This window comes from Scyliorhinus canicula, chromosome 18 (genome assembly GCF_902713615.1).
Source record: "Scyliorhinus canicula chromosome 18, sScyCan1.1, whole genome shotgun sequence".
Taxonomy (NCBI): domain Eukaryota; kingdom Metazoa; phylum Chordata; class Chondrichthyes; order Carcharhiniformes; family Scyliorhinidae; genus Scyliorhinus; species Scyliorhinus canicula.
Window position 1 is genome coordinate 127,709,814 of NC_052163.1, and position 72,089 is coordinate 127,781,902.

At 48.5% G+C, this 72,089-nt stretch overlaps 1 long non-coding RNA gene across 1 annotated transcript; it reads left to right on the forward strand.

Moving 5' to 3' along the window:
• Positions 1-44,041: 44,041 nt before the first annotated feature.
• LOC119953566 lies at positions 44,042-57,574 on the forward strand. Its single transcript, XR_005458048.1, has 3 exons — positions 44,042-44,306; positions 55,438-55,507; positions 57,153-57,574. It is a non-coding gene; the product is annotated as an uncharacterized LOC119953566 (long non-coding RNA).
• Positions 57,575-72,089: the final 14,515 nt, after the last annotated feature.

Here is a 72,089-nt window from a genome sequence, read left to right on the forward strand (position 1 = left end):
TGGAGCCGTCATCCTGGTTTTCCGACCTCTGTTTCTCTCCCAACGAAAACCAAAAAGAGATGAACTCCTGATTCAGCTAATTGCTGTTGATGGGATGAAAGAGAAAATGCTGGAAAATCTCAGCAGGTCTGGCAGCATCTGTAGGGAGAGAAAATAGCTAATGTTTTGAGTCCAATGACTCTTTGTCAAAGCTAACAGACAGAGAAAGTGGGAAATATTTATACTGTGGAGTGAGAATGAAAGATGAGTCATAGCCACAGGAAACGAGGAAAACCGGGTGCTAATAGCTCAGAAACCAAGGGGAAAGTGCTAATGGCAGTCCCCAGAGAGAACAAAGGATGTGAAAGGAACAGCAGAGAAACTAACATCAGAGGATGAACTGTAGATGTGGAGGAAGGGGAAGGGAAAGCAAAGAGGAGAAAGGTTAAGGAAGGGTGGATAAGATTGGGGGGAGGGGGATTAAATATATATTAAGAAAGAAAGAAATGGTAAAAGACAGTTAAAATGAAATGGGATGAAAAAAAATGGGTTGAGGTGGGGTAGAGCTGATCATCTGAAGTTGTTGAATTCGATGTTGAGACTGGAAGGCTGACGCGTGCCTAACCGGAAGATGAGATGTTATTCCTCCAGTTTGCATTGAACTTCACTGGAACACTGTAGCAGGCGAAGAACAGAAATGTGGGCATGGGAGCAGGGTCTTTTGTTAAAATGACAAGCAACAGGAAGGTCAGGGTCCTGAATGCACACAGACCGAAGATGCTCAGCAAAGCGATCATCCAGTCTGCTTTTGATCTCTCCGATATAGAGAAGGCCACATTGGGAGCAGCGAATGCAGTAGACCAAATTGGAAGAGATGCAAGTGAAACGCTGCTTAACCTGGAATGAGTGTTTTGGGCCTGGGATGTTAAGCATGGAAGAGGTAAAGGGGCAGGTGTTACACCTTCTGCGATTACATGGGAAGGTGTGATGTGGAGATGCCGGCGTTGGACTGGGGTGAGCACAGTAAGAAGTCTTACAACACCAGGTTAAAGTCCAACAGGTTTGTTTTAAACACGAGCTTTCGGAGCACAGCTCCTTCTTCAGGTGAATGGGAAGGTGGCATTGAAGGTGCTGTTGATGGGATGTTGTTGCTAACGAATGACTGCTGTGTTTGTCTACATAACAAGGTCACTACACGTCATGAGTAATTATTACTTGAGTCAATCAGAAACATTCCAACCTGGGGGTGGGGGCACGGCGGTGCAGTGGTTAGCACTGCTGCCTCACGGGGCCGAGAACCCAGGTTCGATTCCGGGCCCCGGTCACTGTCTGTGTGGAGTTTGCACATTCTCCCTGTGTTTGTGTGGGTTTCACCCCTCACAACCCAAGGATCTGCAGGGTAGGTTGATTGGCCACAGTAAATTGCCCCTTAATTGGAAAAATTAAATAAAAATAAGAAACATTCCAGCCTGATGAAATGCCAGATAAACGCAAGTGTTATTATTTTTCTTTGCTGTATCTTCAACTGCCTGCTATTCAACTAATGAAACAAAAGAAACTGTCCAGAGACCTGGGGCAGCAATGAGAACCCAGGCTGTGATGTTATTCAGGGTTCAGCAAACAGAATGACCAAGTTGAATTTTAAATCACCATTGCATTCGGGAGGCACGTTAACACAGTGGTTAGCACTGTGGCTTCACAGCTCCAGGGTCCTGGGTTTGATTCCCGGCTTGGGTCACTGTCTGTGCAGAGTCTGCACATTCTCCCCATGTCTGCGTGGGTTTCCTCCGGATGCTCCGGTTTCCTCCCACAAGTCCCGAAAGGCGTGTTGTTAGGTGAATTGGACATTCTGAATTCTCCCTCTGTGTAGCCGAACAGGCGCCGGAGTGTGGCGACAAGGGGCTTTTCACAGTAACTTCATTGCAGTGTTAATGTAAGCCTACTTGTGACACTAATAAAGATTATTATAATCTTTCCAAGTTTAGTGCATGGCTGGGGATAGGTTACAAACATGATGGGCGTGATTTTGAGCCTGCATTGGGCATCCGCGGATCGGCGGCATGGCGGAAAGCCTAACGGGAATCGGGAAACATGATTCTCATCATAGCGATCCAATTCCCGATATCCTCGCCGGCGATGTCACAAGAGTGGGCGTTGGCCTCATTTGAATAAGTTTGGATGATTTTGAATACTATTAGCGTCCCCCCTGCCAAATGATCCCCCAGCACACTACCCACTGCACCACAAGACTGACCGTAAGATCAAGTGCATAGCTGTTTATCTGCTTTGTAAGACAGTACAGGAATTAAATGATGAAACTATGCTTAATAAGTAAATAATGTTTCCAATTTCTTAGTCTCCCATCATTTTGAAATGTTCCACATTGTTTTTCCACAATGAAATGCTTTTTGAAATAGCAGTTACACTATGATGCAGATCCATAAGACCCAATTCTCCTGCCTTCTCCCCGTAACCCCTGATCCCCTCATTAATCAAGAAATACCCTTATTGATCAAGAACACCAGATTTGTGCTTGAGGTGCTGTTACCTACAGGGCTCCAGACCAAGAAGGTAGAAGTAGACAGAATAGTTCTTTCTTAGAACATCAGAACTAGGAGCAGCAATAGGCAACTCAGCCTCTTGAGCCTGCTCCACCGTTCAATACGATGATCACCACGTGAAGAGAGAAGACACTAAAGGCGTGGTTGTATATTCTGATGTATTGGGAGCCCACAGGAAAGGTTGTAGCTCCTGATTTTTATAATCACAGGAAAAACAAAATCACTCATTCACCAGGGTTACCAATCAGTTTTGATGGATTGGATGCTGGTCAGATTCAACTAGATCTCACCATCCGTAACCACCTGTTCCTCAGATTCTCCTTCTCCCACTCCCCGCCCCCGCCTCCGGCTAAAATCAATTATTCTGCCTTTTCAGGGCAGCACGGTGGCCTAGTGGTTAGCACAACCGCCTCACGACGCTGAGGTCCCAGGTTCGATCCCGGCTCTGGGTCACTGTCTGTGTGGAGTTTGTACATTCTCCCCGTGTCTGCGTGGGTTTCGCCCCCACAACCCAAAAATGTGCAGAGTAGGTGGATTGGCAACGCTAAATTGCCCCTTAATTGGAAAAAATAATTGGGTAATCTATATTTATATTAAAAAAAAAATTATTCTGACTTTTCTGGTTGAATCTGATCTCTTGGGGTCTGCTGTGTCTCTTGGCATATCTAACTGCTTACTTCCCTTGTGCATTCCATTCTCCTCCATAGAATATTAGTCTTAAACCTCATGGTAATGACTCTTCCCAGAATTAATTCAACAGCTACTTCAGGAACTTGTCCTTGCTTCACACATAAGTCTGGACGGTAACAATCGATGGTCTACGTGACCTTGGGACCAGCATAACCAGGTCTGATTCCTTCACTGCTTGCCAATCATTTACACACACAGGACAGAACTTAGTTATCACAGCCGCCCCCCACCCCCCCCCCCCACCCCCCCCCCCACCCCACCCCACCCCCCACCCCCCCACCCCCCCCCCACCCCCCCCCCACCCCCCCCCACCCCCCCCCACCCCACCCCACCCCCCCCCCCACCCCACCCCACCCCCCCCCCCCCACCCCCTCCCCCCCCCCCCCACCCTCATCCCATTTTTGTTCGTCTCCCAGAATCTTGGCATGTTTCAGCATTTAAGCGTAATTGAGGATTTTTGAAACCCAGTGTCCACCATGTTGGGAGGGCGTTTTTTTATGGAATGGTGTTTCTCAAAGAAGCCTTAAGTAGGTTTATTGTCAGTCTTTATTAACTGCTAGAACTATTTACACATGTACAGTAAAGGGTACAGGCTAAGAGCTATCTCCATGCTTAGGCCTTTACACCTCTGCTTGACCCTTGGGTCTTGGTCATGTGCCTTCTTACATCACTGTGTAGGGGGTATGGCATTCACTCTGTGTGCCAGACCCTCACACTACACATTGACGGACACGATACTAACATCATGTCTGGTCAAACGACACATTCCAACTCAGCATCATGTGACATACAACGTCATATCCCATTGGATGTGTTTAGGTTACGGACCTACCCAGTTAAAGCCACGCTAATATCTTAATAAGAGCGTACCGTCAGTGGGAAGTTAAACCACTTTACACTGACTCAGCCCATGGCCAGTTATATTGCCAAGTGAGAAGCAACTTTGCAAACATTTTGGCAGCACTGATTTATTCACACTTATTCCTAACAAGTTTTCTGTTAGCCGGCAGTGAGGCAGGTTTTAGCTGAATGCTTCAATTGATGCCAGCCTTTATGTAACAAATTCCGGCCTCAATATTTGTGCTGCATGATTATCTTAAACTCTGTTCAAATGGCTACATTGGGGAGCAGGGGACCTTGATAAATAATATTCCTGTCAAATACTCCATTTTAAATTCACATAATGTAGCAGAGTGCTTACCAGCACATACCAATGCCCTTCAAATTGCATAAATCTTATGCAGTGGAGTGGAGGAATTTATTGACTCAAAGCTCACTGACTTGGGAGTGTTTTCACCAAAGCTCGTCCTCATCTCCGCTTTTTGTAGGTGTGGGTAAGAGGAGGAGGGAATCTCTTGTTTCATTGACAGACCCAGACGTAATATTTTGGGGTGCGGCATCATGGTTAGATATAAATGTGTTTGTGTTATGTAGTTGACAGCAAAGCACCTGGCTTTGAAGAGCAGAGGCCATCCCTATCACTGCACAAGCTGTACAGACTAACAATGGACCACAAACAACAATGAGATGAACGACTTAGTCAGAAAATAAATAAAATGCATTAATACACTGCATTTCACAATCTCTGGATGTCCCAAAGGCTGAACAGTCAGCAAAGTGCTCTTGAGGTGTCATCACTGGAAAAGCAGCTCGCCGTGGCAGAGCGTGGCTGTTGAAAGGCGGGAGACCCCGTTCCCGGGATCAACCCGCCTCGCAATGCATGGAGAGATTCAACGCAATCTTGTAAGACTTTGCGATGTAAATCCCGCCCATTGTGGACGGGATCACTTTTTAGCAAATCTGTATATTAGAGTGAGGCATTAAGCTTCATTTTAATGTGCAGATTCCTGAGGTACCTGAGGCTTTGGTATTCATCCCCTTCGCCACAGAGATCTCGGGTGACCAAACGGGGACCAGAGGGAATGGCACTCCTGGGCATCTCCCAGGGTATCGGTGGCCCCCAACTGCATGCCCTCTGGGCAGGGTGGTACACTGGCATTGCTGGTGCCGCCTGGGTACCCTGACAATGCCATCCTGGCACCCTGGCAGTGACACCTGGGTGCTAGCCTGGCACTGCAAAGGTGCAGAGATGGCACTGCCAACTGGCATGGACGCTGCCAGGTTGGCATTGCCAAGGTGCCAGGTTGGCATTTTTGGTGCACGTGCGATCTGACTGGCGTTGCCCAGTGTGGGTGTTGGGTGGGTGGGCGGTGCGCAGTGATCCTCCCATATTGCGTTCAGGCTGTGGGGGAGGTCGGGGATTGTTTTGGAGGGGCCTCAGAGATCGGGCCGCCTTTGAGAAATCTCTCGCTACAATGGGGAGTACCGGCGATCTTGCAATCGGAGATGGCGGGGTGGGGTAGGTTGGTGCAGTATGCACAGGTAACGCAGTAAACAACACACACAAGTCACCAAGCAGGCCGCTACCATTTTTGCAAAAACAAACATAAAGATATGTGCTTGACCTTTCAACTAGTATCCAGATCACTAAAATAAGTGCTGGCCAAATAAAAATATGATTCAAACAATCTGTGAATCACCTACAACGTTGGTTAATTATTCTTTATTCCAGTAACCTGCAAATATTGAGTGGGAGATTAGTATCAAAGAGTGGCGTTCATTGATGGAATATTTGATTCGAAAAATAATTATTCAACAATGCTTCATAACATATCATACTGTCGGTGTTAAAATCAGTTCCAGCTTCTGTAGATAGATATTTTGGTGTCCTAGAATGCAAACGCAACTCTCATAGGCGAGAATTGTGAAGTATGATCTTGTGGGTAAGATTCATCCCCATATAGTAGAGGTTAGTATTTGGGATGACAAACCTCAGAGAAGCAATGTTCTCGATTGCACGTATTTCTATTATGTGACCCTTTTACTTCAGAGGTCGATTTATATCATTCATGTCAAAGACTTTTGCAAAGTCAGAACAACGAAACCAGTTTCAGCAATCTACTGACAGGATCAATGCAGAACAATGGAGTAACAGTCAATTGTTTCAGTTCAAATACCACAACAGTTTAGATCAAGTTCTTGAAAAATAGTCAAGAAGGCAATTTCGCAAGGTGTGGTTCCTAAAAATGCCTTTAAAAGGTCTTCCAAGCAAGTAATAATAGGCACTCATTTTTTCGGACTACATCAATCCCTGCTCGTTATTTTTTTCAATGGGATTAGGTGAATGCTTTGACCATGGAGTCACATCTGAGCATTTGTTCTTTTAACGAACAATTCATCAAGTCTCCACCGACAGCACCTTCCAAACCCACAACCTCTACCACCTGGATCAGTGAAAGGCAGCCTAGGCTGGTGAGTGGGCTGGATGAGTGGCCCGCATTCATCTCAATGGGCCACAAGATTGAAATGGGGCTTGTTCACTAACCCTGACCTCATGAATAAGATTTGATACATTTAATGCACACTAAATATTTCATAACGAGTTATAGAAAATGCTCAATCATTTATATATTAATAGAACTATCATCAACTTCAAATGGTGAATGCAGAATAAATATTTACACTTTGGACACAGAGGGAGCGCACGGCTCTCACAGTCAGTGTTGTGAACAATCAGCAGGCACCTCATCTGATTCGTCCTCGCTTCACGTGTAAATCATTTCAATGATGCCGATAAGAAAATAACTATGCAGATGGATATCAGCTGAATGTGGTAACCCTGTGTCGTGGGCTATGGTCAAAAAAATATCTTGTGGGCCCCACTCAGGACCCAGATGGGCCGAATGTGACCCCTGGGTTGCAGGCTGCCCACCACTGACCCAGAAGGTCGAGGGTAGCGGATATCTGGGAACACCGCCAACTGTATGTTCCTGTCCAAGCCACACACCATCCTGACTTGGCAATATATCGCCGTTCCTTCACTGTCTCTGGGTCAAAATACAGAAACTCCCTCCCTAACAGCACTGTGGGTGTACCTACTTCACATTGACTGCGGCGATTCAAGAAGGCAGCTCAGCACCACCTTCTCAAGGGCAACTCGGGATGTGCCATGGATTCCGGCCTCAGCAGCAATGTCCAACTCCTATGAAAGAATCTTTTTTGAAAATTACAAATGCGGTTTTGGCCCCTGCTTCAGCTGTGAGCTGTGGGGAGCAGGAAGCAGCAAATGCACTTGCAGGTTGCCAGTGGAGGGAGGAGGAATGCTGTCAGACTGAGGTGGGACAGTCTTTTCATACTGCACGGAGCTGCTACCAATCCGGGCTATCTTTCAGTGACGATAGTCATCTGTTGTAGGACCGAGTGTTGAATTGGTCACCCTGAAAGTCCCTTTGAACTCTCGTGCCCACATCCATGATAGCAGCTGCCTGGCCTTGCATAGTAGCAAGTTAAGCTTGCATGGGAGCAGCTGGAGCCTCCATGGCAACAAGCTGGCCTTGCCTTGCAGAAGCTTCCACTACAGGCTAAATAGCTGGCTTTTAAAGCAGACCAAGGCAGGCCAGCAACATGGTTCAATTCCCGTACCAGCCCCCCTGAACAGGCGCCGGAATGTGGCGACTAGGGGCTTTTCACAGTAACGTCATTTGAAGCCTACTTGTGGCAATAAGCGATTTTCATTTTTCATTTTCACACCCAGATATTGGGTGGCTTCTAGTTGAGCTGAATGGGAAGCTGGGACACTCCCATGAGCAACATCCTGGGGGGTTACCATTGACCAGAAACTGAACTGGACCAGCCATATAAATACTGTGGCTACACGAGCAGGTCAAAGTCTGAGAATCCTGCGGAGAGTAACTCACCTAACTCTCCAAATCCTGTCCACCATCTACAAGGTACAAGTCAGGATGGAATACTCTCCCCATGCCTGGATGAGTGCAGCTTCTGAAACATTCAAGAAGCCTGACACCATCCAGCAGAAGGAGGCTATTTGGCCCATCGAGTCTGCACTGAGCCATTGCAAGAACACCCTATTTGGGCACACTCCCCACCCTATCCCCGTTACCTTGCACATCGATCATGGCCAATCCACCTAACCTACACATCTTTGGATGGTGGGAGGAAACCGGAGCACCCGGAGGAAACCCACGCAGATGCTGGGAGACTCCGCAGACAGTGACCCAAGCCGAGAATTGAACCCGGGACCCTGGAGCTGTGAAGTAACTATGAACTTATTGAACTGGTTTCCTCACACAAGCCCCGAACGACGTGCTTGTTAGGTGAATTGGACATTCTGAATTCTCCCTCTGTGTACCCGAACAGGTGCTGGAATGTGGCAACTAGGGGATTTTCACAGTAACTTCTTTGCAATGTGAATGTAAGCCTACTTGTGACAATAATAAACATTAGGATTATTAAAGGGTGAGGAAGTAACGAGTGCATGAAAATGTGAAGTTTGCCTGTCTCATGCCCAGGAGTATGTGATCAGGTACCTCCATGTGGGGCAGTATTTACGTTTTGTGCTGATTTGGACAGGATAGTTGCCTTGAAACTCAGACACCGTTGACTGGGCAGAAAACCCTAACTGAAAGAATTTTCTCAGTTCTGAACTTCCCGACAGCAAAACATGCCAACAATATTTTTGAAAATTATTTGAAGAATATTTGAAAACCAAGAGAATTGGTTCTTGTATTAAAAAGCCATTAAGATTGAAGGTTTGTTTGTTATGAAATCCTTTTAAATTCTAGCTACAAAAATAAAACATACAAAATATGTCGTCTTGAGAACTTGTGTTCCCATAATCTGTTTATTACTAAACTTGAGGTATATGTGCTACCGTAGTTGTATGATTTCATAATGTTCTTTGACATTTCATTATTCTCAGAACTCATTCTGGCTACTGTGAGTCGGGAGTGTTTCCATGCTCAGTACACAGTATCTACTGTGAGTCGGGGGTGTTTCCATGCTCAGTACACAGTATCTACTGTGAGTCGGGGGTGTTTCCATGCTCAGTACACAGTATCTACTTGTGGGTCGGGGGTGTTTCCATGCTCAGTACACAGTATCTACTTGTGAGTCGGGAGTGTTTCCATGCTCAGTACACAGTATCTAATCTTCATCAATCCCTCTTTAATGTAAAACTGACTGAAGACATGTGCTAGGATTCTGCGGGTCCCATGTCAAAGGAATCCAGACAAATCCACCAACCCCAATTTTACCCCCACCTCCTTCAAGCCCCATCTCTAGTCTTTCTACCATTCTCTTTTCCTGAAGGTACCAGGGATACAGTTCACTCCTAATCCTCCAACACCATGCCAAAGTGTGATCTGTCCGTCCGCGTCCACTACATTCCTTTCTCTTCTACTTCTATCCAAGCTTTGCCTGTGATTCTCTTCTGCCTTAGTCCTGAACTCTCATCTTCTTTTCTTTTTCCTCTATCCCCTTCATTCCCTATCTCAGCTCATCACGCTATAAGACCCAACTCCTGATCTAATAATAATCTTTATTGTCACAAGCAGGCTTACTTTAACACTGCGAAAAGCTCCAAGTCGCCACATTCCGGCACCTGTTCGGGTACACAGAGGGAGAATTCAGAATGTCCAATTCACCTAACAGCACGTCTTTCAGGAAATGTGGGAGGAAACCGGAGCACCCGGAGGAAACCCACACAGACATGGGGAGAACGTGCAGTCTCTGACCAGACAGTGACCATAATACCATAAGACATTGGAGCAGAATTAGGCCACTCGGCGAATCGAGTTTGCCCCACCATTCAATCCTGGCTGATATTTTTCTCTGTGAAGCAACAGTGCTACCCACTGTGCGTCCGGCTCTAGTCCCACCAATGTGGGCAGCACAGCAGCACAGTGGTTAGCACAGTTGCTTCACAACTCCAGGGTCCCAGGTTCAATTCCTGGCTTGGGTCACTGTCTGTGTGGAGTCTGCACATTATCCCCGTGTCTATGTGGGTTTCCTCCCACAGTCCAAAGATATGCAAGTTAGGTGGATTGGCCATGATAAATTGCCCTTGGTGTTCAAAAAGTTTGGGTGGTTTACTGGGTTACAGGGTGAGGGTGGAGGCGCGGGATAGGGTGTAGGGTGCTCTTTCCAAGTGCCGGTGCAGACTCCTTCTGCACTGCAAATTCTTTGATTCTATGATTCTGTGAAAAAGCCAACTATCCAACTTATCTTCCTGGACCCCCTGCCCAATGGTATTGTAAACGACTTCCTCTCCTGAGGTATTGTCACCCTCCCTTTCAGACCCCCATCATTACCTTCCACTTCTGTCCTGGTAAAGTACTGTCTCACCTCCAACTGCTTACTCCAAAGTCCCAGGTCTGTCCCATAATTCCATGTTTGATCCTTTCCAATCCATGCCCAACAGTTCTACTTAATCCCCAGCTCTCTCCACCCCTCCGCACCTCTCTCAGCTCCTCTTCTGTCTCGGTGTTGTCAGTCTGTACAGTCAATGTTCAGTCATTTGGCACCTGTTGTTCTCCAAAGCCTCAAATTTAAAATTCTTAGCCGAGTGATTAATCTAATTGTCCGTGCCCAATCCTATCTCTGTAGTCTGCTTCGATGTTGCAACCCTACCTGCTCAGAGTCTCTCCACCCCTCTCATTCCAGCTTCTTGTGTATCCACACCAGCACCTACCTGGCTTGCTCAAAGCCACTTGTCATGGCACCTCCAGGTTCCAGAATTCCCTTCCTAAATCCACTGTCTTGAAACTGTTAGAAATGCAGGTCCCTTTAAGAGTAAACCAGGTCTTGTTTCAGAATGAATTGAGATCAGGTGATGCTCACTGAAGCTTCTATTTAAGAGCTGGGCCTTTCCCCACAAGGAGAGTTGTTTTTGAACAGTGAGAGGATGCAGGAGGGAAGAATGGAAAGCAGTGTTAGGACTGAACTGTAGTGTCACAATAAACCATGTTGTGAACCATCTGAATATTTGCTGCTGCCTAATTCAGTAAATGAATATTTGCCTGTTTAACACGGCTCTCCATCTCGGTTTCCTCCTGAAAACCCAACTCTTTCAGTTGAAATGAAAATCGCTTATTGTCACGAGTAGGCGTCAATGAAGTTACTGTGAAAAGCCCCTAGTCGCCACATTCCGGCGCCTGTCCGCGGAGGCTGGTACGGGAATCGAACCGTGTTGCTGGCCTGCCTTGGTCTGCTTTCAAAGCCAGTGATTTAGCCCAGTGAGCTAAACCAGCCCCAAGTTGGCCTTTGGCCCCTCATTTACCCATTTTGGGTCAGCTCCTTTGGTTGTTAAAGACCTAATACAATTGGAGGTTGTGCTGTTTTTACTGTTGGCGATGTGTCAGCATCACTCCTGTTCTCAAGTTCTAGAACAATGATTCTGAGATGAAAATGGGTGAAACTGGCTCAAGAAAAATGATTTTACAATGCCTCCACCACCTAAAGTAACACTATATAGCTTACAACAACAAAAGGCTTAACTGCCTTGTGCAATCTCAAAATGCACAGTCTGAAAGGTTGGTGGTAGCAGAATCAATGGTAATTTTCAAAAGGGAGTTAAGAATCTCAAATGGAAAATATTAGCAGGGCTTTGGGAAAGAGCAGGGGCTGTTGTGTTGGATAGCTCTTTCAAAGTGGTAGCACAGGGCTGAATGGCACCTTCTATGCTCTCAGTCCATGATGTGATATATCTGCCCTAAGATGACCCCTCTATAGCATTGTGTTTTGCACTCCAATGGAAACTGATTGGGAGGAAGCTGGTCTGTGCATCAGCTCAGAATGGGCTCCTAGTCAAAAAGTAGATGTTGTATATTTTATATATTTGATGTTCCTCAGAGCAGTGTTTCTAAGTGTGCAGGAACTTGGGTAGCACTGTTGCTTCACAGCTCCAGGGTTCCTGGTTTGATTCCTGGCTTGGGGTCATTGTCTGAGCGGAGTCTGCACGTTCTCCCTGTGTCTCTGTGGGTTTCCTCCCGGTTCCCTCCCACCAGTCTCGAAAGACGTGCGGTTAGGTAAATTGGACATTCTGAATTCTCCCTGTGTGTAGGTGCCAGAGTGTGGCAACTAGGGGCTTTTTACAGTAACTTCATTGTAGTGTCAATGTAAGCCTAATTGTGACAATAATAAAGATTATTATTAGCTATTCAGTTTTTTTAAACAATGCTTTAAGATGGCTTCCAGTACAACTTCTAGTGGGTTCCGAATGTGTCACTTTCCCTCTTCTTCACCACCCAGTGTTAACTCACCAAGCACAGTGAGCAAAAACTGTAAACAGACTCACATAATCAAACATCGAACAATTGAACCATTGAACACTCAACACACCACTCTTTTATTTTCCCTTGATTTTTGAAATTATTGCCAAGCTATTTTAATTTCCAAACTAATTAGAAGCGAGAGTGACTTGAGGGATCAATGGTCAGATCTGCCCTGGTCCCATTGGAATCTGATTGGAGGAGGGTGGATGATGTTTCCAGGAATATAGGGAAAAGCTGCGTTGAGATGGTTCCCTGAAGCTTTCCTACCACCAGGAGATTTTCCTCGGAGTGGTTAGGATTGGATCAGTTGCCAGTTTCACAGAAGCAGACAACCAATTTATATACTCCCAGGCCACAAATCGGACCAATGTTTCAGGATTGCCGGCAATTTACTGTTGGAGGAAGCAGCTGAGTGGAGCCAACCTCCCTGAAGCAGGATAGGCACCGTTAAAACCAGGGGCTCCAAGGCATGATTGGATAGTGAGTGAGGAGGCAGCCAGCCAATCAGGAGGCTGCATCCTGGAATATTGCAACATCCTGCTGTCAGCTCCCAGATTGATCCCGATGTCAGTGGTCCCTTCGGGGGAGGGGGAGGATGGTGTTGTGGTAATGTCATTGGAATAGTGATTCAGAGGCCCAGAATAAGGCTCACGGGATTCGGGTTCAAATCTCCCCACAGCAGCTGGTAGCATTTAAATTCAATTAATAAATCTGGAATTGAAGCTGCCATCAGTAATGTGAAACTATCACTGATTGGCTTAAAACTCCATCATCTGGTTCACTATGACCTTTCAGTGAATGAAATCTGCTATCCATACTTGGGGTATGTGACTCCAGACCCACAGCAATGTGGTTGACTCTTAATTGCCCTCCTAAATCAGTTCAAGGTCAATTAGGGATTGGCAACAAATGACCTTTATTTCCAGGGACACTCATATCCTATAGAAACATGGAAAATAGGAGCAGGAGGAGGCTATTCAGCCTTCCAGTCTTCTCTGCCATTCGATATGATAATGGCTGATCATCCAACTCAGTAACCTGTTCTCTTCCCCCCCCCCCCCCCCCCCCCCCATATCCTTTGAGCGATATCTAACTCTTTCTTGAAAACATACATGTTTTGGCCTCAACTGCTTTCAGTGGTAGAAAGTTCCACTGGCTCACCACTCTCTGAAGGAGATTTCTCATCATCTCGGTCTTAAATGGTCTACCCTGTATCCTCAGAATGGGACCCTTGGTTCTGGACACCCCTGCTATCGGGAACATCCTTCTTGCATCTATCCTGTCAAGTTTTCAGAATTTTATAGGTTTCTATGAGACCCCTCCCTCACAAACTCCAGTGAATACAAGCCTAACCAACTCAATCTCTTCTCCTACATCAGTCCTGCTATCCCGGGAGTTGGTCTGGTAAAACTTCACTGCACTCCCTCTGTAGCAAGAATATGCTTCCTCAGATAAGGGGCGAAATTCTCCGACCCCCAGCAGGGTCGGAGAATCACCTGGGGCTGCCGAAAATCCAGCCCCCGCCGTGGCAGAGATTCTCCGCCACCCAGGAAGTGGCAGCGGCGGGAATCACGCCACTCCAATCGGCGAGGCCCCTGCGGCGATTCTCCGGCCCGCGATGGGCCGAAGACCTGCCGCTAGGAGGCCTCTCCCGCCACCGAGGTTTGAACCACCTCTGGTGGCGGCAGGGTCGGCGGCGCGAGTGGGGTCCTGGGGAGGGGCGGGGGGCGATCGGACCCTGGGGGGTGCCCCACGGTGGCCAGGCCCGCGATCGGGGCCGCCCGCTCAGACTCCGTGCCCTGGGTGCACTCTTTCTCTTCCGCGGCTGCCACGGCCTCCGCCATGGCGGAAGCAGAAGAGAAACCCACATCGCGCATGCGCCAGTGTGGGCGCATGTCTGGCCGCTGACGTCACCGCCGGCGCATGCGCCGACCGTCGAAAGCCTTTCGGCCAGCTCCGCTGCCGGGGGCGCCGGTTGTTTGCGCCAGTCTTCTGGTGCCAACCGCTCCGGCGCGGGGCTAGCCCCTGAAGGTGTGGAGAATTCCCCACCTTTGGGGAGGCCCGACCCCAGAGTGGTTGCCCCCACTCCCCTACGCCGGGGCCCCACGTCACGCCGGGTAGGGGAGAATCCCACCCAAGGAGACTTAAACTGCACACAATACTCCAGGCGTGGTCTCACCAAGGTCCTGTATAATTGCAGCAAGACAGCGCTGCTCCTGTACTCGAATCCTCTCGCTATGAAGGCCAGCAGACCATAAGCCGCCTTTACCGTCTGCAGTACCTGCATGTTTACTTTCAGTGACTTTCTGTCTTCCTGTTTTTGCCACCAAAGTGGATAACCTCATTATCCACATTATACTGCATCTTCCATGCATTTGCCCACTCACTCAACTTGTCCAAATCACACTGAAGCATCTCTGCATCCTCCTCACAGCGCACCCTCCCGCCCAGCTTTGTGTCATCTGCAAATGTGGAGATATTACATTTAGGGCGCGATTCTCCACAATGGCCTACGCCGGAGTGAAACCCGGAAGTGTTTCCCTCCGGCGTTGGAGGCCGCTCCTCGCCCCCTATTCTCGAGGAGCGGCGTTGGGAGAAACTCGGCCGGCGGGCCTTGACGTTTGCGTCAAGGCGGCGCGCCGCGAATGATGTGGCCGGTGGTGCCTAAGTGACGTCAGCACCGCATGCGCAGGTTGGCCGGCTCCAACCCGCGCATGCGCGGTTGCTGTCTTCCCCTCCGCTGCCCCGCAAGATGTGGCAGCTTGATCTTGCGGGGCGGCGGAGGGGAAAGAGTGCATCTCTTAGAGACGCCGGCCTGACGATCGGTGGGCACCGATCGCAGGCCAGTCCCCTCACGAGCACGCCCGTGGTGCTCGATCTTCTCTCCGCCCCCGCACTTGTCGCGCGCTGTTCACGCCGGCAGCGACCAGGTGTGGTTGACGCCAGTGTGAACAGGTCGGGGTTGTCAGGCCGCTCGGCCCATCCAGGCTGGAGAATTGCCGGTCGCCGTGAAAAACGGCGAGCGGCGAATCTCCGAGCAGCGTGTCGCAAAATGCGACACGCCATTTTGGGGGATGGGAGCATCGCGGGGGGGGGGGGGGGGGCGGGGGGGGGGGGGGGGGGGGGGGGGGGTGCCAGAGCGGCCCTCCCGCGATTCTCCCACCCAGGCTGGGGAGTGGAGAATCGCACCCTTAGTTCCCTCATCTATGTCATGAATATATATTGTGAATAGCTGGGGTCCCAGAACTGGTATCTGCAGCACCCCACTAGTCACTGCATTGCCTTTTGGAAAAAGAACTACTTATTCCTCCTCTTTGTTTCCTGTCTGCCAATCTGCTTTGAGGGCCGGAGGCAGGCAGAGGACACTAGGGGGTGGTGACCCCGGCTGTCTCGAGCAACCCCTACTGTCTTTAGCTACTGGCCCCTATTCCCACCCCCCATCTCAGTGATCCTCAAACTGCTCTTCCACCAAATCTAGGTGTGTCCCCAGGGTGTACATCAGTGGTGGAAGCAACCTGCTGCATACTGCGCCCTGTGTCCTTCGATGCTCCTGGTGGGCATCCTCCAGAGGACCCCAGCCACCTTGCCGGTGGCCCACGCCACGCCATCCTGTTCTGTCCACTAACAAAAGAGATGCGGTCCAGGTGAATCAGCTGGCGGGTCAGCCGTTTCCGATATGAAGCCCATGGGGCAATGTTACCGCCCTAATTGGCGTTGGATATCAGTCGCAGTCTCGCCGGGAAGCACCTGGCAATTCTCGCTTGCTGTGTATCAGTTAATGTGTTTGTGCAACATTCCTTCGTGTGTTAATGCAGTCAGTATCCTACTTACAATTAATCAGGTGGCATCACCTTCAAAATACTGCTAAAACAAACCTTACGATGAGCACATTCAAATAATAGGCTCCCAAAGGGGATAAATTCCTGCAGCATTTTACAGGCTTTTTCTAGAAGTGTTATGCATTTAATGAATTGTACATTGTGTATCAATTCCCAGAATATATTGCTTACGTAGATATCAGGTGTGGCCCTGAATTCATAAAAGAATGGCGTGGAAGAACTTGTTGTGTAACAGGCTGTTATGGCTCTTGTTAATGTCACGGTCCAAAGGACTGAATGTTCTTTGAACACCGAGTCTCAGGATTACAAAACCTATTGCACAACACACAATACTTACTACTTTCAGCTTTGCTCATACTCCTTCAAATGTTGTTGCTCATGATTGAAATTTACACTCCCCCCCCCCCCCCCAATCAGAGGGCTTGGAGGGAGGAGGGGGGGGGGGGGGAGGCACATTAAAATCCAGCAGACAACCTCCCAGCTGTCTACCAGCGTGCTTCTGCTATTTTACCAGCATTGGGGAGAGCATTGGGCAGCTTGCCTGCAAGTCCACCAATCAAGAACCAGTTAATGCCCACTTAAGGGCCTCAACTCATCGCTGCACGGAGATTTGATCAGCAGCAGGAGGGGCCCACGGCAAGTTCCCAGGCCGGTGGCAGGTGAAGGTGTAATTGAAGAGCCTTTTCCCCAAGTCCCCCACAACGTTCCCCTCTCCCAATGGCCGCTCAAGCCACACTACCTTAACCCCCTTATCATCAGTGAAGCCTGACAGCAAGGCTCCCAAGCACATACAAAGCCCCGATCCAACACTACATGCCTCCTCAACCCCCAGGTGCAATACCAGGCGGTGGCCAGCACTCCAGGAGGCGCTGCTAGTTCTGGAGAGGCTTCTGAGTGGCAGGCAGCTGTCTAAAATAGATGATGTGGAGATGCCGGCGTTGGACTGGGGTGAGCACAGTAAGAAGTCTTACAACACCAGGTTAAAGTCCAACAGGTTTGTTTCAAACACGAGCTTTCGGAGCACGGCTCCTTCTTCAGGTGAATGGAAAGGCTTGTTCCAGAAATGTTTATATAGACACAGTCAGAGATGCCCCGGAATGCGAGCACCTGCAGGCAATCAAATCATCAAAGATGCAGAGAGAGAGGTAACTCCAGGTTAAAGAGGTGTGAATTGTCCCAAGCCAGTTCAGTCGGTAGGCCTCTGCAAGTCCAGGCTTGTTGGTGGGGGTGGGGGCCGAATGTAATGCGACATGAATCCCATCGATGGCCACATCGAGGGCATCTTGAAACCCATCGTACAAGGTACACCCAGCTTCTGTCGCGACACGACGGACTTCCTACAGAAACTCAGCACCCATGGACCAGTTGAACCAGGAACATTCCTCGTCACAATGGATGTCTCGGCACTCTACACCAGCATCCCCCATGACGACGGCATTGCTGCAACAGCCTCAGTCCTCAACACCGACAACTGCCAATCTCCAGACGCAATTCTGCAACTCATCCGTTTCATTCTAGACCACAACGTCTTCACCTTCGACAACAAATTCTTCATCCAGACGCACGGAACAGCCATGGGGACCAAATTTGCACCTCAATATGCCAACATCTTCATGCACAAGTTTGAACAGGACTTCCTCACCACACAGGACTTTCAACCGATGCTATACACCAGATACATCGATGACATTTTTTTCCTTTGGACCCACGGCGAGACATCACTGAAACGACTACACGATGACATCAATAAGTTCCATCCCACCATCAAACTCACCATGGACTTTTCTCCAAATTCAGTTCCATTCTTGGACACACTCGTCTCCATCAAGGACGGTCACCTCAGCACCTCGCTTTACCGCAAGCCCACAGATAATCTCACGATGCTCCACTTCTCCAGCTTTCACCCGAAACACATTAAAGAAGCCATCCCCTATGGACAAGCCCTCCGTATACACAGGATCTGCTCAGACAAGGAGGAGCGCAACAGACACCTACAGATGCTGAAAGATGCCCTCGTACGAACGGGATATGGCGCTCGACTCATTGATCGACAGTTCCACCGCGCCACAGCAAAAAACCGCACCGACCTCCTCAGAAGACAAACACGGGACACCACTGACAGAGTACCCTTCGTCGTCCAGTACTTTCCTGGGGCGGAGAAACTACGACATCTTCTTCGCAGCCTCCAACACATCATCAGCGAGGATGGACATCTTGCCAAGGTCATCCCCACACCCCCACTACTGGCCTTCAAACAACCGCGCAACCTCAAACAAACCATTGTTTGCAGCAAATTACCCAGCCTTCAGAACAGCAACCACAACACCACAAAACCCTGCCAGGGTAATCTCTGCAAGACATGCCAGATCATCGACATGGACACCACCATTACACGTGGAAACACCACCCACCAGGTACGCGGCGCATACTCGTGCGACTCGACCAATGTAGTCTACCTCATACGCTGCAGGAAAGGATGTCCCGAAGCGTGGTACATTGGCGAGACCATGCAGACACTGCGACAACGAATAAACGGGCATCGTGCGACTATCAACAGGCAGGACTGTTCCCTTCCAGTTGGGGAACACTTCAGCAGTCAAGGACATTCAGCCTCTGATCTCCGGGTCAGCATTCTACAAGGAGGCCTTCAGGAGACGCGACAACGCAAAATTGCTGAGCAAAAACTTATAGCTAAGTTCCGCACGCATGAATGCGGACTCAACCGGGATCTGGGATTCATGTCGCATTACATTCGGCCCCCACCAACAAGCCTGGACTTGCAGAGGCCTACCGACTGAACTGGCTTGGGACAATTCACACCTCTTTAACCTGGAGTTACCTCTCTCTCTGCATCTTTGATGATTTGATTGCCTGCAGGTGCTCGCATTCCGGGGCATCTCTGACTGTGTCTATATAAACATTTCTGGAACAAGCCTTTCCATTCACCTGAAGAAGGAGCCATGCTCCGAAAGCTCGTGTTTGAAACAAACCTGTTGGACTTTAACCTGGTGTTGTAAGACTTCTTACTGTAAAATAGATGGGACCTCCTGTTCCTGAAGGGGGTGGACATCCTGCTTCCAGTCAATTAATGGCCAATCTGCAGATGGAATGGTGGGGACCATGGTTACCTGTAAAACTCAGCCCATTGTTGGATTAAGGAACCTGCCCTTGTTTATTTAGCTGGATGAATTGCATCCCTGGCTGCTGTGGGAGGCAGGAAATTGCAGGGGCACTGATGCAAGTTTTTAATTCCTCTCTGGCCACGGGGGAAGTGCCAGATGACTGGAGAGCAGCTAATGTTGTTCCACTTTTCAAGAACTGTTACGTGTGCAACAAAGATTTGGCTGTGTACCCTTCGCAGTCCAGTCCTCTTCTGTAGGCTAGCCCATTGATATTGTCATCTGAGTCATCCGATGCAGAACTATTGTGCTACCTTACCCTCCTGCAAGCTGCCACCTGCACTCTCCTGACCCTCTAACCTGGCATCAGTACATTTCTGTCCTGCTCCTCACCAGGGGCAGATTACACATGACGATGTGGCTTCACCTTCACAGTTTCCTTGCTATTCCTCCAGGCTTGGGCAGTTGCAGTTGGATATCTGCAAGGAAAAACGGGCCAAGGATTTGAGAGTCTTGAGGGGATCGAGAGGGTAACAGTACATGTGCACGACATTGAGCCAGGGACGCCCTCTGCATCCAGTCAAAAGTAAATATTTCTTGGTTTTTACCGCTTGAAGTTGGTGTCAGTTCTACTGAGGTGATGGAGGCCCACTCATGCGACACTTACCAGTCTAGGTTGTCCATCACTGGACAACACTCACACCAATAGCTCTTCCATAATGGAGAGCACCCTCTCCTCTAAGGAGACAAAAACATGTTGGAGTGTCTCTCCCCCTCCTGGCTGGTCCTGCTGTCTCTGGCTGTGTGCCACCTTTACCTGCAAGACGGAGAAATATGTTATTGAGTGTTGTGCAATGTGCAGGAGTGATATTGAGGGCAGCAGGGTAGCATGGTGGTTAGCATAAATGCTTCACAGCTCCAGGGTCCCAGGTTCGATTCCCGGCTGGGTCACTGTCTGTGCGGAGTCTGCACGTCCTCCCTGTGTGTGCGTGGGTTTCCTCCGGGTGCTCCAGTTTCCTCCCACAGTCCAAAGATGTGCGGGTTAGGTGGATTGGCCATGCTAAATTGCCCATAGTGTCCTAAAATGTAAGGTTAAGGGGGGGGGGGGGGGGGGGGGGGGTTGTTGGGTTATGGGTATAGGGTGGATACGTGGGTTTGAGTAGGGTGATCATTGCTCGGCACAACATCGAGGGCTGAAGGGCCTGTTCTGTGCTGTACTGTTCTATGTTCTATGATGTGGCTGTCATGGTTGAACAGATGATTGTTTGCAAGCTGTGAGATTTAGGTATGAGGGTTGCAACAGGTCGAAGGGCATGAGAGTGAGACGGAGCATGTGAATGTAAGGTAGGAATTCTGATTGCAAGAGAGTTTTTCTGGGCAATGATAGGGATGTGTTGATTTGTGCAGTTACGCGTGGGCAGTGATGCACTTTGTAAGGATGTGACATTTGAAGATGCTATCACTGACTTTGCCCACTGGTGTGAGGTCATTAAACCTCTTTGGACAATTCATCCAAGACCGAAACCCCTGGTATTGGGCTCTGTGCCTTACTGCCTTCTCACCCTCCATCACCTTAGAACAACATAGAACAGACAGTGCAGAAGGAGGCCATTCGGCCCATCGAGTCTGCACTGACCCACTTAAGTCCTCACTTCCACCCTATCCCTGTAACCCAATAACCCTTCATAACCTTTTTTTTTTGGACACTTAAGGGCAATTTAGCATGGCTAATCCACCTAACCTGCACGTCTTTGGACTGTGGGAGGAAACCGGAGCACCCGGAGGAAACCCACGCAGACACGGGGAGTACGTGCAGACTCTGCACAGACAGTGACCCAGCGGGGAATCGAATCTGGGACCCTGGCGCTGTGAAGCCACAGTGCTATCCACTTGTGCTGCCCACCTGTCCCAGTGTGACCTGCCCCAATGTGAATACAGGACAACTTTCCTCTTTTCCATTTCCTCCCGTGAGACCGCCCAGGATTGCACCAGGAAACCTTGGTGAAAGCCCTCTGCCATGATCAGCAATTGGTAATTCTTGCACAGCGCCATCAAAAATGATTTCAGCACCTTCCCTCTTTGGGATGCAGATGGCTTTAAGCATTGCAGGCTGGTATAAAGTAATGCCAGATACACCAGGTTGGTGCTACTGATGGGTGTAACCCCAATACACAGTGTGGCCAGCGCTGGCCACACACCGATATCATTAAAATGAGCAGACAGCAAGAGGTTAGTTTTCTGGCTGCGTTGACTGAATGGGGGCAGGGTGTTCGCGGGTCCCTCTGCTAATTTTCATGGTCAATCCTTACACCTTTCAGCAAAGTTGGAGGAGAACAGAGGGTGGGCGATCCTTATCCTGCATTTAACCTGTGTCTGGGACCGCTTGACAGCGACACTCGATTTGAAAGAGCAGTGAATGTTTCACCACACGACAGACACCCCTCACTCGGGGAAGTTCAATCACTCAAACAACACAATCTTTTTTTCTTTAAATCTCTAATTCGAAGTGGCATATTTTTTCATGTCCAGTCACAAAGGAAAAAAGCAAAAGTAATTGATGTACGTCACTGAGTCAAATAGCTGAAATTGCTCATTACACCGAGCAGTGGCAGAGAAAGCATTCAGAGTTCTGGTACCATTCTGCTCCACTGTCAACTAAGTACCAGTTTTGACCTTTTGGACAAATTACTTTAGCCACTTGGGAGATAATCACGTTTATTATTTGGCATCAAAGTATTTTCGTTTGGTAGTCGGCTCTTTCTCTGCAATGATTGGAATTGCGAATCCGCTTTGATGTTGAACATGATTAGTTATTCATGGCATTAATTCCCAAACCCTTGTCAGCGCTCGCTCGAGTCACAACAAAGGGAAGAAATGTCAGTAAGATCAACACAAACCCGCACAAAGTAATCTGAGTTGTGAAGTGAAGAGGGATTTTCCCCAGAGCCTGGATTCTACCAACTTTGTGAAGTGATTGAGAGAGTGTGAGAGAGAGAGAGAGAGATTGGAATTTGCCTTCAGTCTATGAAACAGCTTTAGTCCAGCAATCTGTGGCCGGAATCGACTGTACTGGAAGATCCCAGTCGGGATTCTCCGACTCTGCGCCAGGTCAGTGAATCCCGGGGGGGGGGGGGGGCGAGGAGCGAATCTCGTCCCGACGGCAGCTTCCCTATTCTCCGGTGACATTTTTAGGGTGCGCAAGCCATTGGCACCGGTCAAGAGCCATTGCCAGCGGCCCCCTCCCCCCTCCTGGCGATTCTCTGGGCCCCGATGGGCCGAGTGGCCGACGAGTTTGGCAGAATCCCGCCAGCGTAGATTACTCAGGTCCCAAATGGCGGGATACGGAAGGTAGTGTACGGGGGCTGTCCTGGAGGGGGGGGGATCTGACCCTGGGGGGGGGGGGGGGGGGGGTCCCATGGTGGCCTATCGATCGGCCGGCGGGCTGGTTCCGTGGGGCCTACTTTACTCCGCGCCGAGCCACTTTAGGGCTCTGCCATATTGCCTGGGGGCCGGCGCGGCGAAGGGAACCCCCATGCATGTGCGGAAATATGACACCCATTCCACGCGTGCGCGGGCCGTTCAGCGCCGGCAACCACTCCGGCAGCAACCTAGCCCCTAGAAAGTGGAGAATTCCTCACTTTTTCGGGAGGCGTTGATGCCGGAGTGGTTGCCGCTGGTTTTCACGCTGGCATGGAGCCATAGCCCCATTATTGGAGAATCCCGCCCCTAGGACAATGGTCATTGATGGACCGCCTCCACCACTGGAAATTACTCCGCGTGTCTGAAACATTCTTGGCTGTACCTTGTCCCTTAGTTTAACTTCCTCATGCAGATGTGATGTGCAGACACACGGCAGCAGTGGTAAGAATGAAAGAAGTTGCTTTCCTACAACCACACTCCGGCGCCTGTTCGGGTACACAGAGGGAGAATTCAGAATGTCCAATTCACACGACAAGCCCGTCTTTCGGGACATGTGGGAGGAAACCGGAGCGCCCGGAGGAAAAATCAACGCAGTCATGGGGAAAATGTGTAGTCTCCACACAGACAGTGACCCAAGCCGGGAAACAAACCTGGGACCCTGGCACTGTGAGGCCACCGTGCTAACCACTGTGCTACCGTTCATGACCTCTGGGTGTCCAAAAACACCATTCACAGCCAATAAAACCTTTTGAAGTTTAATCTGCTGTTATGTAGGAACCACGGACACCATTTTCTGCACAGCAAGTTCCAAAAGCATCAATGCGATTACGATCATCATTCTTTTGCTGATTTTGGCTGAGAGATTTGCCAGAACCCCTCAACTTTTCTTTCAAAAGTGACATAAAATCTTGTACATTCACTGAGATGGTAGCTGGGACTTCAGTCATCGAGGGCACGATTCTTCCAAAAGGGAACAAACCCCCCCCCCCCCCCCCCCGAGCGAGCGCGTTTAGCCGTGTGTTTCCTGGCACTCGCAGTGCCGAGAAACACATGGGTATTCAACGTGACTCGCTTTTGTACAGTGGGGTGCTCTGCGAAGGGGTTGAATCCCAAAGCATCAGGTACCTCGGGAATCTGCACGTTAGAGAGAGGCTGACTGCGTTATTGGTGTCGGAAGGACGTGCATCACAAGGCTGGATGTGTTGGCCGACTAATGGCTGGAGCATGGAGCACAGGTCATGTGCTGAAATCTCCAGGAATACATTTAATCACCGTTGGCAACTTTAACATTGTGCACTTTGCAGTCCGCCTTGCAGAGTAAATAGCCACGGGGACCAATTGAGGCCACACATTGGAGCAAGTTTCAAATGGCAATAGTATTTTCCTAGTGTCGGAATGCCACACACACCTCCGGCCCCTCCCTGCTAATCCCAGGATCTGGCAACAATGTGGAGCCAGCTTCCAGGCATCGATGCTTCCTCTCACTGGTCCAATGAGTTAGCAGGAAGATTGAATGACAGGAGGAGCAGCATTAACCGTGCCTGTGGAGGTGTTACCCTTCCTTATTTTTAACATTTCTGCAAAATTTCAGCAGGCTTCCAAGGGAGACTCCATTCTGAGTCACCCGCATCCTCTCCTACTTCCTCAGCAGCAGCCAGGTCTCCTGGTGGGGCTGCCATCCATTCAGTGTTGCTATCCCGCCTGTGCCTGGAATCTGTCGGTCACCCTCAACCGGATGGCGGACGCAGTGGGGGCTTGTTAACTGGCCACCTCCTGTAAGAGCAGAACAGTGGACAGGCACCAAGGGTCTCGGAAATGTCCGTGCTGACCCTCGGCTACTTTCCATGTTGAGAACATTCCGCCCTTTGCTGAGCTGGCAGCTGAGAGCCAACAACATAAAGGCCACGATAGACAGATTGCAGTAGTGAGTTATCTGCTTACGGATTTGACTTCATCACAGCTGAATGCAACTGACAACAAAGAGCTAGTTCCACTGGGGTTACACTCTGGAGCACCAAAGTGATGTTGGCTGAAAAATGACAAGTTCTTTTCCCAATATAGTATTCAAAATTCAACAAATATAAGAACCTTTTACATTGTTCCTTTCAATAAAATACATTTAATCATCACAGTTTTATACCCAGAATAAAAATAATTCATGGATGTAGATCTTAATCTATAACCTAAAACTATTCCTCAAAAAGTATTCAATAATTCTGGTCTAGCCATTCTTTTCTACTATGTTCCAAACAGAATGCTGTTTAGGGCATGTTTCATTGAGGTGAATCGATCATGTTTTGTCACCCAAATAAAGATCAAAATGAAAGATCTCACTCGTATCTATTCCTGAAGTAATTTGACTTTTACTTTTCAAATAGAAGAAAGAACTTGCATATTTTTCATGATATTCACGTAAGAATAATCTTTATTATCACAAGTAGGCTTACATTAACACTGCAATGAAGTTACTGTGAAGATTCCCTAGTCGCCACATTCCGGCACCTGTTCGGTTACACAGAGGGAGAATTCAGAATATCCAAATTAGCTAACAAGCACCTCTTTCGGGACTTGTGGGAGAAAACCGGAGCACCCGGATGAAACCCAGGCAGACATGCGGAGATCGTCCACACAGACAGTGACCCAAGCTGGAATTGAACCCAGGACCCTGGCAGTGAAGCAACAGTGCTAACCACTGTGCAACCGTGCCACCCAGGACATCCTGTGAATGGCCTCGGAATGGCCTTGTTCTTCAACAAATAACGCCGTGGATTTTGTTTTTCACATTGAATTGGGCACGCAAATGGGGCCTCAATTTAATATCTCTTCTGATAAACAGATGCTCCCTCAGTACCGCAAAGATGCGCCAGCCTCAGGTTATGTGCACAAGTTGCTGAACCACTAGTCCTCTGGTTCAGAAATGAAATGCCAACAATGAGCCATAGTTGACACCAACAATGGTTGCAAGCATGGTTATTATTGTTCGCAGTGGTGTCACTTTGACAAGAAAGATTCTCCTATTGCTGATCCGGTGCTGCTTTTAAAACCTATTTTTGCTTTCCCATCCTCCATTTTTAAGTTCAGTTTGGATGCGCCTGAGTTCATGTGCAGTGGAAAATGAATGGCTGAGCAGGGGAGTAGCCAAGACTGGAGGTAACAAAGGCATGGACCAGTTTCCCAGCAGCAACTGCAGTAGGAGTTGGACAATGTTACAGAGGGGGAGTTGTGAGTGGGGGAATAGATAATAATCTTTATTAGTGTCACAAGTAGACTGACATTAACACTGCAATGAAGGTATGTGGTCTTGTGCTCATTTTGTTGTCAAATACAAGACTAAAGTTGTTGTTCAGCCTCTGACAGTGCCAGGGTGGGCAGAGTCGGGCGCTAGACTTGGGGTTTGTGGCAGGGGTAAAGCTTTGTTCTTCCTGATATTTAACCAGAGGAAATTTCTGCTCACCCAGTTCTGGATGTAGGACAGGTAGGTTCTCGTGTAGAGACAGTGGAGGAGATGATGGTGCAGCAGAGCTGAATGGCATCACTGTGTGCAATACCTGACTTGTTTTCCAATTCTGCCACCGAGAGGGCTTTGGATAAGAAATAGGAGGGAGTCAAGGGACAACCTTTTGAGGATTCCAGAGCTAATGGTGTGGGAATGGGAAAGAAAGCATTGCAGGAGACTTTCTGGATACAACTAGATAAAATTAGAACAACACATTTACAAACATGCACTAGGAATGGTGACACCTACACACGTTGAACCACACAGGTAAATTTTTGCCATCCTTTATAAATATGAACACAGTCAGGCCATTCCGTCCCATCGAGAACTTTCAATTAGATCATGGCCGATCTGTACCTTAACTTCAGCTACCCGCCTTCGTAAACCTTAATACACTCACCTAACAGAAAATCTGCGCATTTCAATTTTTACATTTTCGATTGACTAATTCCTAGTTCACCATTAATTGCAGCAAGTTCAATGGCTTTCTGCACTCCAGGCTCCTGTTAAATTGTTAAAGATCCTGTCACGATTTTGAGCTTCTTTTACTTATTTTATGCCAGATGTTTTGGCTTTATCATATGAGGTGAACCCTGACAGAAGGTTTGACGGGATTAAAGGTTTGACTGTTATGATTTGATGTTGACTGTCTGACTGTTATTGTTAAAGGTTGCACTCTATTTTCTTTCACTCATTCATGTGATGTGGGTGTCACTGGGCCAGCATTTGTTGCCTATCACTAATTGTCCTTGAAATGAGTGACCTGCTGGGCAATTTCAAAGGGCAATTAAGAGTCAAGCAGAGTGGTTATTCTTTTTGAAAGAAGCCTGTGAACTAGCAACATCCTTCAAACAAAAATGAGATGACTAACTGGCTTGTGGTGTTGGTAGAGGGAAGAATATTTGTCTTGGTGCTGAGGGAACACCCTGTTCTTTAAATAGATGGAAAAAGCCCTGGCTTAATGTCTCATCTTACAGCACGGTACATCAAGCTGTGCAGGGCTCTCTCAGCACTGAACCAGCTCAGATTGATGAGCACTTATATTTTGATGTATAGCTCAAACTTACAAACTTCTCGTCGAATGGTCCGAACATGAGCAACGGCATTAACATGGGTCAGGTGCCTATGTCTCAGAGTATACCTGACTTGCAAGTGCTCAGTTCAGACATTCTGAATGAAAACCGAAAAACCGCACCACTCCTCACACTGACACGTTTGTTGATTGTACAAAAAAAATCATTCCTATCCCTAAAAACAAATATTTTGTCAAACGATGAAACGACCCTTGTATGACCGAGTGCAACAATGAGCAACGCGCATACAAAAGTGAATAGAATTTACAGTGCAGTAGGAGGCCATTCAGCCCATCGAGTCTGCACTAGCCCCTGGAAAGAGCACCCCACCTAAGCCCAAGCCTCCACCCTATCCCAGCAACCCCGTCTAACCTTTTGGACACGAAGCAGCAATTTAGTACGGCCAATCCACGTAACCTGCACATCTTTGGACAGTGGGAGGAAACCAGAGCACGCAGAGGAAATCCACGCAGACACAGGGAAAAAGTGCAGACTCCGCACAGACAGTGACCCAAGCCGGGAATTGAACTCGGGTCCCTGGAGCTGTGCGGTAGCAGTGCTAACCACTGTGCCACCATGCCCCCCAAAATAAAGCAAAAGGTTGAATTGATTGGCAGCAGGGAATCTTCTCTGTGACTCCTCAATATAGATCCAGACTGCTGACACGGTCTTATACAGTTTACACAATTGCAAAATTAGATCTGGCAGCCGAAAGGTTATTGGGTAAATATAGATAGAAATAACCAAGTAAGTGCGGTTCCTGAAATTATGGCACCATCGTAACCCCCACGATGACCACGGGGAACCCATCAGTGATCCTCCCGTGGGACTTGTAGAGTACGAGCATCCCAGATAGGGGGTGGAGGCCGACCGCCTGGAGCTCATTGTGTACCAATGTGAAAGCTGACCAAAGCAGGGCCAGGACAGACGAGTTCTCCCAGCAAGGATCTTACTGGGAGCCAGATGCTGTTTTACGCAGAACTCTGTATATAGTTAAAATAAATTAATGCTCCATTTTTGCCTGCTTCCTCAAGTTACTAAATGGACCAAATAACTATAATGTACATTTTGAGATGGAGGATTCAATAGGTTTTCTGCAAGCAAAATGCTGCGAAATCTGAAGTATTAATAGAAAATGCAAAACATGCCTGGTAGATATTCTGGTGTTTTGCTCTGTTATCTTAAGGGGCGAACACGGGGAAAGTTCATAAAACTTTCTTTCAGGAGATTAAGCAGGTTGGCTGGAGTCCATGATTGTGTGGTTTGTGCAAGGTCTGTGAAGAAAATGGATGCGATGGGCTGAATCATTTTTTTTTCTCATTTTGACCCCACCATGCTCCCACCTGCCCTGACTCCTCCACAGTGTTGTGACAGGTGAGGCCAAATTCTTTGTCCCAATCGAGGGGTAAAGTTAATGATCACTTACGGGCCATTTCCCGTCGAGTCACAATATGGCAGGAGGCATGCAGAGTCAGGGGGAAGCCTGGGAAGTGACTCTGCTCAGGCCGTAGGCTGGAAGGGGGAGTGGCCTCCTTTCCACATCAGGGCCACCCCTTCAACACCCTGTGGATGCCCCCTCTGACCTCTCTTGAAGTGTTGGGCTGGCTGGGTCGATGTGGATTGCACTTGATGCAGTGTAGGGAGAGACAGACCTCCAACACTTGATGAGATGCAACACGATTTTATTTAACATCTAAACTATAATACATGTTCAACTGTGGGTTGACACTATGCTGACTTGAATGGAGACCTGACACTAGCCTGACCAGACTTACTAGCTACCACATGGTGTTTGCACTGACTAGCTCACGAACTCTGACTGTCTCAGAGGCTGGGTCCCGAGAGAGCGGGAAACCTGGTGCCCTCTGGCTTTATAGTGGTCATGTCCTGTCTGGTGATTGGCTGCTGTGTTCTGTGTGCTCACTGGTCATCCTGTGTGTCAATCACTGCCTGTCTGCACTCCATTATATACATGGATGTATATTATGACATCTCCATCACCACCCCATCCCCTCTGCCCAAATATCTGGGCCTCACATGGCCTTCTTGCCCTCAGACACCCCTTTTCCCCCCACCCCCACACGTACTGGCCTTAGACTCTGGGACTTAGACTCTGGCATCTGATTGCAGTCCTAATCTTGGCCTCCGCAGCTTCGGGAACAGCTGGGAATAGAGAGTGGCGGTTTTTTGTGGTGGGATCTTTACCCAATTGTGGCAGGAGTCCCACCTCCAGTCAATTGATGATCATTGGAACATTGAATATCTGCACCGCAGCCAGAGTTAGCATGGATGGGTGCGTTCACCGTCAATTCTTCGCATGGTGCAAAGGGGAACTTCACGCTCCTAAAAATCCTGGCTTCCATCTGCCTGATGAGGTAGAAATAAACAGTACTGTTTCTAGAGCAGCAAGTGCTCCTGATGTCTTGGCCAACAATTGACCCCGTCCAAAGAAAGCTTGACCATCTGGTCATTCTGCATCAGCTTTAGCTCTTTCTGGCCTGGGAGTCAGAACGCTGCAGATTCAAGCCACACCAGTACGTAAGAGGCGGCACGGTAGCACAGTGGTTATCACTGTTGCTTCACAGATCCAGGGTCCCAGTTTCAATTCCTGGCTTGGGTCACTGTCTGTGCGGAGTCTGCACGTTCTTCCCGTGTCTGCGTGGGTTTCCTCCGGGTGCTCTGGTTTCCTCCCACAATTCACAAAAGACGTGCTTGTTAGGTGAATTGGACATTCTGAATTCTCCCTCTGTGTACCTGAACAGGCGCCGGAATGTAGTGACTAGGGGCTTTTCACAGTTACTTCATTGCAGTGTTAATGTAAGCCTACATGTGACAATAATAAAGATTATTATTATTATTATAATCTAGGATATCACTTTAATATAATACTGAGAGGTCAGGGGCGGCATTCTCCCCTACCCGGCGTGACGGAGGGTCCCGGAGTAGGGGAGTGGCGCCAACCACTCAGGGGTTGCGCCTCCCCAAAGGTGGGGAATTCTCCGCACCTTTGGGGGCCAGCCCCACGCCGGAGCGGCTGCCACCAGAAGACTGGCGCAAAAAACCGGCACCCCCGGCAGCGGGGCTGGCCGAAAGGCTTTCGCCTGTCGGGGCATGCACCGGCAGTGACGTCAGCGGCAGCTGGCCGCTGACATCACTGCCGGCGCATGCGCGATGTGGGGTTCTCTTCCGCTTCCGCCATGGCGGAGGCCGTGGCGGCTGCGGAAGAAAATAGAGCAGCCAGGGCACTGGCCCGGAGTCTGAGCGGGGGGGCCCCGATCGCGGGCCAGGCCACCGTGGGGGCACCCCCCGGGGTTCAATCGCCCCCCCAGGACGGATGGGCCTGCTCGCGCCGCTGAGCCCGCCGTTCCAGAGGTGGTTTAAACCTCGGTGGCGGGAGAGGCCTCCCAGCGGCGGGACTTCGGCCCATCCGTGCCGGAGAATCGCCGCAGGGGCCTCTCCAATCGGAGTGGCGGGATTCCTGCCCCCGCCACTTCCCGGGTGGCGGAGAATCTCTGTCACGGCGGGGGCGGGATTTTAGGCGCCCCCAGGCGATTCTCCGACCCTGCTGGGGGTCGGAGAATTTCGCCCCAGAAGTGAAGTGTTGGGTACTCTGGATCCGTGGAGACTGCGTTCACCTTAGCAGTAACATAGACAGGCTACCAACACTTGAAATAGTACAACACTATTTTATTAAGCTAGAAACTGTTGAACGTACTTTCACTGTGGGTCGACACTGTGTTAGATTAAACTAAAGACCTATGCCTATCCTAACCAGTCTATTCAGCACATGGTGAAGATCTGTGCTGAAAGCTGTGAGCTCTGTCCTTCTTAGAGGCTGCATCCCGAATGAGCGGGAAAACTGATGCCCTCTGTCTTTATAGTGAGTGTGCTCTAACTGGTGATTGGCTGCGGTGTTGTGTGTGTTGATTGGTCTTACTGTGTGTCAGTCAGTGTGTGTGTCTGCACCATCATATACTGCTGTATATTATGACAAGAAGTACCACCTTTCAGATGAAATTTTGTACTGAAGCCACACCTCCTCTGTTGGATGGATGTGAACGATCACATGGATCGAATCAAAGTGGAGCAGAGTACTTGTGTGGTTTCCTGGCCAATGCCATCTCTCAACCAAGACCAGAGAAGCTTGTCCTTTATCCCACTGCTGTTTGTGATGAAATTGGATGTTGCATGTTCTTACAACAGGAAATTTCTGTTCTTCATCGAGTGCGAAATGCAACGGTATGAATACAAGTGCTTTTTGTATTCAAATTCATTTTCTATTTCTGAGATCTTACTTTATGTCAATCAATGGGATGTGTTTGTCTACATAACAACACTTACTGCACGTCAAAAATAATTCCCTGGCATGGTGCACTTTAGTTTGTCCCCGACAGATGAAAGGTGTTACATAAGCACATTTTAATTTAATTATTTATTTCTTAAAATTCAGTTATTTGACCGCACTTTTCATCACCTTTCCATATGTGGCTCAACATCGAAATTGGGTCGATAATTCTCCTGTGAAATGCCCTGAGCCATGTTTTAACTCTGGTAAAGGCATTCTATAAATTAGTTGTTCTTATTTATATATTTTCAGGACCAGTGATATGTTCTTTCTTCCAGTCCTGATAAGCTGACTGACTTACTCACGTAGTGTTTAGTTGAGATTTGTCTGATAGGGCTCCCAAGAGCACATTGGTTGTGCGGTGGAAACCCACAATAGCCTATTGTCTATGACCCACTGATGTGCACAGCAATACTGATCCATAAATAGACATCAGCTACAATGATATGAAGCAGATAGACTTCATAAATCTCTGTTCCTTTCTTCTGAGGATTCCACAATAATAAGCGTTGATGAGGGCAGTGCGTAACAGAGCCGTGCAAATGGGCCCGAGGTCAATTCCAGATTGGACAGGTTTTGCTGAGCACAACCAAGCTCAGTAGCCTCAGCACCCTTGGTCAGGGAGGAGAAAAGCAGACACGGTTCTTCCTCCTGATCACTCTGCAATGTACATGAATACTGGATTCGGACCAGGTTGAATGCAACCCCCTGTTGTCGAAGAATCTGCCGATAATGACCAGCTCCTGAGTACAGGAAACCAGCTAATGTGCAGGGGGAGAGGATGTCAGATGCCTGTGGCACCACAACACACCACCTTCAGAAGAGGTGGGGAGAGATTGGAAAGGGGAATTCAGGATAAGTCTTTTTGTTTTTCCTGATATCGTGAATGGTTAATGTTTCAAAAAACGTATTTTGAAACGCCATTTGATTTAGATTTAGATTTATTGTCACGTGTACTGAGGTACAGTGAAAAGTATGGTTCTGCGTACAGTCCATGCAGATTGCTCCATACATGGAAAACATTGGACATACAATAGATACAGAAAGACCGGCATCAGGTGAAGCATACGGAGTATAGTACTACTCCGTTGAGAAGAAGCATGAAAAGATTAGTTCAGTCCATTCAGGAGTCTGGTAACAGCGGGGAAGAAGCTATTTTTGAATCTGTTAGTGCGTGTTCTCAGACTTTTATACCTCCTGCCCGATGGAAGAGGTTGGAAGAGAGAATAACCCGGGTGGGAGGGGTCTTTGATTATACTGCCCGCTTTCACAAGGCAGTGGGAGGTGTAGACAGTCAGTGGATGGGAGGCGGGTGTGATATTATCATAAATGTAAGAACTGCAAGGGTTAATGAAATGTCTAGATCAACCACTGGAGGGAGCTAGAGTTACAAGTTTAAAATACATTGATGCTAAGTCTTGTGGGGAGAGAAGTGAAGGAGATAGCTAGAGTACAGACTGAAAGAAAGAAAATGTGAGTGAAAGCAGATCATAGTTAATATAATAGTGGAGAGATTAGCAGATGAGTGCAGATTATATGTTAATTATCAACTGTGTTATATAGGAGTAAGTGTTGAATCCAATTCAGTAGTGTTAATAAGGGCAGCACGGTGGCGCAGTGGGTTAGCCCTGCTGCCTCACGGCGCTGAGGTCCCAGGTTCGATCCCGGCTCTGGGTCACTGTCCGTGTGGAGTTTGCACATTCTCCCCGTGGGTTTCGCCCCCATAACCCAAAGATGTGCAGGATAGATGGATTGGCCATGCTAAATTGCCCCTTAATTGGAAAAAAATCATTGGGTACTCTAAATTTTTTTAAAAAGTAGTGTTAATAAATTTATAGCTTTGTTCAAGTTAAAAGCTATTTGTGGTCTTTGTGAACACAACGCCAACTATCCTGAATTTAGCAACACAAAGCATACCACAACGGATTTGTGTGATGGACTGAGCTGTTTCTCTGTAGTTTTTTAGGTCCTGGGCTGAGCAGTTGCCATACCAGGCTGTGATGCAGCCAGATAGGATGCTTTCTATGGTGCATCTGTAAAAAACTGGTAAGAGTCAATTTCCTTAGCTTCCTGAGGAAGTATAGGTGCTGTTGTGCTTTCTTGGTCATAGCTTTGACGTGGACATGGGGGGGACCAGGACAGATTGTTGGTGATGTGCACACCTAGGAATTTGAAGCTGTCAACCATCTCCATCTCCATCTCGGCACCATTGATGCAGACAGGGGTGTGTTAAATACATTGCTTCCTGAAGTCAATGACCATCTCCTTGGTTTTGCTGACATTGAGGGAGAGATTGTTGGCGTTACACCATGCCATTAGGTTCTCTATCGCCCTCCTGTACTCTGACTCATCGTTGTTCGAGATCCGACCCATTCCAGTCGCGTCTTCAGCAAACCTGTAGATGGATTTGGAGCCAAATGTTGGCATGCAGTTGTGTGTGTGTGTGTATATATGGAGAATAGTAGGGGGCTAAGCACACAGCCTTGCGGGGCCCCAGTATTGAGGACTATCGTGGAGCAGACTGGGCTGTGTTCACGACTCACCGTAGTTGGGTACGGCCTCTTCATTAGGATAGCCTCCTCTAAATAATATCAATGACAGCGAGTATGTGCCAGCCTTGGCTCAGTGGGAACACTAGAGTTAGGGTATGAGTTTCATTCCAGAGATTAGAGTATGTATTTCTAAGGCTGGATCGTCAATGCAGAACCAAGAGAATGCTACTGTGTTGAGAGTGCTGTTTCTCAGATGAGGGGCGTGATTCTCTCTTCCCACCATCTGTCAATGGGATTTCCCATTGACAGCCCCCCCCCCCCCCCCCCCCATGCCGCTGGGAAACCCATGGGTGGCAGGTGCGCTGCCAGCGGGGAGATAGAATCCCACCAGCCGGAGAATACCGGCCAATATGTTCAGCCAACCCGATCTGCTCTCTGAGGTGGACCTACAAGATCCCGCAACGCGGTTTGGACAGCAGGCAGGGGCGTTCTCGTGGCCTCTCGACCAAAGCCCAAAGACATTTATCTCTCACTCTTTGTGGGATCTTGCTGTGTTCAAACTAGCTGCCGTATTCTTTACTGTCCAACAGCGATTGCAGTACTGCAGAACATCATTGTTTGCAAGGTATTTCGGGATTTCCTGAGATTGTGAAAGGCGCAGGTCTTTTTTTTTTAAGATCAGGAGAAGAACATTGAGTGGTGGAAGTACAGAGCGGGATGCAAATGTTGCAACGTGCAAAATGGGATGAATAATAAGTTACATAAAGGATGAAACAGAGCCGATAATAATGGGGCTGAATAATAGGTGCAACACAAGCAGAGGAGGCGATAGAGAGGATTAAGCAGACAGGGATTTGCCTCCAAGCTGGAAAAACCAGTCAGGCCACGTGTGGGATGACAACAGGAAGTAACAAGGTCGCAGTTTAGAAAGGTGCAGTCTTTTAAAGTTTCTGCAGATGGTTTGAACTCGATGGTGCTGGGTTATTCAGATCACGGGACTCTGTGACCTGATTATAAAAGTCTACACTCCATTTGCTGGCTGACTTGATGTTTGAGCAGTGGGATCATAGACCCACCACACCTGGGTATTCGCCTGTGCTGCTGGGATGCTGGGGGACAGATTGAGCTGTATAAACACAAAGAGCCGCCCAATACCGTCTTGGTGACAGCATTCTAATTAAGCTAGTAGCAGAATAAAGGGGCCTCTTCCCAGAAAGGAACACAGGGAGGCATTTTAATTTTGAGTCGGTGTGCATTTTTAACCAGCGTAGTCACTCTGTCCTGTATCCAAGCCAAGTCTTCTGGAGAAACAGTGGCGCAGAACTTCTGTGAAGTGACAATCACTGTCAGGCTATCACTTTGCTCTTCTTTACTGACCCAGGTCGGGACCTGCATATTTCCCAGCCTGTCGTCTGTCCTGGGCCTGCTGGGAAATGTGCAGTATAGCAGGGCAGTGGCCGGGGGGGGGGGGGGGGGGGGGGGGGGGGGGGGGAAGTGAAGACAAACCCCCTTTTTTATGGCATTAGCTGCCATTAACTGGGTAAGTTTAAATGTCCCAGCCACTTTGTGAAGCTGGAGAGTGGTTAAGTGTGCAGAGTGAGTGGGTGAAGAGAGAGGGTGGCCGGGAACGAGTGGGGGAGGACGATTAGGATGGTTGGGAGGTGAGGCCAGGGGTGTGGTTCAGGTGGAGTCGGGGGGGGGGGGGGGTCGGAGGTCGCGGGAAAGGGGAGCTGGGTGACCGTGGGGAGGTCAGGAGGATACTCGGTGGATAGCGGGTAGTCACTGGGGTGGGGGGAGTACTCTCGGTAGGGGGTAGTTGGCGGGACTGGGTGGAGCATTCGAGGGTTGGGGGAGGGGGGGTTGAGGGTTTAGTCGGGGTCATTGACGGTGTTGCACTGTTATAATGATACCATGTCTAATCTCTCAGAAGGGATTGGGTAAACACGCTTTGGATTCATTTATTGAGACTAGGCACGTGAGAACAGAGAAGATGAAGCTTGAAGACATCAGAACGTGTGCTTCTTTTCGTTAACCAAATAAACTAAATTAACAAACTGCGGGATAGATTAAAAATTAAGGTCCTCAAAGTGATACTACATAAAAGTAAATAGAATCTCAAAGGAAACTTAAGACATTGGGCAGCACGGTAGCATGGTGGTTAGCATAAATGCTTCACAGCTCCAGGGTCCCAGGTTCGGTTCCCGGCTGGGTCACTGTCTGTGTGGAGTCTGCACGTCCTCCCCGTGTGTGCGTGGGTTTCCTCCGGGTGCTCCGGTTTCCTCCCACAGTCCAAAGATGTGCGGGTTAGGTGGATTGGCCATGCTAAATTGCCCGTAGTGTCCTAAAAAAAGTAAGGTTAAGGGGGGGTTGTTGGGTTACGGGTAAAGGGTGGATACGTGGGTTTGCGTAGGGTGATCATTGCTCGGCACAACATCGAGGGCCGAAGGGCCTGTTCTGTGCTGTACTGTTCTATGTTCTAAAACAAAATGTGGTTGAAGGGGTTGATAAGGCATTCCGGCCCCCATGGCAAGCACCAGGTACAGAAGGTCTCGATGGTGCCAGCAGGCACCGTGTGGAGGGTCTGCCAGGGAATCCTTGGGGGCCCCTGGGAGGTCTGGCTCTGGGCAGGATGGCACCCTGGCACTCCTGATGCCACCCGGGCATTGTCTGATACCCTGGCAGAGGAACGCCCGCCAAGGCCGCACACCTCCTTTCCTCATTTGCCCTTTTTAAATGCTGGCTCAACCTCCCAACCCCCTCTGACTCCCCACCGTGACCTCCTCCAGGCGTACCCCCATCACCCCAACTTACTCGTTAGGGCTTCCTTGAGCACCCCCCCCCCCCCCCCCCCTCACCCCACCTCATCGTTGGTGCCAGTCAAGCGGGGCTGCCTTGTTCTGGATGGTGTTGAGTTTCTCGAGTGCTGTTGGAGCTGCACTCACCCAGGCAAGTGGAGAGTATTCCAGTCTCCTCCCGACTTGTGCCTTGCAGATGGTGCACAGACTTTGGGGGGTCAGGAGGAGTTTGGGGAGTTGCATACTTCCAGCCAGAAACGGTGCAAGTTGATCTCAACCTTCCTTGGTGATGGAAGACAAAATTGGCCAGGTAACCAATGGCTGTGTCTGTGGTGGGTGAGAGTAAGCCAGCATGGTTTTGGCTGCAATATCCTGCAGAGTGGAATGTTCACTCATGTGAGTGAACTGCTGGAAATCAGCCACAGTTCTTCAAACAGGAGTGTGGATGACATTGCAAATCTAACCAGAATGATGGCCAAACACAAAGCTATACCATTTCTGCAAAATAGATTAGTCATGTTTCACATCCTCAGGTGTCCAGGAATTGTTTCATAATCACAGCCACTCCTCAATTCTGAGTCATGAAATTTAATTCAGCAGGAAGTTGACATGGCAAATTGGCAGCTCGGAGGCGGTTGTGTGGGTTGTGGGTGGTTAGGGAGGGGTGGCAAGCAGGGCATTGTTTAATAGAAAATGCTGGAAATACTCAGCAAGTCTGCCAGCATCTATGGAGAGGAAAAACAGAGTTAAAGGGCGTGATTCTCCAGCCTTGCTACGCTCCAACTCCAGCGAAACGAGGCCAGTGAATAGCGGGAGAGGCCGAAAATGAGAATCGCGGCAGGCGCCAAACAGTTTGAGATGCAACAGGCCCGCTCCCCCAGGGCGAAATCAGGATCTCGCCGTAGCGTGGCAAGAAACCAATTGTCACCACTTAAGCCTGATTTCCATACAATTAACGGGAGCCACCCCTTATCCAGTGGCCTCCCCAGCAAGTGGTCACACTGGTACTGATTTGTACTCCTTTTGAAAAACGTGAACCTGGCGGAAGGGCTTCTGTGGCGAGCAGAGGAGGTGAGTAGCCATCTTTGCTCACAGGCAACGGGCCCGGGGGCACTGGGGGGTGGGAGGACCCTCGGCTGGTGGTGGGGGACCCTCGGCTGGAGTGGGACTCCATGGGAGGGTGGGGGGCAGGCACTTGGGGGCAACTGGGGAGCAACTGCTTGTGGCATCACCATGCCAACCCTTGGATAGTGTGTACCCGTTCTGGGAACAGCTCTTGTCCCTGCTCATCTGCACGAACGACCACCCATAAACTTATCAACTGCTCAGGCCTCTGTCCGCAGGGCTGAAGGCTGTCGCTAATAGGGAATTGGCAATCGTGGTTAAGTGAACACTTCGCACAACTCCAGTGGATTCCCGTGGGTGGGTGGGCCATGTAGCAAGTGGGAGTCGTTGCCCAGCATTCCAATCACACCTTGATTCCTGGACACTGCAGGGGCAACACTACCCACACAGCAACCAACATCCAAACACCCAGGCAATGGGACACAGCCCCGGGGTGATGTCCACAGATGGAGGATGGGTGAGTGCCACGGGGAGGGTGGAGGGGGATGCCAGAGGGTGGGTCAGCACCACGGGGGGGGGGGGGGGGGAGATGCCTGGACAGATGGGCAAAGGATCCCGAGGTCAGCCCGCACGGCTGAAGAAAGTGACAAAGACATCATAACGGTTATGCAAAAAGGTGTTTAATGTGTTATACAATACACCACTCCCGATGGTGTTGCAGCCTCATCAGAGGGATGGAGCTGGGAGGAGCTGGTGGCCACCGACAATTCCCAGCACCCCCTCCTCCAGGTCAGTGCCCATAGGGCCCTGGGGTTCACCTTGGCATGGAGGGGCAGCTGGTTCGAGCCCCGGCTGCCCCTACATCATCTGGCTCTGCCAGCCCTGACGGCTCCCCATGGTCGGCCCCATCGTGTTGGCGTCCTCTGCGATGCTCCTCAGTGGCTGGGACATGCTTTGCAGTGTCTCCGCTATGTCCAGCTGAGACTGGGACATGTCCTGCAGGACCTCATCAAGGTCGGCCTGGCACTGGGTGAGATCCCCCCCCCCCCAGCGAGGCGGGCATTCTGCCGAGACCCTCAGCCATGGCCGTCACTGACTGCGCGATGCCTTGAACACCTTCACTCGTGGTGCCAACGTTGTGCACCAGGCTTTCCACTACGGTTGCCACCCTAGCGTTGTTGGCCTTGGTGCCCCACGTTTCCGGCACCATCTCCTGCGACACGACTGACATCTGGGACTCTTCCAATTGGCTGTTGGCTGAGCAAGTGCAGCGTAAGTGCTGCTTGGTCTTGTTAGTGGGGCGTGGCGAGCGCGATCCCGGTGAATGAGCTGGCGAGCCTTCATTTATGTTGAGAAATCTGTGCGGCTCGTTAAGTGGACCAATCAATGTTAAATTGTGGCAATTTCCGCTCGCTACCACACTGAGAAATGTTTCTGGAGAATTACACTCTTATGTTTCAGATCTGTGACCTTTCATCACAACTTCTTCATTTGCCAATTTGCTGCCTTCCTCTCCTGAAGGTGCTGACACCTGCACTGAAACTTTGCCAAGCCATTGAATGTGTCAGCCAACTCTGTACAGACAGGGAACTCAGAACTGAGATCAACTTAGTCCGTGCAGCTCTCAGTGTAGCTCTCAGTGTAACACCTACTGCACTGTCTGAGGAGGCCGTACATTATTGTTCACATCCTCACTCCACCTCACTTGTATCCACTACACTGTGCAACTTCCATTAGCAAACTTCAGTACTGTCACTTCCCAAGTCCCTCAAATACTCGTCCTATGTCACCTTCTGTTAAGACCGTAAGACATAGAAGCAGAATTAGGCCACTCAGCCCATCGGGTCTGTCCGCCATTCAATCATGGCTGATATTTTTCTCATCCCCATTCTCCTGCCTTCGCCCCATAACACCTGATCCCCTTATTAATCAAGAACCTACCTATCTCTGGCTGAAGAAATTCCTCCTCGCCTCTTTTTTAAAGGATCGTCCCATTAGTCTGAGATGGTGTCCTCTGCTTCTAGTTTTTCCTACAAGTGGAAACATCCTCTCCACATCCACTCTGTCCAGGCCTTATAGTATCCTGCAAGTTTCAATAAGATCTCCCCCCCCCCCCCATCCTTCTAACCTCCACTGTGTACAGACGGGTCCGAGAATCCCCAGGGAACAGCGCAAATCCCGCCCCACCGCCCCGACATATTCTCCGGCGTTGTTTTACGGGTGGGATTCCCACCATGCCGGTCGGGGGCTGTTGGCAGCGCCCCCCCCCCCCCCCCGGCGATTCTCCGGGCCCCGATGGACCAAGCTGCCATCCATTTCTGGCCAGTCCTGGTGGGGTGGGGTGGGGTGGGGCAGAGGGGATCCACGCGGGGGCCTGGCCCGCGATCGGGGCACACCGATCTGCGGGTAGGTTTGTTCCCTGGGGGCATTTCTTTCTTCCGCGCCAGCCCCTGTCGGGCTCTGCCATGGCCAGCGCAGAGAAAAGACCCCCCCCCCCGCATGCGCCAAAATATGCCGGCCGGTCTGCGCATGAGCGGAATCACGCTGGCCGTTACGTGCATGTGCGAACTCGCGTCGTCCCTTCCCTCTCTGCCATCCACCTAGCCCCCAAAAGTCCCCAGAAGGGAGAACTCCAGCCCCAGAGTCCTCAACCGTTCCTCCTACGACAAGCTGTTCATTCCAGGGATCATTCTTGTGAATCTCCTCTAGACCCTTTCCAAAGCCATCTCCCCTGATGACCTCTGCAGTGGGTCAGCCTGTCTGTGCACACTGACGGAACCCAGCTCCAACTCACCACGATGATGTCTCATAGAGTCATTCAGCAGGAGGTACGAACCCCCGAGGGGGCGGAGGGTTGGAGGGTGGTCCGGCCCCAGGAATAGCTGCCGTCCGGATGGGTCTCGGGGCAAAGGTTTTGTCCATGTGTCTCGATGTCCAAAACCTGGAGCGCTTTGTGCAGGCGCTTGCCAAGGCCCAGGACAGGGCTGCCCGATTACAGGCAGCTATGTACTAGTGCCAACTGGACATTGCAGCAGCTCTCCTGAGCATGGCCCAGTCACAGCGGGCATGGCTGAGGGTGTGGGCAGCATTGCCTGGGCACTGGCCGATGTGGCACAGATGTAGGAGGAGGTGGCACAGTCACAGCATGATGTGGCGCATTCCCAGAGGGAGGTGGTCCACTTCCTGCACTCCATAGCCGCGAGTATTGAGTCGCTGGTTGTGATGGGCACAGGCCTCCAGGACTGGCAGCACCAGGTTGTGGGGGAGCCTCGGGGTTAGGTCTGCTTGTACCGCTATTCCATGGGCCGGGGCCGATTGGGAATCCTGTGGGACGGGGAGGTGTGCAGATGATTCCCTCAGGGGAGGTGCCGGAATACCACAGCACCTCGGACCCCCCCATCCCCTGACACAGGCGTGGGGAGTACAGGGAAACACTACACCACCTGGATCACCTGAGCTGCTGCTAGGCTCATCCAAGCCCATTGGCCCAGAAGATGCCCACTAAAGGGGAGTGGCACAGGGAGGATGGGGTCGCTGACTGGTGGGTGGGGTGGGGGATGGTTGTGGGGGAGGGGATGTGATGTCTGTGTCGCTGGTCAGGCTTCCTAGTCATTGAACCTGGAGGCGATTAGATCATGCCGTGCATGTCGGCTCTGGTGCACATGTTGTGCGGCCTCCTGTGCCTGACTGGGCCCCATGTCCTGCCTATCCTCCTCCGCATCCTCGTCAGTCGAGGCCTGGTGTTCATCCTCCTCCTCCAGCACTTCGCCCTCTGCTACGCGATGTTGTGGAGGATGCAGCAGGCCGCCACAATTTGGCAGACTTGTAGTGCAATACTGGAGGGCCCTTCCAAAACAGTCCAGGCCCCTGAACCACATTTTCAGGAGGCCGGAGAGCCTGGTCGCAGCGTGGGCATCGTTGTAGCAGGTTTCCGTGTCGGTCTGTGGCCTCCGGATAGGCATCATCAGCCACGGTTGCAGTGGATAATCCCTGTTGCCCACGAGACAACCCCCCAGCCAGAGGTCATAGGTTATAGAATGTACAGTATAGAAGGAGGCCAGTTGGTACCTCGAGGCTACATTGGCCCTCGAAAGAGCACACTACTGAAGCCCACACCTCCACCCTCTCCACATAACCCAATAACCCCACCTAACCTTTGGACATTAAGGGCAATTTAGCGTGGCCAGTGCACCTAACCTGCACATCTTTTGACTATCGGAGGAAACCGGAGCACCCGGAGAAAACCCACACAGACAAGGGGAGAACATGTAAACTCTGTACAGACAGTGACCCAAGCCAGGAATCAAACCCGGGACCCTGGCGCTGTGAAGCATCAGTGCTAACCATTCTGCTACTGTGCTGCCAGTAGTGGGTCTCCATGTCGGCCTATGAACTCCGGATGGGTTTCATCAGCCATGGCCACAGTGGATAAGCTCTGTCACCCAAGAGCCAACACCTCAGCCGGGATTGCGCATCAAGGATGTCAGGAGCCGTCGAGTGTGCCATGTTGAAGGTTTCGGGCGTAACACTTCGTCCGTTGCCTTGTATGCTAGGACATCTCAAATGCTCATCTAAATGCTTCTTAAATGTTGAGAGTTCCTGCCTCCACCACCCTTTCAGGCAGTGAGCTCCAGACTCCCACCACCCTCTGGGTGAAAAAGATTTTCCTCAATTTCCTGCCCCTTATCTTAAATCTTTCGACCCTTTTGACCGTGTCGCTGTGATTGGAGATTACACATCTGCTTTCTAATCTTGGATAAACTGCAAGTTCCTCCAATTACAATGGGAAGAATGAAATCCTTTTGTGTTTGGCTCCCATTGCAATCTACATATACTTCCCAATAATACAACCACATTTCTCTTTCATTGTGTCAGGCTGATCCAGACTACTGACAATCTCTTCTATTCACTCCCCAGTGAAGTCTACAACTCCATATCCTCTTCATCACAAAGAGTGCCTCTCTCCATCTCTGTTACAGCGCCTGCCTCCCATTTCTGCCTCAGCCTATCTGTCACTGAGACACTTACCTGTGTCTTTGTTACCTCAGACTTGACAATGAATGCTCTCTGCTCGCTAGCCTCTCTCCTCACCTCTCCCGCCGCCCCTTCCCCGCCATTTTCCATCATTTTGAACTCAACCAAAACTAAACTTCCCACATCCTATCACGCACCATGTTGCTTTAACCACCAGTCCCATCCTTATTAAGCTATTGGTCCCCTGTATGTTATAACCCTCATGTGCCTCACAGGGAGGGGATGACCCACTGCCCGTGAAGCTTGTAGAATATGAGCTCCCCTGGTAAGGAGGCTGGGAAACCTTAACAAATTTCATGTGTCTTTGTATAAGGGGCTTTTCACAGTAACTTCATTGAAGCCTACTTGTGACAAAAACAATTATTATTATTATAAATGGAAACGGCCAGTCAGGCATGTACTAGGGAAGATCCAGTCGGGACTTACTGAAGCTGTACATAACAGTTACCGTGCTAAATAAATTACGTTTTTCTCTACAACTCAGTGTGGACTTTTTTCGTTGCCCCTTACAAAACTAACCAAATGCATTATATGGAAATCTTGCCCTTATCTTCAAACCCTTATCACCTGCATTTGTCTGTCCTCCACCTTCATTCCTTCTTATCTTTCTCTGCTTCCAGTTACACTAACAGTCTCCATTGCCTGTTCACCCTGACCAAAGTCAGGCTCTCCGTGTGCCTTCTACACCTCCAATTCCAATCTCAGATTTTATTCCAAAACTCCTGTTGTCCAGAATATTTATCTCTCGATCATCGCCCAGTTTGTAGCCAGGCCTTGATAATGGCGACCATACAATTCACTTGAAGCCGAATTTGGACGCTCTAACTATTCCTTGCGTCCCTTACGCTATGTTTATTTGTGTACCTAGCCTTTATTTAAGTAACTTTCTCTACCCCATCCACAGGACCTGATGGTGTATATTTTGAACTTTGTGGAGGAGCAGTTGTAGAAACCTTGAGGAGCTATGTAGCGCATCCCTTCACCCCTTTGACATTACACATCACAGCCGCAGAGTGCCAGTAGTGGAGGAGAGTATTTATTGCTGGCGGATTGACTGCTGATTTAAGGAAACTGCTTCAGCCTGGATGGTGTCATGTTTCTTGAATGTCACTGCCGTTGCATCCATTGAGACACATGAAGAGCATTCCTTCACACCCCTGGCTTGTGTCTTGGACGTGGCAGTCCTGCTTTTCATCTAATTCAGACCAGCAGATGCCTGCCATGGAAAATAGACCACAGCATATTGGGTAGGAAAGCAGCTAACTAGGTAAGGTATTGGTTGGGAAGAAAAACATCCTGTCTGCAATTATCTTTTCAAAGAACAATATTGAGTGTACCTTGCAAAATAGGCAGTTTCTTTGCCAGATCTGTGTAGGCATTAGTGCATGTTTAAATGTGGTAGTAATGATTACAATCAATGATTTATCATTGCTGTCTGATAAATGAACAAAGTGCACACAGACTCTGACTCAAATGTCGGGTGTCATTTATTTGTTTCACATTCTCAGACACTCCCAACCTGTTGGATCATTTAATTTGGTAGGAAGTTGGCATGTTACCAGACAGGTGTTAAGTCATCACATTTTTAATAAAAATATATTGTGGAGTAATATCTCCAGTAGAATATCTTACTTTCCTGACCGTTTTTGCTCTCTGTCGGTTTATAGACTTCGTAGAACATACAGTGCAGAAGTAGGCCATTCGGCCCATTGAGTCTGCAACGACCCTATTAAGCCCTCACTTCACCCTATCCCCATAACCTAATAACCCCTTCTAACCTTTTTTGGACACTGAGGGAAATTTTAGCATGGCCAATCCACCTAACCTGCATGTCTTTGGACTGTGGGAGGAAACCGGAGCACTCGGAGGAAACCCACGCAGACACAGGGGGGAGAACGTGCAGACTCCGCACAGACAGTGACCCAGCGAGGAATCAATCCTGGGACCCTGGCGCTGTGAAGCCACAGTGCTTAGCCACTTGCGCTACCGTGCTGCCCATTATTTGGCGTGTTTTCTCATTGCATGTCCTCTGTGACCTATTATTCAAAACTTGTAATCTTTGTACAATCGGATTGGACCGTAGCATTCAACCAGTGGAGTTGCAGAAACCTGTCACACTTACCAACCAGCATAGAAGGAGGCCATTTGGCCCATCGAGTCTGCACGGCCCTTGGAAAGAGCACCCCACTTACGCTCACACCTCCACCCTATCCCCGTAACCCCACCTAACGTTTTTGGACTTTAAGGGCAATTCAGCATGGCCAATCCACCTAACCTGCACATCTTTGGACTGTGGGAGGAAACCGGAGCACCCGGAGGAAACCCACGCAGTCACAGGGAGAATGTGCAGACTCCACACAGACAGTGACCCAAGCCGGGAATCGAACCTGGGACTCTAGAGCTGTGCAGAAACTATGCCAACCACTGCGCTACCGTGCTGCCTCTGTGACCCTAATACTCAAAGTTCACAATAAGTAATGTTTCTCTCAGAAGGGTTTGCCATTCTTCTATTCAACTGGAGCCTGGCTTCCCTCATTTTAACTTCACAAACATGCACACACCCAAGGGGCTGGTTCAGCACAGTGGGCTAAACAGCTGGCTTGCAATACATAACAAGGCCATAGCGTGGGTTCAATTCCAGTACTGGCCTCCCCGAACAGGTGCCGGAATGTGGTGACAAGGGGCTTTTAACAGTAACTTCATTGAAGCCTACTTGTGACAACAAGTGATGATTATTATTATATGTAGGAAGACCATTCTATCCCCTGCAGAATTTTCAGACAGGGGAGTTGGGAGCAGTAGGGACATGAAAGGATTCAATACTGAGCAACGTCCAGTCCCATTTTCCCGGATCCCCACCAGCCATGGGAGTGGGTAACTGCACGCCGACATTGATCACAAACAGATTGGAAAAACATTCAATGTTAGAAATATCTGCCAGAGATGCCCTCTCACCAATGCATTTCCATTATAAACCTGAGACCTGAGACACTTTGTCCCACAGTAAAAACTGCCTCTATTTGGCGATGTGTGTATGTCTGTATGTGTATATTGTCTTCATTTGTGTGTGGTTATGTGTCTTTTTTCTTATTCATTCATGGGATGTGGGTGTCGTAGGCTGTGCCCATCGCTAATTACCCTTGAGGGGGCAGTTAAGAGTCAACCACATTGCTGTGGGTCTGGAGTCACGTGTAGGCCAGACCGGGTAAGGACGGCAGATTTCCTTCCCTGGAGGACATTAGTGAACCAGATGGGTTTTTATGACATGGTTATCATTAGACTTTGAATACCAATTTCGCCATCTGCAGTGGGAGGATTCAAACCCGGGTTTATGGTTTCTAGTCCAGTGACAATACCACTATGCCACCACCTCCCCTTGTCTGGGTGTGTGTCTTCTGTGTCTATTGTGTGCAAGTGTTGACATGTATGGATGCCTACATGTTATTTGAGTCTGTGTCTCTGTGCATCCTTCTACAGTTTTTCTTTTCAAGTATTTTTCCAGTTGCCTATTTTATACTCTAGCCCCCTGCCTCGATAACTACGTGTAACAATGCATCTTTCTTCGAATGACTGTGAATATCTTTTCTTCACCACTTTCATCCTTTTCATGATAAATCATATTTGCAATTCATCAAACAATGGAAACAATCTTTCACTATTTGTGCACTTAAACTTTCAAAACCTTGAGGGTCTGTTAGATCCCCTCTTCACCTTCTCTGCTCCTGTTAAAAAAAAATTAGAAACACACCTCAGCAGCAAAATAACACCATTACGCATTACAGGGTATTGCAGACTTGTCCCTGTAAGACACCGCACTAGCAAGATCTGTGAATGTATAGATTTTTGGGGAGAGAGGGGGGGAAGAGGAAGAGAGAGAGAAAGAGGGGGGGGAGGGAAACTGTTCCGACCTCCTATGAAGATGGAACTTGTATTGCATCCAATTCCCTTCCAACACCTCAAGAGTATGAGCTACCCAGGTGACTAGGGGGCGGAGCTTCCTCCCAATTAGAAGAACTCCCCACAGGATATAAACCCCGACCTGGGAGCAGGTCGGGGAAGGTGACCTTGCGGGGACTGGAGAGGAATGGTTGTTGTATCTAGAGTGAGAATGAAGAGAGTTGTATCCTGCCAGCCTAGCCTCTTGTGGAGTCCTTGCCTCGTCCGCAACAGAAACGAGAGAGAGAGAGGGAAACAGGGAAGACAGAGAAAAAGACTGGGGCATGTTGAATTTTCTTGACTCCTCTCTCACTGAACCACCATAATTTTGGTGAAAACTGTGGTTATCAGAATAAAGAAAACTTTATGCTCAGGGTTACAATAGAGAAATGGACTGAAAAAATCCATCCACAGAGAAGTATAGGTTATGAAAATATATTGAAATCCAAGTGTAGCTTCTGGCTTATTGAGTTCAGATGATATTGGTTCCAATTTAGAAGATGACTTCTCCATCAGCCCCTTCCTCATAACTGCTCCCAGCTGTGCTATTTTCTACGATATTGTCTTTCTTTTTCTTTTCTACCTAACTGAACGATCCCCTGTCTGCTAATTTCACAGTGATTGCTGGTTGTTGGACTCTTAAGATCCCATCGGTAATGGGGTGTCTGAGTGTGTTAATCTATTGGTATTCATTTCTTATCTACCTAAGCAATGTGCAATTATTGTCTCCCAACATAATCACAATAGGCAGTGTACAAAGCAAGAGTGTTTTGACTTACATAATGATCCAGGGTCAGTGCCAAGTTGGTTTAAGGCCAGTCTGTCCATGCGTTGGAAAAATGTACTGATGTTTGGAATCCATTTGTTCATTATAGTTCGATGATTCCCAAGCCCCTTTTCTATTTTAGTAAAAAGTTACTGGTGGTGTTTCAGGGTGTGGTAACATCAAAAGTGAGGCACTTGTTTAATGCACTCGGTGTAAGATGTCACAGGTTAACAGCTTTGTCTCTCCTCCCCCATCCCCCAATGATGTTATGAGTTCTGTTGAATGGGGTAGGTTCCTGCAGGGGGCAGTATTTTCCAAATAATGGCTTTGGTGACCATTAAAATATTTCCCCGACACATTTTAAAAAGCAACCCTCCTCTTTATCAAACAATCCTACATGGGCACGGCCAGATCTTTCGCTGGATGATGTTCAGGAATGGGAAGCCTGGTTGATATTTTTTTTCTTCATAGTTCAGTGGTCACTTGTATGCGCTTCAAACGGTTACCCTGCCAGAGGCCAGCGAACTCAACACTGGACTTGCAGTACTGAACTATATCATGTTTTATTGCCTGCCCATTGTTCCATGTGCGATAGTCCAGAGCAGTCTAGTAATTCATGCCTTTGAGAACTTTCCTCCGAATTAAGAATGCTACCTCAACTCAAAATCGTCAGTCGTGGGATTGAAGAATATGAGGAAGGGAGTCTTTCCTTTAATTCTCCTCCTCTAAACGTGGTCACCGCTGCCTGCCTCTGCCCTTCACTATATTATGGATATTGGCTGCTGCGAAGGCTTGACTGCCCACGGGATTCAGGATACAAAGATGGATGATAGAGCCAATTCTCCCTCTTCCAGCACCTCTAACTGCGACACTATTGAATTTGCCTCAACTTCACTCTTGGATTCCCTCGAAGAGCAAAAGGTACCATGGGAAAACAACCCTATAAATGCAATAATTCCCCAACCAGAATAAATGAGTTTGTGTCTGGGCAGGATTAGGCTGGTGGGCAGATCTCCTGCCCTGGCCAACTTCTGGTGGGGATCCTTCCCCTACCCTATATGTCTCTTCAGAACATTTCACTGATGGGGACAGATGGTTATTTGTTGTGTCGAACGTGGAGCTGAAGCAAATCTTCATGAGAAAGAAAAAAGACAACAATCATTTAGCATCTAACTGTAGTAACTCAGTCTGTATTTACCAGCCTAGGGGCTGGGGCTGGTTTAGCACACTGGGCTAAATCGCTGGCTTTTAAAGCAGTCCAAGGCAGGCCAGCAGCACGGTTCAATTCCCGTACCAGCCTCCCCAACCAGGCGCCGGAATGTGGCGACTAGGGGCTTTTCGCAGTAACTTAATTGAAGCCTACTCGTGACAATAAGCGATTTTCATTTCATTTCAGCCTGCTCTAAGCCACGTGCTGGGTAGCATGTTGCTGTTGATCAACCCTGATGTACTCTCTAGATGTCTGTCTGTGGAAAGAGGCTGAGCATGTGTGCCTTGTTCATTTATATGGGTTGTGAAGTGCCCCCTTGTGGTAATGCCACCTCTGGGTATTCTGATTACCCATTGGTTGTGTCCTGTTGTAATGACCCATTGGCTGTAAGTCTGCATGCCATGACATCTCTGGTGCTCCCTCTAGTGGTTACTTAGTTGTAGTGTATTTGCATTAACCCTCGTGTATATACAGTGATGCATATCGCCACGAGGATGGCCAACAAAATGACATGGTGCCTTCTCCTTTATATAATTGTATGAAATAATCAGTGTGAAAGTACTTAGAAACCTAGCAACACTCCTGTGGTGAACTGCCTCTATCTCAGTGGCGCTACTAGACATTAAGAAACCTGAAAAGCAGGCATCACACCAGTCTCTTCTGTCATTGAGATTCATTCCACAGCCTTCCACATCAGAGAAGTGAGCGCACAGGCGTGCTTCATGAAGGAAGTGAAACGAACAGGGAATAAAAATCTGTCACGTTAAAGATGCAATAGTTCATCCAGTTGGCACAATTCCCCTTTTGAGTTGGTGTATAGCTGAAAGAAATCCAGATTTTGTATGGGAGATACGGGACTAATTTCAAAAAGCACAATAATTAGCTGATAAACAGCCAGCAGGCAGTCAATTAATGTCTGAGGGAGGCTATACAAAATGATGCGCTGCACGCTCTAACCTTTATCTTGCTTCTTGAATTACAGAGATTCTACAATGCACAGTATTTAAAGGTCAGCGGGCTGGAAATGTTTTTTGCTGAAAAGTGCTCCAAAAAATCCGTCATTGGTATTCATGCTATTAATTTGAAACCAGGGAAAAGGTTGCTGTGTGCAGTGCACAGGAACTGGGAAACGTACAGCACAATATATCGGCCGACTCACAAGATATTGCAATATCCAAATGCCCAGAGTTCAATCTTTAGCACACAGTCACAGCACCACACCTTAATTTTTCTCACACTTCCCTCGCCCTTTAGAAAACATTAAATAATAAGTTTTTGGTGACTAGAACATTTCACGCTGAAAGCCCTGGAGGTATAGGTGCTCGTGGGTCTATTCGCTTACATATCCAACCTTTTATAAATATAAAAATTGTTGTTCTCTCCTTTGGGTAGAAAGTACAGGCGATGTAAATGTACTGGATATATTTCAGTCTCACTGTGTCCTTTCCATTCCTCCCACCTATCCCTTCTTTCCATTGTGGCTCCAATTTTCCCCAGTGGCTGGAGGTGGGCACAGACTATTTATCTCATTCTTTCCATCTTTTCCGTAGTTAACTCTAAGCTCCTGGTGTCTGCACTTTGTCCTCAAAGCTTTTTGCATTCTACATGTTTGTCCTTCATTCTCATCTTTCATCCACACCCCCAGATGGATGAGCTTTCCTCCCCCTCACCTTACCCACCCTTGGTGCAAGTCCGGTCATGTGCATGCTGTTTTGCACGAACTGGGAATCTGCAAACGGAGCAAAATTGTTAGAACTTCCCACACACAGGCAGAGCATGGGTCGCAAACTAGGGAAAAATAAGCATCGACGTATCCTGTACGATTCTGGCATCTTGCTCTGCTGCTGACTGTGTGCTCTCCAATCCTTGGCAAGGAATGAATCTCTGTGGTGTCACTACATGTGCAGTTTTTTTTTGTGACCTTCCCCATCAGAATGGTACCTGTGCTGCTGGCCCCAGTGTGTGCTGAGCGTCTGTGAAGTGTTATGGGCCAGGGTTTAGAGAACCCCAAAGTGTATCATGGAGTTCCCCTGAACCACAACTTTTAATAGATTGTGGTATGGGGAGCACACAGCCCACGATACAGGTGTGGTACAGCAGAAATGGAAAAGTATTTTTTAAAGCAAAACAATATTTATTCTATGAACTCAAGTTAACCTTTTAAAACATACAGTGAACATCTTAGCGACCATCAATTCAAATACAACCCCCAAAGACTACAACACTAAGTAATCCTTAATAACTTCCCAAACAACATCCAGAAGACAGAAGAAACACTTTTCAACAGAAGCACATCAGGTTAAAGTCACTACTGAGAACATTTATAATTCTGAATTCACCAAATGATCAAGAGATAGTCTTTTGATGGCAGCGAGAACAGCAGTACACCTGCTCTGTCTGGCTTCAGCTCCAACACTGAAAACGAAACTGAAACACACCCTGCAGCCTGCTCAAAAACAAAAATAAAAAACTGACAGACAGCCCAGCTCCACCCACTCTCTGACATCACTGCAGTAGTAAACACCCATTTCTTAAAGATACTCTCACATGACAGAAGGAACACTAAACTGACCTGACATCGTCCTGTCGGCCTCCGCAATGCCAGGGTGTCAAATTTGGACCTCGCAGATCCAGATATTTGTACATTTCTCTGTAAGCAGCAAGAATTAAACCGCAACGGGAGCCCAACACTGGCATTCCTTAAACATCCAAAATTACAGGTTAGAGCATTTTGAATCATTCCTGCTTTTGCAAAGTGTCTGGACATACTCTGGGGTGTTGTTGCAAGGTCTGTGATGAGTTTCTGTATTTTCCAGAGTGTGCTGTTGCACCTCCACAGGGTTATCTGCTACCCAAGGGATGGGGACGGCAGTGACCGAGCCTGTGGGTCTGCAACAAGACAAGGGGATGCTGTGAAGAGGCAAGATCCGCATGATGCCCTCCGCCAAGATGGAGCCATGCTCCTTGGCAGTGCCATGCCAGGAAGCTGTCTGACATCTTAGTATGCATGCCCATCAGTGCTCTCCTGCATGCTGCCTCATCGGGGTCCTGTGCAGCAGGATTCACCTGCAATCTCTGCTACATGAACCACCCTTTACAACTGCTCTGCCTGCAGCTTACTTGTGTTGCAATAGCTCACCAAGTGTTGATCCCCACATCCTACCACGTTACAAGGTAAGTGCAGTGCCAGTAACTACGCTGGTGGGTGCGAGTGACAGATCAAGCGGCAGGACCTCTTTACTGGTGCTGTTCTGTTGCTGTTTTCCTCTTTGAGCAGCTGTGGCTGTTCCTGGGAATTCAGAAGGGGAAGGCTGGCACGTGGGAAGGTAATTCTTGTGGGATGCAATGGGTCCATGGTCACACCATTAGTAGCTTGTTCATCACGCCAGATTTCAGGATTAGGATGAGCTAGAAGTTGCAAAGGGGACAAAAATTTAAACTCGCTGCTCTCAGCTATCGGGCTCTGTTAGAACTGGCCTCATGCTGCAGAGAACCATCTCCTCTGCAGGACCATCATCCTTGACCACCACTAACCCCCTCTTCCTCACCAACAGCAGTTTTGCTCTGCTCCTTTCTTGTCCTTCAAGAGACAGGACAGAACGCCAGTGACTGTGTTGTACTGTGCTTGATTGATAGGTTTAACACAGTTGAATAGCTGGAGGCATGCGGCAGCAGGACAGAGGTATGAGGCTGGTAACAATGGTGGGTGTGAGGATGAGGTAGAATCTCTGGTGTTTGGGATGAGTCCTGAGTGACAGGGGTGATGCTGGGAATGACGAGAGTGAGGTACATTGAACCGCGTGAGTCATAGGAAGCTGTATTCAATAACGTGAGTACGCTCAGGTCAATGGACTTCCCTTGGCACTTTACGATTAAGAGTCACATTGGACTCAAATCATTAACTCTGGTTCTCTCTCCACAGGTGCTGCCGGGTCTTTCCAACACTTGCTGTTTTTATTCCTCTTGAACGCTCTCTGTTCTCATTTTCCATCTTTTAAACCCCAGAAAATATTATTCAGTGCACCGCCCCTTTAAGAGGCACAGCCTGCCTTTACAGTCTGTCTGTACCAGGTACTCTGAGTCCAACATTACAGAGGATGCTACAATGATGGTAATAAAATGAGAGCATCAAGCTTACATAGTGCCCAGCTCCCATATCCGGGATGTGGGTCGGGTCATGAATCGTGACCCTCCACACCTAAAAACTAGGGCAAATGAATTTTTAGCCTCACGTGTCTCAATGTTTCTCTGCGGACGTTGTGACAGAAGTAAATTGGGACCATATTCTCTGCAATTTGTCAAATGCAAAGTAGGCGATACTTTGGAGTGGAGGACATCTGGATGAAACAGACAGTGGGGAAAATGATCACGCAGGTTGTAGGACCATGATTGAAATTGGTGTGAAATGATGAAGGGCGCATGACCCAGGGCGGCAACTTTCTGTTGTTGCAACTCAAGTGCTATTGCAGCAGGTGTACTAGTGAACATTTTGTCTCTCATGGTATGTTCTGCACACTTGAGCAGCACAAAGTACCTGGAAAAGCAGTTTAATCTAAAAGCTAAATTGAACACAGTTAGCACTTTCTCTGAAGTGTGTTGGCTGCGCAGGTCAGCCATGGTAGACTGGCTGGCTCACCATGGTCTGATCAGAGTGTAAAGTGTGCATGGCTCATATGTCCCCCCCCCCCCCCCCCCCCCCCCACCACCTCAACCCCCTTCCTAATGCCTAATAGTATTTCAAAATATTACTATGCCTGACCTTTATGGAGCATTGCAATAGCAGCCCACGTATAACCATTCCTTCAATGATGTAGCTGGAGGGATCTATGCAAAACCAGATCCTTTCAGCTCAGCCACCATGTTGCATGCACGTATAATCTCCCTCGCTATTGGCTGTACAGTGCCACTCTGGCCTGTCTATATGGCCTTGACTGAACGGTATAATCTTCCTGACAATTTTAACTCCTCACCCACACTCTTTTCCTTGTACATGACATGAGGGAATCAACTCAAACAGTACGAGTGACCTATTTCAGGGCCTTGACCCAGGTAATCAGATTGGACAGGAAGGTACTAGATTTATAATTTCCTTTTTAAACACTTCCCTGTCACCCTACTTTACTCACTGAAGCCTATGAGCCATTCACATTGTTATGAATTGTCATGAAGGAATATTGCAACAACTTCTTTTTCTCTAGCTGGGACCGAGGAAATGTTGCCAACACTTGGTTGCCCAAACATGCTTCACATTTCGCGGTACACATTAGCACTCACTCTCATCCTTGCAACACCATCTCAGGTACATCTACCTCTAGGGGATTTAAGTTGTGACTGCCATAGAGGACCACGTGGTTCATTGTCATGTCAACATCGCTAAGACTTACAAGTGAAGTTTCCTTGGGGCCCCACCAGATGCAAACATTTTGTGCCCCTCCACCTTCACTCCCCTGCATGTAAATGATTGGGCAGCACGGTAGCACAAGTGGATAGCACTGTGGCTTCACAGCGGCAGGGTCCCAGGTTCGATTCCCCGCTGAGTCACTGTCTGTGCTCCATCTGCGCGTTCTCCCCGTGTCTGCGTGGGTTTCCTCCGGGTGCTCCGGTTTCCTCCCACAGTCGAAAGACGTGCAGGTTAGGTAGATTGGCCATGATAAATTGCCCTTAGTGACCAGGTTAGGAGGGGTTATTGGGTTACGGGGATAGGGTGGAATGACCAGGTTAGGAGGGGTTATTGGGTTACGGGGATAGGGTGGAAGTGAGGGCTTAAGTTGGTTGGTGCAGACTCGATGGGCCAAATGGCCTTCTTCTGCACTGTATGTTCTATGATTGATAGTTGATGAAACTCTATCAGCCAGTGATAGAAGTTGCCTCCGGGCTTAAGATGCTGAGGGCCTGCTTGCTTGCAGTACCCTCCCATTGGTGAAGGTCAGGAGGGACCCAGAGAGGCCTCAAGTGAGGCATTTAAATTTCATGACATAAGCTTGATCAAATATTGCTTTCTTGTTAAAAAAAGGCTCCTTTAACTTCGTTAAAATTGCCACTTTTTCCCCAGCTGCTAATTCAACAAAACTATGTCAGAGAGTTGGACTGACTGAACAGAAAATGCAGGCCATATTTATTCAATATATCTCAGGCAGCCAAAAATAACTTAACAAAGTGGAACTTTGGGGAGCTTTCTTCACTTCAATCTGATGCATACTCTTCCTGTGCTATTTTCTATTTCCGAAGTTTGCATCGTGTCCCAGAAAGGGAATACAATTAGTTGCCAGGGTTTTCAAATGACCTCAATCTATCAGAAGATGAGCACAATTTCATCACACACCCAGGTAAGCGTTGCCCATTCCCCCTGTGGCATTAACGTATTCTGACTTACTCCATTCTTGGGTGCCTAAGGGGTTTAGGGATTTCTCCCACCGTTTCTCTTGATGATAGCAGTGGGACTAGAGCAATGCAGTGCCGTAATCCCTGTTGGCTTTCCCTTTTCAGTTCTCCCGGGAAAGCGGACAGAATCGAGGAAATTGATCCCAAGCGAATGATCAAAACTCCAGAATCTCAGGTAACTGAAATTAATGCTGATTCCTTCAGTCACCATTAGTCCAAAATTCTAAGTGGCAGCAGATAAAGGTAATAGTTCTTGATTTTCACAGGAAAACACATGGATTGTGAAATAATGTGAAAAAGCATTGATAGGATCTCCAAAAGTTGAGGTGGATTTCTATCTATTCACTCATCCTAATGACTTGCCCTTCGCCAATGAACTCACTCGAGGCAATGTGCAATTATCTGACTGAAAGAGAACATAGATTCCTGGCAATAACTATACCATAGTTCTCTCGGTGCCATGACTGTACTCCAATTCCATACAACTTGTTGTCTGCAGAATTGTGGCTGCTGCCATTCATGATCTTGCTGTGATGCCTAGTCTGGTCATTTTATTTTTTGTTCTCAAGCACCATCCCTCTCTCTGATAACAGCCTGAGATCAAACCAGTTTATTGTCACATTTGACTCTAGCACTGTGGCTTCACAGCTCCAGGGTCCCAGGTTCGATTCCCGGCTTGGGTCACTGTCTGTGCGGATTCTGCACGTCCTCCCCGTGTCTGCGTGGGTTTCCTCCGGGTGCTCCGGTTTCCTCCCACAGTCCAAAGGTGTGCAGTTCAGGTGGATTGACCATGTTAAATTGTCCCTTAGTGCCCAAAAAGGTTGGGTGGGTTTGCTGGGTTAAGGGGAAAGGGTGGAGATGTGGGCTTGGGTAGGGTGCTCTATCCAAGGGCCGGTGCAGACTTGATGGGCCGAATGGGCTCCTTCTGCACTGTAAATTCTATGATTCTAGACAGGTATCATGATCGGCACAGGCTTGGAGGGCCAAAGGGCCTGTTCCTGTGCTGTATTGTTCTTTGTTCTTATTTTGTTTTTATTAAATTTAGTGTACCCAATTATATTTTCCAATTGAGGGGCAATTTAGCATGGTCAATCCACCCAACCTGTACATCTTTGGATTGTGGGGGCAAAAGCCACGCAGACATGGGGAGAATGTGCAAACTCCACACTGACAGTGACCTGGATCCGGGATCGAACCTGGGACCTCCGCGCCGTGAGGCAGCAGTGCTAACCACTGTGCCACCGTGCTGTCCTTACTCTTTGTTCTTATTATGAATTTGCCTATGGCCTCACAACCCTCTGAGATTGCTGCAGTCTCTAATTCTTACATCTTGAGCATTCCCAGGCAGGAATTCCCCGAATGTTGGGATTCTATGATCCCACCGGCTGTACATCTCCGGGGGGGGGGGGGCTCTGATGTGGCCTGGCCCGCGATCGGGGCCTACCAATCAGCGGGCCAGCCACTTCCACGTTGTAGCCCTGCGCCATATTGCGTTGGGGCCAGCACGGAGAAGGGAGTGACTGTGCATGCATGGACCCCGCGGCGCCAAATTTGCACCGCGATCAGCAGGTGGAGCAGTGTGGGTCGCTCCAGTGCCGTGCTGGTCCCCTGTATGGGCCAGAATTGCTGATCCTGAGGCCGTGTTGACGCAGTCGAGGAACACGACGGTGTCCCCCCCCCCCCCCCCCCCCCCCCTTGCCCCGAAGGATACAGTCAAGAGAAAAGTGTTAATAACATCTCGAGTGCTTTGAGGAAAATTGATCTGGTTCTTAATGGACTTACACGGATAACTAATTCTTGTGTTTTGTTATTCGTCACAGGTCGACCCGATGGTAAATTCAGTGCTGAGGAATATCAGCCCTGTGAAGGATATAGACAAGATACACCCAGAATATGACCTCGTGTTGAGTCACTTCCCGGAGCGAAGGAGAAACATTTACACTGAGTGTACTGCCAAATTTAGTGCAAAAATTAGGAAGGATATCAGAAAGGAAATATAACCTGCCAATGAACGGAGTATTATGGACATTGTAAATCCAGGTCAGATCTTGGCTGGTGCAGCACGAGGGTGTTTAGTCCTGTAAGGGTTATGTGGGACTGGGGAAACAGTAGCGCCCACATTATGATGCAGAGAGCCACATTGGGTAAGCAGAGTGTGTCAGGGAGTCTCAGAGATGTTGGTATGAAGAGAGCACCTGGCCTGGACCGTATCCTGTATTTATGAATATAAAGAGGATAAAATTAGTAATGTTATTAATGAACAATTATTGTTCAACTATGAAAGTTTCTAGACCTCTTTGAAGTGGGGGGTCCAGCGATGATACCTCTTAAAACTGAATAGTTAGCATGCCACTAGAGTTACATAAGTTACTTTATTAAGGGTTGAGATTAACGTTGAATCCCACCCCCCCCCCCCACCCCCCCTTCACTCTTCATGGGATAACAAACAATCTTACAACAACTGGGAGAGTCAGAGTGCTAAGAGGATTGTTATAACCCCCACAAGACCAATGGGGCGACCCGATCGATCTTCCTGTGGGGCTGATGGGTAGCGAGCCCCCCCTGCTGAGGGGCGGGGGCCCAAGAGTGGGGCGGGTTAATTCTGCCAAATAAAAGTTGCCCAAGAGGGAGCCAGCAGCTCAAGCCCATGCCGGTTGCTCATCATTTTGGGGCTCCTCATTGACCACATAGAACATAGAACAGTACAGCACAGAACAGGCCCTTCGGCCCTCGATGTTGTGCCGAGCAATGATCACCCTACTCAAACCCACGTATCCACCGTATACCCGTAACCCAACAACCCCCCAACCTTACTTTTTAGGACACTACGGGCAATTTAGCATGGCCAATCCACCTAACCCGCACATCTTTGGACTGTGGGAGGAAACCGGAGCACCCGGAGGAAACCCACGCACACACGGGGAGGACGTGCAGACTCCGCACAGACAGTGACCCAGCCGGGGACCGAACCTGGGACCCTGGAGCTGTGAAGCATTTATGCTAACCACCATGCTACCGTGCTGCCCATTGCTAACCACCATGCTACTGTGCTGCCACAATAAGGATAAAATTTGATGGCAAAGCTCCCTTTCTCTTATCTCTTATTTTCTATCCCTCAGTCATTATAACTGTTAGTTTACATTCTGGTTACCCACGGCTGCTTATAAGAATGTTGTTTTCATACTTCAATTAACATTCACCGGTTACATCCCTGTTAAATTTCTGAAACATTTCTTCCCCCCCCATCCTCTGACAGAGATTTTGTCGGCAACAGTAAAAACATCTACTGATATCTTGCGGTAATCATGTAAGCCAACATATTGTACTCTCTCTGGCTCAGTCCCAGTCATTTACCACTGAGTCATATGCGAGCTATTAACTATTTTAAATCCCTGCAAAAGTCACGAGTATCTTGGCAGAAAGTCCTCTGCTTCGCATCTCAGGGCGAAACAGCATCTTGTGCCGTTTCTGAGACCCAAAATTATTTGGTACGGAGTGAAGTTAGATTACAAACCCATAATCGGATCCAAACTGCTCCAATTGTGGCCTATTACATTCCATTTCATTTTGACTATGTCCAATTCAGATCAATTGGTTTCACAGTGACAGATGTTAGAACTGATAACACCTGGAGCTGTCTTGAAGAACATAATAAAGAATTCAGAAGCACCATAACCTGAGACCAGTATTTAAATTCTGATTTCCTCAAAGTGCTTGAGCCTGGGAATTTGATCATTGCTTCAACCCTTGCTATTCACAGGTGTGGGCAAAAACATTCGTTTCACCGTGTGAGGCTAGTGTCAAACAGCTGATTATAATTTGTAATAATAATAATCTTTGTTGTCACAAGTAGGCTTACATTAACACTGCAACAAAGTTACTGTGAATAGCCCCTAGTCACCATATTCCGGCGCCTGTTCGGGTACACCGAGGGAGAATTCAGAATGTCCAAATTGCCTAACAGGACGTCTTCGAGGACTCGTGGGAGGAAACTGGAGCACCCGGAGGAAACTCACACAGACACAGAGAGAACCTGCAGACTCCGCGTAGACAGTGACCCAAACCAGGAATCAAACCTGGAACCCTGACGCTGTGAAGCAACAGTGCTAACCACTGTGCTACTGTGCTGCCATAGAAGTGTAGAACACAGCTTGCATTCTAAAGTCTGTTTGCCGGCATCACTTACGGGAAGATTTAGGAATGTATTCTGATATGACTCATAGCAGAACATTATGGTTCTTACACATTATGCATCAATCCAAAAAAAATAACAAACCGCACAAAACTTTACATAAGCACCTTGTGACTCAGACCTGTTTTTCCTTAGGTAACCAACACATCAACCTGGCAATACCTTTGTTTGGGTATGATGACAACAGGATATATTTGAATAGGGCATTGTCTGCATTTAATACAAATATATTTAATTGCCTCCCTCAATGTTTTGTGTAAATTGTTCTCAAAGGCATGGGAGGGTGAAGCTCTTCCACACTGAACAGACACGCACAGACTTTTTGTCGGTAAATGCACAGCCCAGCAGCAAGAAATACAGAAGTTCCTCAGTGAGATATCCTGCTGTACAATTCGATAAAGCATGGAAACACGTGATTGTGATTCATTGCTTCCAATGTAGTCAGACGGATGCATGTCTGTTAATTTAAATGACTACAGGGTACAGACAGCACAAAGTGAACTTTAGGTTGGCTGCATGCCTGACAGGAGAGAATTTCCAGGTTCAAGCTGCGCCACCATTTAAAACAAGCTTGCATCTCTTAAATGGGAAGGGATTGAAGCAGCATTGTAAAATCACAAGACACATGACAGAGAGCGAATTCCAGGAATTTCCAAGGCTGTGCTGGATGCCTTGTGCAGGAAGAAGAGGACAGATGTCGTCTATCCGTAGGAGACTCTCCAAACCTGGCAATTGACAGTGGGATCAGATAGCGAGCTGTGATAATCAATCCAGGAACCCAATGACCTCGATGCAGTGTTGTAATAAATCCATAATTTCACCACAAGAGGTCAAGAACGGTGAATGCATTTTCAAATGCCATATCCTGTCAATTAGACCATTAGCCTCAAACACTGTTTCACGCACTGCACCCCATCACTGACCTACTAACAAAAACAACTCGTGCCTAACTTCACCTCATCCTCCCATTTTAGAACTGCTGCAAACATCACACACATAGCTTGCATAGCTAGCTACCCAACCATGACCACCAAATCCCCCAACACAATTACACCACACTCACTGACACACTCACTGATACACTTCCCTCTGACACACTCACTGATACACTTCACCCCGACACACTCACTGGTACACTTCCCTCTGACACGCTTACTGATACACTTCACCCCGACACACTCACTAACACACTTCCCTCTGACACACTCACTGACACACTTCCCTCTGACACGCTCACTGATACACTTCACCCCGACACACTCACTAACACACTTCCCTCTGACACACTCACTGACACACTTCCCTCTGACACACTCACTGACACACTTCCCTCTGACACACTCAATGACACATTTCCCTCTGATGCACTCATTGACACACGTCCCCCTGACAAATTGACTGACACACTTCCCTCTGGCACACTCACTGATACATTTCCCTCTGGCACACTTCCCTCTGATGCACTCACCAACACACTCAATGGTGCACTTCCCTCTGACACACTCACTGACACACTTCACCCCGACACACTCACTGGTACACTTCCCTCTGACACGCTTACTGATACACTTCACCCCGACACACTCACTAACACACTTCCCTCTGACACACTCACTGACACACTTCCCTCTGACACGCTCACTGATACACTTCACCCCGACACACTCACTAACACACTTCCCTCTGACACACTCACTGACACACTTCCCTCTGACACACTCACTGACACACTTCCCTCTGACACACTCAATGACACATTTCCCTCTGATGCACTCATTGACACACGTCCCCCTGACAAATTGACTGACACACTTCCCTCTGGCACACTCACTGATACATTTCCCTCTGGCACACTTCCCTCTGATGCACTCACCAACACACTCAATGGTGCACTTCCCTCTGACACACTCACTGACACACTTCCTACTGACACACTTTTCTCTCTGTGTTTTTGGACATGGTGGTTCACAAATGGGGCAAAAGGACCTGAGCAGTGGGCAACAGGCACAGCTACATGTCCTTACCCCAATAGAGGAGGCAGTAATCACCAGTTTAGCTCCCTTGGCTGGATAGCGGGTTTGTGATGCAGAGCGAGTCTAGCAGCGTGGTTTCATATCCATACCCAAGGGAGTGTACACTTAACTTGGTCATGGTACAGTGAAGGTTCACTTGAACTGGTCCTGGAATGAAGGTCTTTTTGTGCTGCGAAGATGCATACATTGGGCTTAACTTCGTTGGAGTTTAGAGGAATGAGAGGTGCAATATTTAGAAGGGGCTTGACGGGGTGAACACTGAGAGACTGTTTCTGCTGGCTGGGGAATTGAGGACACAGAGGCACTGCCTCAGAATGAGGGGTCAGTCATTTCAAACCGAGACGAGGAGCAATTTCTTCATTGTGAGCATTATGAATCTTCGCAATTGCCTACCCCAGGGGATTGTGGATGCTCCAGTATTAAATATATTCAAGAAAACGATCGCTTGATTTTTGATATCCAAGCGAATCAAGAGATAAGGGTGGGAAAATGGAGATCGAAAATCAATCATGATTGTTCTGAATGGTGGTACAGGCTTTGGGGGGGAGGGGGTAGCAGAATGATTGATTGCTGATCCTATTCTTATGTTCTTATTTGGTTACATTCTCACTTTTGAGTTAAAAATAATGTTGTGTTGAAACATCACTCCAAATTTTGAGCTTACTGTCTGAGGGAGTCCATTATTGAAAGTATTGTTTCCCAGTGCATTTTTATCATGCTTCAGTGTTTGAGGAGTACACAGTTAATCTGTCGTCACTATTTAAACATGAGGGGGGAGTGCTCCTGGGACACTGCTTGAAGAGCAAACCCCAAACCAACAGAGGTACATAAACTGGTCACTCGTGTCTGCTCTCCAGTGTCCTGCTGGGTGGGGTTACTCTCACTTGCTTCCATCATTAATTATCTAATCATAGCCAGAGAATCACTTGCTGCTCCCCTGCGCCAACACCCTTACCTCTGGTGCCCTCCCAAGGATGTATCCTTGGACATCTCCGACCTTCCATTCACATGTTGCCCCTCGGTAACATTGCCTGAAAGCAGGGCATTAGTTCAGACGTCTAAACAGACGACATGAGCTCTCATTCGTCAGCAATGAGACCAACGGCCAGGTTGGTTTTCAGACATCAGTACAGCTGAGCAGAAACTTCCTCCAATGAAGCATCGGAAAGACTGAAGCTACAGTCTGGATCTCCGCTCCAAACTCCATTTCCTGCCGACTGAGCCTTGCTAGGGATAGGCTGATCAGTTGACAACCTTGGTGTCACATTCGACCTCGCGATTAACTTCCAACTTCATATCCTAGACTAAGACTGTCTAGCACCTCACTACATTACCCAACCTCACCCCGTCTCAGCTCACCTACTGCTGAAACCTTCATTATTGCCTTTGTTACCTGCAGACTTGTCCATTCCATTCCTGGATGGTATCCTACATTCTACCCTCCATAAACATGAGGTCACCCGACCATTTTTCTGTTTTCTAAAGCTCTCTGAAGGGTCTTGGGACGTTTTATTCTGGCAAAGGCACTAGACAAGTATAAATTGTTGTTGTCACTGGACGAGTGATCCAGAGGCTACGGTTCTGGGGAAAGGAGTTCAAATCCTACCACAGAAACTGGCAGGATTCAAATTCAATTAATAAACTTGGCAATAAAATATAGCCTAATGATGAACTGTTCTCGATTGTTGTAAAGACCTGTCTGGTTCACTTATGTCTTTTAGGGAAGGAAATCTACTGTTCTTGCATAGAGTCAAAGAGTTATAGGGCGCGATTCAACCGGTCGAGCTTTATGTCCGGTTTTGAGTACGTTTAGCGGGGTGTTTCCCAGCTCTGCTGGCGACCCCAGCAGGAAATACCCCTCGCAGATCCGGGCACCATTTTGTTTGGCTGCCCCCCCCCCCCCCCCCCCCCCCCCACCCTCTGGGAGGCTCCTGGGAATACCGCCTCACACCCCCTCCACCAGGTGAGGCTTCCCCAGGCTGGACACCTGTCAGTGCCAACCTGGCACCTGGTCATCATGGCAGTGCCATCATGGCAGTTCCTCATCCAACCTGGCAGTGCCAAGGTTCCTGGGTGCCAGAGGGAGTGTCAAGATAGCACTCTGCCCTGTTACCGACCACCCGGGGGTGTCTAATAGCCTGGGTGACCCCCCCCCCCCCAAGGTGCCAGAACGACTGGTCAACATTTGTGTGGACCAGTGCGAGACAGTGCCCTGGCGAGGTGTCCCAGGCACAGCCAATAGCCCTGCGTGGCGGGAGAATCCCACAAACAAATGAGTCTAATGGGACACCTCAGCTAGGTCTGGGATTCTATCCACTTTTAAGCCTCCTCAAACTGTGACTACTTCCTTCCTCCTCATCCCTCTTTCTACCAGTGTCATTGGGACCAGTGTGAATCACGACCTCAGTCTGCTTGCCCTCCCACTACTAGATACAGGGTCGACCCTTTAGGATGAGATGAGGAGAAATTTCTTCAACCAGAGAGTGGTCGACCTGTGGAATTCGCTACCACAGAAACCAGTTGAGGCCAAAACACTATGTCTGTTTCCAACAAGCACTTGGAGCGAAGGGGATCAAAGGATACGGGGGGAAGGCGGGATCAGGCTATTGGGTTGGATGATCAACCATGATCGTAATGAATGGCGGAGAAGACTCGAGGGCCGAATGGCCTTCCTTGCTCCTATTTTTTCTATGTCTCTTTGAATACTCTATAGACGTTCAATGACATTCCCAACCTGGTACCAGGGAAACAACACACCATCCGGAAGTCACGTCTGTGGGTGCAGAAATGCCTGCCTGCACCCCTTACTATCGAGTCTTCTACTACTATTGCTCTCCCACTCTTACTCCTCCTCCTTTGTGTAGCCGAGCCACCCACAGTGCGGTGAACCTGGGTCTGGCGGCTCGTGGCCTGGCCTACATGTATCTCCAGAGCCACAGCAATGTGGCTGACTCTTAACTGCCCTCTGAAATGGCCCAGCAAACCATTCAATTGTATCAAAACTGCTATAGAATGTGTTGTGTTTGGGATCTCCTATGCAAGATTACAGCCAAAGGAATTCACTATATGTAACATCTTTTGCAATACTCTGAAAGATGAGATGAGGATATATATATATATATTCAAACCTTTATAATGCATGCTTATCGCCTCAAAATAAACTTCTTATGACACCTTGTGACAACCAACTACGTCAGCTTTCAACTTATCTACACTGACTCAGAATCTGCCTCTTGTGAATGACTCAGGCAGCCCATTATTCAACATTTTATGATGCTCTTCTACTCTCTCATGTTGCTAATAATTAATCCTTTTCCCCTCTGAAAGTCAGCAAAATCCCAGAGGCAGACGTGCTGTTATGTAGAAAATAACTGAGAGTAGTGATTTTATAAGCCCTCTCAGGATTGCATTGCACGTTAACTGCTTTGAGACTTGCGCAGCAGGGAGACGCCTTTAACGAAGTAGAAATGGACCCTAATGCTAATTCTGCAGTTCAATGTGCTTTCATGCACCTTATTGATGTTGCCCTGGAAGCTGACGATTTACCAGGGATTCAAACCACAACCTCAACCACATGAAAACAAGACAACACAAACATCTTGATTAAGGTCATAGCCAAGCAAGCAGTCAGCCAGTGCTCCACTCTCAAATTAACTCCTCACAGGCATTAGACAACTACTACGATCCCAAACCAGACCCCAACAGGATACTGGACAGAAACCCCAATATTTTATTTGAATTTTATAAGACTCTGAGGAAATATTTCGCTCCAGGAGTGGTTACACAAAGAAATAGGGATATGGTATATTGAAACAAACTTTATTGCTCACGCAGTATTAAAATATTTAACACACATCAGAAAATACTCACAATTACCCCTTAAACAATGCTACTCAATACAGTGAATACAATACCCTTAACAGCTATCTTTATTCCCACTTAAACAACAATTTAAAAAAAAATCTCCGCTCTCAATCCACTTTAACTACCAGTGGCAGATAGGGGGCGAAATTCTCCGACCCCCAGCAGGGTCGGAGAATCGCCTGGGGCCGCCGAAAATCCGCCAGGAAGTGGCGGTGGCGGGAATCTCGCCACTCCGATCGGAGAGGCCCCTGCGGTTATTCTCCGGCCCGGATGGGCCGAAGTCCCGCCGCTGGGAGGCCTCTCCCACCGCCGAGGTTTGAACCACCTCTGGAACGGCGGGATCAGCGGCGCTAGCGGGCCCCGGGGGGGGGCGGGGGGCGATCTAACCTCGGGGGGGTGCCCCCACGGTGGCCTGGCCCATGATCAGGGCCCCCCGCTCAGACTCCAGGCCAGTGCCCTGGGTGCACTATTTTCCTCCGCGGCCGCCAAGGCCTTCGCCATGGCGGAAGGGGAAGAGAACCCCACATCGCACATGCGCCGGCAGTGACGTCAGCGGCACGGTAGCATGGTGGTTAGCATAAATGCTTCACAGCTCCAGGGTCCCAGGTTCGACTCCCGGCTGGGTCACTGTCTGTGCGGAGTCTGCACGTCCTCCATGGGTTTGAGTAGGGTGATCATTGCTCAGCACAACATCGAGGGCCGAAGGGCCTGTTCTGTGCTGTACTGTTCTATGTTCTATGTTCTAGATGTATAAATAGTGGGATTCTTACAGAATTGGAAAAGCTCTTAATTCGCATGAAATCCTGTTGTGGTCAAACCTGGAGTGGGAGAATATGGGAGTAATTTCAGCTCTAAGAATCCTTTTCTCCTTTGTCTCTAAATTGTCCTCTTTTGAATTTGGGGAAATACCCTTCTGAATCTGATTTATGGCATCTTTCTTCAATCAGAAAACTTGAATATCACTAACCGACTTTTGGCAACACTTTCCACCCCCCGTTCAGCATTTGTAGGAAAGTTCTGACTTTGTCCTTTCTACTTGCTATAATGGTTTTGCTAGAAATAGCTCACAGAGGAAGTTTCCCCTCCCCTGACCCCCTCTTGTTCAGCGTGGCTGATTTCCACCACATCACACTGTGGTGGAACCCTGGCAAATATTTACTTTAAAGAGGGAGTTTCGCTGCAAATGAAAATCAAACTGCTGGGAGCAAATTCAAACTATGATTCAGATGCGCCTTCTGAAGGGGTTTGGGCTTCTGTCACCAACATTAATTGTTTCATTCCCAAAGCAACAAAATCAGCATAAAACAAAAATGAAATGAACTTACTATGCATGTGCCTCATTCCTAATTAAAGAGGGATGTCTTAATGCAGCTCACAGTGCAGATGTTTGGATAGGCTAGTGCAATGGGGGAAACTTTTTTTTCCTTTTAGGAGAAGTATGGTTGAAAGGCTCTCCTCATCTATACGTCACTTGTGTTCTTTTATATTTATTATATTTTATACGGACAACACGGTAGCATAGTGGTTAGCGCTGTGGTTTCACAGCGCCAGGGACCGGGTTCGATTCCGGCTTGGTTCACTGTCTGTGCGGAGTCTGCACGTTCTCCCCGTGTCTGCGTGGGTTTCCTCCGGGTGCTCCGGTTTCCTCCCACAGTCCAAAGATGAGCAGGTTAGGTGGATTGGCCATGATGAATTGCCCTTAGTGTCCAAAAAGGTTAGGAGGGGTTATTGGGTTAAGGGGATAGAGTTGAAGTGAAGGCTTAAGTGGGTCGGTGCAGACTCGAAGGGCTGAATGGCCTCCTTCTGTACTGTATGTTCTGTGTTCTATTTGTTCTTGAATAAGATGTTCCTGGAGAGCTGCTTAATTTGGCTGCAGTTATTTTCTCTATTCTTTTCAGCCTTATTCTCTGAGCTGGTCTTCCAGCAATAGTCAAATCAATTGGAAGAAGCCAGAATACTGGGCTGGCACCTGGGAAGCAGGAGGGGTCAGTGAGGGCATAGGCAGCAGTCACATCCTGAGGCATCTAGAATTTAGAAGTCATCCATTGACCATTCAGTCTTTTCACCCCTGAGGTTGATTGGTCCTCGGGGCGAGTTCTTAAGCTCCCCTCGTGAGACACAAAGCACATTTATCTAATTTGTAACAATCAGCATTCAAAAAGAATGTCTGGGGCATTGCTTTAAATACTAAAGGGGTTCTTCTGAATGGAGTAAAGAATGACCATTGAGGGATTATTACTGGTATCAATCTTGCCTCTGAGTCACAAGGTTCTGGCCCGGTCCCCATTAAGGGAGCAGTAGTAGTATTGGGGCCTCACACACCTCCAGAGCCAATGAGAGCTCTTTGCTGCCTGCGATGGGGAAGACCCAACGTTACCAAGTGCCTCTCAGGTGCCTGAGTGGCCAGCAGTGGGCCTTCAGGTTAGGGGTGAAAAGCCCGTCCCCTCCGGTAGCTCTCGGCCAATCAGAGGCTGGCAGCTGCCCACAGGAGGCAGCGCCAGTGGGGCCAGTGGCAGCTGTCGATAATGCACCCAGTTAAGAGGTCAAGGGTCATTGAGGGTCCAAGGCTGTGGGTCAGTGATGGCGGAATGTGGGGTCATGGATTTTGGGGTTGCAGGAGAGGGAGGTGGGCAGGAAGGGCCGGGCTTGGCTTTGAATGGGTACCCCCTTCTCAACGCCAAGTCCCTTGATCAGGCACTGAGCGTCTTTGAAGGAAAGACCCCCATCAGAACCCTGCTATCAGAGTTTGTTTTTTGTGCTTCCCACAACTGCCCTGCCTGCTGGTGGGTTAAATACCCGCACTGTGGGATGAAACCCTTAAGAGGGCATTAATCGCCTTGGAGAAGGGCATTAAATTCCACCCCAGCACTTGAGAAGCAAGGCTGACACTCCGTGGCAGTGCTGAGGGTGTGCTGCACTGTCAGACGCTTTGCCTTGCAGATGAAGCAATAAACTGAAGCCCCACCTGCCGCTTGTCTGATTGATGTAAAAGATCCAATTGCATCAGTGTGAAGAAGAGCAGAGTTACCCCTGGTGTCCTGATCAATATTATGGAATCAATGTCACAAGAATGGATTATGTGCTCATTATTACACTTTGTGATGTCCTGTAGTCGTGAAGAGTCTTTTACAAGAGTCATGGAACAGAAGCACAGAGTAGTTACTGGACAGAATGAGATCATTCGGCCCAGTCTGACAGCTCTCTGCAATGTGCCTCCTCCCTCTCACTTGCCTTTTCCCCATAGCCGTGCAATGTTTTCTCTTCAGATAACCACTTTTGAAAGCCTCAATTGAAAATGGCTTCACCAAAGTCTGAGGCAGTGCATTCAGGCCCAAACCACTCGCTGTGCAAGAAGGTTATTCCTTATGTAACCAGTGCTCCTTTTGTCAATCACCTTAAATTTGTGCCCTTTGGTTCTCAACCCTTCCAGTTTCTCACTATCTACTCTGTCCAGGCCCTGATGATTTTGAACATCCCTATCAAATCTTCTCAACTTTTTTTTTCTCCAAACAGAACTTAACTGAAGTTCCTCAGCTCGTGAATCCTTTCTATGACCTCTCAAATGCCTTCCCATCCTTGCTAAAATGTGATTCCCCGAACAGGAGAATAATCATACATATATATTCCTCTTTTTAAAGACCATGGCCGGGATTCTCCGCCGGCATGATTCTCCGTTTTGCCGGCGCCCGGGGGTTTCCCGACGGCGTGGGGCTGCCCCACAATGGGAAACCCCATTGACCGACCGGCGTAACAGAGAATCCCACCGGCTGGTCAGGGCATAAATGTGGCGGGGCGGAGAATCCTGCCCCATAATCCTAAAGGGTGGCACGGTAGCACTGTGGAGCACGGTTGCTTCATAGTGCTAGGGTCCCGGGTTCGATTCTCGCTTGGGTCACTGTCTGTGTGGAGTCTGCACGTTCTCCCCAACTCTGCGTGGGTTTCCTCCGGGTGCTCCGGTTTCTTCACACAAGTCCCGAAAGATGTGCTGTTAGGTGATTTAAACAATCTGAATTCTCAATGTGCAGGCGCCGGAGTTTGACGACTAGGGGATTTTCACAGGAACTTCATTTCAGTGTTACTCACTTTTTCTTAACTGCTTTTGAACCTGCCACATTCAATGATTTATGCACGTGAATCGCTAGGTTCCTCTGTTCCTCCCCCACAGCTCGTTAGAATTGTACCCTTTGTTTTATATTGCCTTGTCCTTCCTACCAAAATGATTAACCTCAAACTTCTTGGACGACATTCAATTTCATTTCTGCCACTTGTCCTCTTTACCAACTATCTATATCCGTTTGAAGTTGAATGCCATCCCCCTCATGGTTCACATCGCTTCCAAGTTTTGTGACATGCACAAATTTTGAAATAGTGCCCCGTGGGTCATTAATATATATATATTAAGAAAAGCAAGAGGTCCTAACACCGATCCCTGTGGAAGCCACAATACCTTCCTCTACTCGGTAGGGATCCTTTTTAAATGAACCCTGTTGCAACCAACCGAGGGGGTTGAATATAAAAAGGAGAGCCGGCTCACCCCTCCTCACCCAGGAGCACAACAAATTGGGGGTCCTCACCCCGGGGCCGGTCATAATACTGGACATGTTCATGCGACAGAAAGCAACAGAAGTCTATATTGAGGGGGTGGGATGGGTGGGTGGGTGGGGGGAGGGAGCAAGGGCAGGGGATTAATGAAGCAGGGTGGCACGGGGCTCCTGTGGAGCATTAACACTGTAAACAGACAGGTTGGGTTACATGGCCCGTTTCTATACTGTAAATTCTATGTGAAAATAAAATTGTCTGGCATGTAAAGCCTGTTGACAACCTGATTGTTTCAGCTTGCCATTGGGTGGGTTAGATTAAAACCGCTCCTCTTGGGCAGCACGGCGGCGCAGTGGTTAGCACTGCTGCCTCATGGCGCCGAGGTCCCAGGTTCGGTCCCGGCTCTGGGTCACTGTCCGTGTGGAGTTTGCATTTTCTCCCCTAATTTTCATGAGTTTCGCCCCCACAACCCAAAGATGTGCAGGGTAGGTGGATTGGCCACGCTAAATTGCACCCTAATTGGGAAAAAATGAATTGGGTACTCTAAATTTATTTTTTAAAAACATTCCTCTTTTCAGGCAAGAATTACTGGACCCTGGGCAGCAGCAGGAATGCCAGCCAATGCCCCCTCCGTGCCCAAGGGCACTGGGCCAAAGGGTAGCAATTTAACGCTACTCAGATTGAAATTGAGGAAACATACTGGCATTAACCAAATCTTGACCTTCGTGGTTTGTGTGGCTAATTGCTACTCACTAGATAAATGTAATTGCTACTCTCTGGATAAAGTTACTGAGTCATCGGGCGAAGCATGGTGTTCAAACCTGGGTTGGAATTATAACTTTAGGCTGTGTGTCAGTGTCATCTATTTGCTATAATCCTTGCCCTGGTTAGTGTAAAAGACTTTCACATTCAGATTCATGAACAAGAGTCCATTGTGAGTCTACGATGAATATTGTTTGCCCATCTCCTCCCTCACCACTCTCAGATATCCAATGCAGAATTCCTCCCCTATCACCCCCACAGTGATTAGAAAACAAGGAAAGAAGCCCAGTTTTGATGGGTGGAAGCGACACAGGAGTCTTCTCCAAATTTCAAACCCACAACCGCATGAATAAGTGACTAAGTCTAAATGATGCTGAACCAAAAGTGGAAGTGAGGCCCATACAACAAAACAGCAACACAAACCTCAACATTCTGATAACCAAAGGAAGTGACACATTCAACCCTCCCTGTGTTTTCCAAACAGGAAATGTAGCCACAAAAATGGTCTGCATCCTGACAGTATGTTCAACCATAAGGAGGAAAAGATAATCTATGGAACACTATTTAGAGCAGGAGGGCCAATCCCTTCTTTTATTTTAGGACATTTTTGCTCGGTCCAAATGTCTTAAGTGATAGCTAGTTTCTTAGATTTGGGACTCCCGCATCCAGAGATATGTGAAGCAGATAAAGCACGTCCTTTTGTTTGATTTTGGTGGCTTGTTTTTGATGGAGCAGGCAGTCAGTCTGAAGCCAGAGACAATGGGGGGGGGGGGGGATTCTCCGGTTTTGTCCGTCCCAGGGCACATTGTGAGCGAGAATGGAGAACTTGACATTCCAGCCAAAACTCCATTCACTGTCAGCGGAATTGGAAAATCTCAGCCACAAACCAACACAGAGGATTTTGGCCTTGAGCTTGAGGGCTGCCATTCCACATCAAGAATCGCTGACGAGTCTGTCCCACTCCGTGTGGTAGTCACCACTGTTTGTATAAGTGTATTAGAGGTAATACGGTAAGGCTCCTGTACTACAGCTATGGGGGTAGACCCCTGCCTGCTGGCTCCGCCCAGTAGGCGGAGTATAAATGTATGTGCTCACCGAGCTGCAGCCATTTCGGTAGCAGCTGCAGGAGGCAACACATCGCTGCTTAATAAAGCCTCGATTACTCTCTACTCTCGTCTCGTCGTAATTGATGTGTTAGGCGGGTTGGTTTGACGTTGACTGCAACTGGATGCAGGGAAGCTAGAGACAAACGTCTAACACTGGAGATGATCCAACATGGTTTTATTTAAATTATGAACGGCTGTACATGTTCAGCTGTGGGTTGACACTCTACTAATCCTACTGATGACCTCTTACTGGTTTGACCA